The 51986-nt window shown below is 51.8% G+C and overlaps 1 protein-coding gene across 2 annotated transcripts; it reads right to left on the bottom strand.

Moving 5' to 3' along the window:
• Positions 1-3399: 3399 nt before the first annotated feature.
• On the bottom strand, positions 3400-32924 carry PLEKHO2 (pleckstrin homology domain containing O2). 2 transcript variants are annotated; one of them, XM_082322352.1, is made up of 6 exons: positions 32766-32924; positions 27307-27459; positions 20543-20659; positions 13145-13249; positions 10516-10614; positions 3400-8103 (listed from the first exon to the last, which is right to left on the bottom strand). In XM_082322352.1, exons 1-6 carry the CDS (start codon positions 32772-32774, stop codon positions 6871-6873), a joined length of 1716 nt encoding a protein of 571 aa, XP_082178478.1. In that variant the 5' UTR covers positions 32775-32924; the 3' UTR covers positions 3400-6870. The 2 variants fall into 2 exon arrangements, with proteins under 2 accessions (XP_082178478.1, XP_082178479.1); XM_082322353.1 differs by lacking the exon at positions 13145-13249.
• Positions 32925-51986: the final 19062 nt, after the last annotated feature.

Genomic DNA, 51986 nt, shown 5'->3' with positions numbered 1-51986 from the left:
TCAATAAGGGGTAAGGGAAAGCCAGTAACTGGCTTTCAAATATCCTCATTTCTGGATGTGACCCTGCTGTGTAGCTCTGAGGGGAAGGAGGGTTTGGATCTGTTTGCGTTGCCTAGATGTCACATCCTTGCCCATGAAAGGGAGCTAGTACTTAGCATTGCCTCCCCACGTCTCACCCTCTTCCTACCTCTGACCCCCTCTCCAGTACACCCCCGTACAGTCCCTGCTCCAGATGGCTCTGTCTTTTCCCCCAGAACATCTCCAAAATACTTCGAGTTCTTATTTCTCACTTTAAATGAACAATACGGTAGATTTAACAGCTACCTGTAGTATTTGCACAGTATGTCTTACCCACTTATGGGCTAGGAATAATAGTTCTTTAACTGTCATATCACCCAAAGAAAGCAGGATTTGGGTGTCCATTCCTACCCCTGCTAAGGGTTAGAAAAGTCATCAAAGGACAAATTCTCAGAATTGGCTTTTTTTGTTTGTTTGTTTGCTGTTTTTAGGAGCACTTCATGTGGACATCTAATGTTCAGGTATCTAACGTTTGCTGCAAAAGGTCACTACTGCACCAATTAAAAATAAAAGTATCATCTGCTGCAGGGCAATGGGTTTGGAGCTCAGCTCTTCAATGCTCTGCGCCTTTGCCTTCATTCTGCAGGGTGAGAAGCTCCACTGTCTCTCCTGGCTGCACTACAAGGCAGAATTCATGCATGGCCACAAAACACCTTCAGGTCTTCGTACTGGAAGATGCTATAAAAGAACCACCAATAGTGGTGTTAGTCAAAAAAATGGAGGTAGTTCTAGCTTGGGTTCCCAGCATTTTGATTCCATTCATTCATTTATTTTGAGCAAATAATTTTAAAATTCATTTCCTGACTTTGAAAAATGTCCACGTTCCAAAGCGTAAACTTATCCCCCATGGGGATGTAGAAACCGGCTCGTGAATCTGACAGGGATGAGGAGTAAGGAGATTTTCTTGGCAGTGGCACAACTAAAACTTACGGACAGCTTCTATCAACACGGCGCTGAGCTTTCTAGGATCAGTTGTTCTGGCAGAGAAGGGGCATGAGATGGGAAAGCGGGGAGAGATGAGAACTGAAATCTGGAGCAGAAGAGAAGAAAGCCGGGCAGAGCAGGCCAGGCTGAGGAGGTGTGAGCAGGGTCTGCGGGGGATTTCTAGGGCACCATGTTTATCATCCCACAGCTCCCCAGCGAGAGGGAAGACAGGGTTAAAGACCTGAATAGCCTGTGGGGTTTAGTAGCCCCTGGGTCTGGTTGCTGAGGCTTCTGCCAGTGTCCTGCGGAAACCATGTGGCTGGGAAGGACTGCAGGCAACACTTTCATCCACCTTTCCATGCAGAAGAGGGTGAGATATACCCACCTTCCCTCCGTATCTGCTCTTAAGAAGTCCCAGTGATGAAGGTCCCCCTGTGGATCCCATTCTAGAATACATCCACCCTGGGCCTGGAAGACTTTTCTAAATCAAGATCTACAATCTTTTTTTGCTGCAAAGTAAGCCAACTTTGTTTTTTTCCCTTTACCCAGTCAATGTGATAAGCTGTTGATAGCCATCCCTCCTGTAATAACTTCTTATAAATGGCATTTTGCAATATTCCAGTTTTCTTTTTTTTCTATAGGTGTGAATACATGTGCTTTACGTATCATCTTTAGTAAAGATGCACTAAGGTAGGATTCCTTCACCGTTTCCTCCTATGTTGTGTTTTACAGCCTCTGAACTGCCAAGCCGGGCTAGCTCAGGCAGAGGGACTAACGCTGCCCAGCAGGAGATGCGAGGGCAAAGCCTCCAGCTGCTCTCTGAAGTGAAGCTGGTGGGACTGGGTCTCCGACACCCAGAAGGGGATGGAAAATACATGGCTTAAAGTCCCTCGCATTGCCCTCAGACAACAGGACTGCTGCTGAGAACGAAATCGTTAATGCTTTGTAACATCACATCGGCGGTTGTCACAGGAATATTGTGGGTTGCTTAGCTGTGAGGTAAGGCGCTAGATGAACACGGTGACTAAGTTTCCTGGAATAAATTAAGCACTGGCTTTCTGAAGTATGTGAACTTGCATAGCATAACAAGCTGGGGATCTCCATTCTCTAAACACAGTGGATATCTTCTGTGCCTGCAAATTTTCTAACTCTGAAGCTGGAAAGGGGAAATCTTGGAGAGCTTCACTGTTGATGACTCATATTTAAGATAAAACACACATTTTTTAATAGCAAGAATTAGTCATCAGAGTAGCTTAGCCAATGCTGTAGTACATCTTTTGGCACCCCAGGACTGGAAGAGCTCTTTCTGCTCTTTTTCAGTTGCAAATTCTTGAGTTCTGTGGGATCACTGGACGGAACCTAGGACCTGCATTTTCTATTTCAGATTACACGATAACGCAGTCTCTTCGAACCAGTAACCATGACTATCCATTGAATTAAAAGCAATCAGGCAAATGTTTCATATGCCAATACTATGCATGTTTTCATTTGCGTTTTTTTAAATCGTTTCACATAGTGCTAGACACTTCCCTTCCTTACCAACATCAATTTAAGGCCAAAATGTGATGTGCTGTCTCGTCTGTTAGTGCAAGAGGAAGAGAGCGCCTTTCTCTACAGTATATCTGTAGAAATCAACCCTGTGTCTCAGAGACTCCTTTGAGGAGCAGCCCCCTTCCCAGCAAGGGGTTAGAGGGTTTGCTAAGCAGATTTTTTTACCCAAACGAAGCCAAGCTTGCGCAATAGGATGGCGCGTATACTTGCACTCTTTTCCCTGCTTCCTCGTAACTTTTGAACCTACTGACCAGTTTCTACCCAGTTCTTTCAGAGGGGAAGCACTCACTAGGATACCAGCTTCTTATCTTCCTGTAGCTTACTGGCATATGAGCAGAGGAACGAGGCTCTGGTGTTGCTCACCACCAAGGGGACGACTGCTGAATGAGTTCAACTTTTTGTAGACACCAGAGAGTCCACGTGAAGATGTTAAGGGCAGCCCAGACTGCACTGCTGGAGACTGCACTTGGTGAGTTCTCCAGCAATGAGGATGCTTCCCACTGCTTTCCAGAAGGAGCAGGAGCAGATCCTGGCCTCGGCCATGCTTTCGGGCCAGGGCAGCCAAGCTGGCAGGCAGGGATGATTCAGGATGCACTGCGTGCAGCAGCAGCTCCAGCTCTGTGCTGGCCGCAGCCCCCAGCGCTTCTCCTTCCTCCGGGCTTGTGGTTAGCACAGCTTCTAGCTCACCCCAACCTGACCACAGCCTGTGCAACGCGCCCTCCTCCAGAGCAAAGCCTCAATGTGCCGCTCCTTGGTGGCTCTTCTTTGCTCCTCTTTAGGACAAATCGCTCTTAAACAGCTGATATTTAAAAGGGGGTTTTATTGCCAAACGTCAAAGCTCTTTACAAGCAGGAGACAAAGTGCTGCCTTTCCACGGGCTGCAGCAGCTGCTTTTCAGATAGTCATCCACATCTGCTTGCTTGCAAACTCACTTCCTTCCTGTCACAGACATGTAACCTGGTGGCACAGCCCAAAACACGCACTCACACCCCAGCGCTCCATGCCCAGAGGGTTTTCAGGCACAAAAAGACCAGCCTTAGTGCAGCCAGAAATTAGATGTACGTTTAAATGTAAGTTTAAAGGAAGATTTTTTTTAAAAGTGCATGGTGGCAGGACGTACACTGAAGATGGGAGATGCTGTATGAGGTCAGAGCAGACCAGGATCCCGTCTCTGACTGACCAGCACTGCCATTTTCAGAGGAGCATGTAAAAACACCCCAGACGGTAGTTTCCAGCCCTAGGCAGGGCCTGGCTAATGAGTAGAATGAGAAGAACAAGTGGGAAAACTGCAGAAGGAACATGATGCGTTTTTTCCTGCAAAGTCCAGGTGAATCAGGCTTACGGCCGGGCTAGACACTTTAGGATGAACGGCTAACCCTATTAGAAAAAATAGTTAAAACCAAAGAGTCTCTAACAGCATCTTCAGCAGTAGAGTTACTGAGTGCTACGGAGATTCCACTTAAGTTATACCTATTTACACAACATAATACAAATCCAGTAAGTTCTGTTAGTACAGCAAATACAGTAATTAGCTGTAGCTTGTAAAACGATTTAACTTGCCCATTTCCTAACAGATATAGGGTTTTTTTATCTGTTAAGATTCCTACTGATGGGTATTCAGTAAAATGTCAGACATTTATTCATTAGAATATTCAATATAATATAAAAATATACAGTAAATATAAGCACATCCTGTAGGTTTGGCTGTAACAGATAGGGATGTCTGGGTATTTTCATCAGCGCTTTGCCAGACGGGTATCCACAGAACACATTGCCACAAGAAAACACCTGTGAGAGCAAAAGCATCTGTATATAAATTAGGGGACTGAGCTATCCCACAAGCAGTTTTCATTCCCCTGGTTTTCAGTTCCAGGCTTTGATTTGCCCATCCTGGAGTTTAGGACTGGCTTCTGCCTTGGGATCTGAACCTGTACCCAGAGTTTGCCCTGGTTTATGTGTCTTCCTGGTAGCGTGAACTGCTTTTTCCCCATCTCATTTCTCTCTTGTTACAGAACTGCATCTTGCAAAAGCCTCCCTGCTCTCTGAAGCTGATGTCCCTCGACTTCCAGTGCACACCAGGTTCTGACAGCTCACATTCATACCACACAGTGTTCGGTAAACAAAAGTGCACATGCAGAAAAATACATTTAGATAGCAGATAGGCACTGAATATTGTCTGTGCTATTAGCCCTTGTCCTAAGTATATCTGGAAAGGCAAATAAGACCCATGGTTCACATTGAATCTACAGCAGCAAATGACACAGATCCAGAGTTTGCTCCAGGCTACGTGCCTGGCAGTGGGCTTAGGACGTAGGAATCTTTTTGTCTCAAAGCAAAGCTTTTTGGCACCTGAGCCCTGAGTGTTTGACTGTGTAGAACTTTCCATGAGAGAGAATAAGAAGTGAATTCCCATGCGATGTCTATGGCTGTCTCGAGAGGGGGACAGACCACTGAAACCAAGGCTGCTTTAATCAAAAGAGGCAGAAGCATCAGTTCTAGGCACTACCTGTCTTGGTGGCTCCGGGTGGTGAAAAATGGGATACTTGGAAGCCCAAAGCCAACATTTCTGTGCTCAGACCTGAAGTGCCCACTGTCTAGCCTAAGAAGAGGCTCAGATGAAGCTTTACTGGGCTGCTGCTACAGGGGTGATGGCAGCCCATTGCAGCCTTGTGGAACCTGGGAAATTATAAAAGAAAGGACAGAAGAAAAAGAAGTGGGCGAGCTAAGAGGGCAGTGCTGTCAAACAAGAGAAAAGAGCTTAGCTAGCATGTCACTCCTTAAAACCAGACTGGAAAGATTGCCCTTCTCCGTGCTTCCAGAGTCTGGCTCAAGCAAAGGAGAAGCCCCTTGGGCTGTCAGACGATTCTCCTCAGAGCAACTATAGAGAATAGGGGAGGGGAGGCAGCTCAGGTATGGGGCTAGACAGCAGCGGTGCAAAGACATGATTTTATCACAGCTGTAATCACTAAAGACCACAGGAACTGTGGTTGCTTTCAGCAGGTGGGCAGGGAAGCTGTGGGAATTGTGCCGGAGCCTTCTGCAGTGCCTTCCTCAGACCCTTCTGTAGCGATGCATTTTTCTTTTAATATACTTAAGCCACTGGGACCAGCCCCAAAGTTGTGTGTGCAAAATGCCTTTCCCTCCCTGTACTCCGATTACAGACGTCTGTGCCAAACCATGGCTCTCAGGCTAGCCAGGACACAGCAGGTAGAGACGTGTTAAATAGGAAGAGGGATCTCATCCAGCCCCGCTGCCTGATGTGCATGCTCCTGTCAGTTCACATCCCAAGACAAGACAGAGAGCGAGCCTACAGCTAAGGGAACACACATCACTAAAGCTTCTTAATGCCAGCTCTCTCCTAGGAAGCTCCCGGGGATCTCCTGGACACAACTTCTCCAAATGCCTGGCTAATTGTTCCCAAAGATGATGAGGGGATTCAGAGTTACCAGATAGGTATGGTCCTCAATAATCAGTGTGTTGTGCTGCTAGAGAACACTCCTTCAAAGGTCAAACGTAGCCTGCTCTTTGCCTCAGTTTCCCTATTAATGGAGCAGGAACAATTAATACTTGCCTGGCAATGATGCATTGAGATGTGCGTTCACTTATGCTGTGCTTAGCACACCTAAAGCTCTGCACAGCCAGGCTCAGAAGAGCGCTTTCCTACAGCTGCTCCAGATCCGAGGGCACTACTTGTAGTCAGGAGTTGGCCGGTTTTATTTGCCTCTGTGTGAGGTCACTTTTGAACTGCGGATGTGGTTTTATGAGTATCTTTGGAGAAGACTAAACCATTTATCTTTACATTCCTAGATGCCATGGGGCCAGGTGATCTGGGAAACCTTGCCAGCAAGTGAATAAAACATTGACTACATTTATCCTTAAATGATTTAACTGGGAAAACCAGATAGGTGCCAGTGTAATCTGGTATCTGCTTGTCTGTAAATACAGACAGACAGGGGCTTTTGCTAGAATAGCCATTCTGCTCCTTTCAAAAATCTGGCTTGGTTTGATTACCAGTAATTTTTAAGGCCTGATCCATTGAAAGGACTTTGGACAGAGTCCTTCAAGAGCATTCACATTTTCGAAACCATTCAATGTCCTGTAACCTTCTGCTGTGCTAAGAGGATTAGAACCGGACTGGTATGTACAGCATGAAGAAAGAGAGAAAGATGCTATAACTGAAAGCTCAATTCTGTCCCACAAACATGGGGCGTGCACAGCAAAACACCACCTTTTAAACACTGGCCGAGCAATGGTACAAATCATAAATGGCAAATGTTTAGCTTTCATCTTGAGAAAGAAGTCTCTTTGAAGAGTATGTCAGGGAGCACTTCTCCTATAAAGAGTCACTAGATCCTTTTGCTTGTCTTTCTGTTTCTGTGTTGCTTCTTTTTTCAGTTCTCCAAGACCTTTAATTTCTTGCAAAACTTGTGTAGCTTGCCGAAGTTGTTCTACGGCCTCATTGAGCAATGTCTCTGCCATCACTGGGGGTCCATTCCCCTCCTGGGCCTGTTCCAACCCTTCACGTAAAACCTTCTGCAGAAGTTTTTCTGTCTTTTCCCTTTCATTAGCAACTTTCTCCTCCATTTTAGCTAAGCAGTGACGGGCATCCTTGGGGAAACCTTGGTCTGGAAGTGCTCTCTGTGTATTTTTGGAATCAGACAGCAAGTCTCCCAGAGAAGAACTGCGAAGTTTGAGACCTGAAGTGCTTTCTACAGACGTTGTCTTCTCAATAGCTGCTTTTACACTCTCATGGCCTGTGTCTGTAGCTAAGGAAGTCTCTGTCTCTTCTGCTGAAGTTTGCTGTTCCTTCTCGGCAGAGGTTCTCCCATTTCCTTCTTCAGTTTCAACTGTTGGGGATGTGGACTCTGCTGCCTCGCTGGCTGAGATCCCATTCACCGGGGGCTTGGAGCTGCCTGACTCCAGGTCTTCCAAAACCCCAGCTTCCAGGTCACCATGGCTGGAGTTCATTGTGGCTAGCATTTTTTCTGACAGAACTTTAGGAGGAACAGGAGGCTTTGTAACATCTGCAGCGGCAATCTCAGCAAGGTTGTCTTTGCCTTCTGATGATTTCAAGTCTTCTGTGTTTTTAGGCTCAGGGACTGGTTGGTCCCAAGTTACTTTTAGCTTGTCTGGCACGCTCTTAGGAAGAGGAATTGGAGCTTTTGCTATGCCCTGGTTGCTGACCTCAATGAGGTTCTCTCTCTTCTCCTCACTTGGTGCTTGGGATGCGTCTACATTCTCCTCTGGGCTTACAGAGTCCTCTTCCTTGGCATTTACATTGTCCTTTGATGCTAGGCCTTCCTTAAGCTTCTTATCTGGAGGCAACGGAGGAGACAGAGGTATTTTATGTTCCTGGTTAGGAACATTGTTCTCTGCATCTTGGTTTTCTTTTGTGCCAGTGGGTTTTGTAGGTGGCATAGGTGGCTTTGGAGTTTCTTTCTGAGGTGGCTCATTGTCACTTTCGCTGATAGTGGAATCAAGGTTTGGCGGTCCGTTGTCTACTATATCCAGATCTAGCCGCAGGATACCATCTGATGTAGACTTGGCAGCCTGAAATACAAGGGAGAACTTTTTCAATATCTATCCCATCACCAATCCTGTGCTCCATTCTTTAACTTCAAGTTAAAGTGCAAGACCCTCACAACCAGCATGGCAAGCGAGGGGTTGCTGCTTCACACATCCACCCCATTTATACTTACATCTGTCGAAACTGCACGAAGAATCTGACTGATAACAAAAATGGTGCTCTTAAGAGCAGCTCTTTCTAGAGCTCCAGAGCAATCTATGGAGCTTGCTTTGCTTCCGTGCAGCATCGCCCTGTGCTACCCTCTAACAGCAGCAGTCAGCTCTACCAGCGTTAATCTGATAAGTGAAACCCAAGGTGATCCGCTGTGCTGAAATTTAATGAGCTCTGATAATCACGAGTCCCAAACATTTCGCCCAACAAAGAAGAAAGTTGGGTCAAGTCACGTACACTGCAGCAAATCTTGAATGCATCGAGTGAAGCACTTCCACCCCCCTGCAAAGCCCCACTTTTTCCCCAGACCAACACATTCTCTGTTATTTTCTGCCGAGTTATTTTCTGCCTGATAGTGCAGCAACTTGCAGAAGAATATCAAAGCAAATAACCATAAGCAGTCACGAATTAGGACAAAAGCACAGAACTTATTTTACTACTTCCTTTCAGAAGAATGTCTCAAAGCCTGTTCCACAATAACTGTATTTCTTGGTTTTCCTGTCGGTGCTAAGCAGTCAGCTCTGCCATATTTTAATTTACAACATACCTACCCAAAGCACACCTGCTTTCTGCTTCTGGGACTGTCATATTTTTACTTGAACATATAAACCAAGCTGATCTTTAGATCGCTTGGCCAGGGATACTATTGTAATACCGTTGCCTTCTGCTTGCGTCCTCCACCTGATGTCATCCCTGTCTTACTGGGGCCAAGCCTCAGCTGGTTACACCTCCTTCAAACCCGAGGCTGTGTGGAAATCACTCTAGTAGGAGTCCTAAAAAAGGATGGACTTAGTAAAGACATTGCAGCGTGTAAGCTCAGTGGCCCAGAGGGAGAAATGCGGTGACAGTTCCTGTGTGAGGGAACCCAAAACACACGAAGGCATAGCTGCAGCCAGGACCAGTCTCCTGCAATGCAGGGAGTTTAGTTAAAGTCTCTCTTTGCCTTTCCAGCCCATCAGAGAGACGTAGGCAAGCTGCATCCTGGCAGCTTGGCCCTGACCTGTCCTCACCTGGCCTGCTTTGACACTGAAAATCATCGTTCATCCCATTTCCTTCACGATCCTGCAGCCAGCAGCCGTGATACACATCTTTCTGCAGGCTCTAGCCCTTCCCTTTCCCCTCATTCCTGCTTCTGAATTTGTAAGCCAGTTTCCCCTGAATTGGGCTGAAGGTGAGAGGTCTTACAGGTATTAACCTCAGAGGCATCCTGCAAATTTAGTGAGCAGAGTAGGGGAGAGAGATCTTTTTAGTGCCTCGGGAAGGGCTTCCTACCTTCCTGAACCCGTACTGGGCAACAGAGAATCCACACTTCATGGCTGCTGTGACTTTTGTCATGTTTTCTTCTGCGGTTTTCTGGAGGAGTGGATGGGAATCTGTGATTCATTCCCATGCATTTCTCTGGAAGAGACACCCTTCCTTCATTTCTATGCAAAGTAAAAAGTCTCGGGGCATCTCATTTTCTGCATGAGGGTCATCTGAGCGCTCTGCAGACACATAAGTCAGAGTCTTGGAAATTTGAAGAAAGAAGGTTTGATTTAAAAACCTTCCTTGGTTGAGATTAATGTTCCGCTAAAATATCAATCTGTGGCAACTTTTTCATAAATCACAGGAATCAAACATTAGTAAGAACCTCTCCCGTAGAAGTGAACTGCAGGTTTATTTTGTGGTGGGTTTTTTTTCTTGTTTTTTTTTTTTAAGTGACAGATCCAGAAAATCAGTTAAGAGTAGACAGGCTAGTCCATAAAACTGCCTGGGAGAATAATGTATTCTGTTTCAGACCTAAGGAAGGGCTTGTAAGCTTGAAAGCTCATCTGCTTTTTCCAGTTAGCTTAATAAAAAATACAGCTTCTCCCCACAGACCATGCTGTTCTACCTTTAGACCACTGCGGTTACAAAATCATCACTTAGAAAATAAATATAGGAGCTTCGGTCTCTTGTGATTAAAGTGAAACTATAATGGCTCTCACCAGACGGTGAAGCAGCTCGTGAGTTATGGAAAGCTAAATATATCGTAACGTGTTGCAGCAACTACAGATCTATAGGAACCTGGAGCTTCGTTAGAGAGGCGCTGGCGGTGTCTTTCTCGAAAGAAGCTGTTTCCCTCGTCAGCCTTCTCTGGGCTCTCTGTTCCTGGGGCTTTCCCTGTGGTTTCGTACCCAAGAGGAAGGAGCAGCTCTTGGTGATCCCAGCTGGGGAGATGGCTCACCCCAGGAGGGTGCACTTACCTCCTTTAGGTGACTTCTCGTGGGTGGCCTGCGTCCGTGGGTCATTTTCACTCTGTCCCGAGTTACGTGGTCCAAGGAAAGGCTCTCGTCTACTTTCACCTTTAAAAGGGAGAAGAGGAGGGAAAGAAAAAAGGAAGAGGGTCATTAATTTCTCAAGATGTGTCTATAAAGTTCTCACTGTCACACATGAAGAGATGGAGCATTTGGATGCAGGAGGGTTTTGGATATTTCACCACTACAGTCTTTGCCTCAGACCTTAGTTACAGCCTGCATGCAAAGCCCTGCATGTATGCGATGGATATCTGTCCTATACTGAGCCGTGTTTATCTAAAGCCTCTCCAAAGCAAAGCATCCAACCTTCAGATGTTTGCGATGGCTAACCTCCCCCCTACCTAACGGGCAGGGAAGGAAGGACACAAGGCAGCTTTGCTGTCCTCGCTGCAGCCTGGTCTTGGACCAGCTCCTGCATGTGGCAGAGCACAGCGCCGAAATTGCTGTTGCCATCTTCGAGGTGAAAGCTCATTAATAACCGTGACCTGACTGTGAACTGTATCAGCAGCGCTTCGTTACAGACCTTCCCTTCTACAGCTCTAATGGCTGCAAGATGCTGAAGAGAAGGTGTGAGCAGTGACCTGGATTAATTGCAACTCTAGCTGAATTAACACATTTATTTCCTGGAATCAGATGAGAAATCCAAGGCCTCCCACATGAGGGGAGGGAGGTCCCAGCCCCCTGGCAGGTATTTCTCTGTGCTGGCTCTGTGATCGTCTACCCACCCGTGCTGAGATGGCTGAGGGCTGGAGTCTGCTCCATGCCGAGAGGCAGCACCAGCGACCGGGGATGGTGAAACGTCAGCGTGTCCTTGGTTCGCTGGCTACAAGTTTGTACAATAGGAAAGCTGGCGAGGGTGAAATAGGGATTTAAAGGGAAAAATGGGTCCCAATCCCTGGCTGATATGGCAGAGTGGTTTTACAGCTCTTTCAGGGGAGAACAGCTAATCCAAGCCAGCTGAGGGCTTGACCTGTTAGCTTGTGCCTGGCCTGTGCGGAAACACTTTAAATCTGAGGTCTGATCCTTACTGGAATGAATGAGAATTAGAGGCTGGCTCCCTCTGAGAACCCAGGTCCTCACAAAGAGGATAACCCCGGGCCACGGGGCAGGGAGGTGACCTGAGATTCCACCTTGCTGTGCTGCCAAGGGGGTGTGCAGAGCTCACTGCCCACCTCCAGGCAGCTCCAAGCCACCTCAGGTCACTTCAGCAAGGGCTGAGCAGCATTGCATTACAGGACATCCCATCTCCCACCCGCTGAAACGTGAGGGCAGACCTGGCTGCTAAGCTCTCTGCTGCTGGGTTTTATCTTCTCAGGCTGCTGCTGGTCCCAGCTGGTCTTTTTAATTCCCTGTGCTGCTTCCCACTTGGTCCAAGGGCCCGAGGAACCGCTACACCCTACTACCAGCAAAAACCTGACACTGAGTGCCATTTGCCTTGGCAAAAAAGGAGCATGTTCCAGCCTCTCCTCCTGCTTTTGCCCTCTGCTGAATAAAAGCAAAGCCCAAGCTCTCAGAGTTCGCATCTCTAGCGCCGTCCCTGCAGCGCTTAGCCCTTTTCTCAAAATTTTTACTCATTGCTTTGGTTTCCTTTGCTAAACAGATCTTGCCGATTGCTTCGTCCCCTCGTTCCCCTGCCTGTTTCTTCTTGAGTCATTCCCATGATGGTGCTTTTGTGTACTTCCTTTCAGTTACTGAAACAACTGCAGAATAGATACTGCTCCTTTGGTTTAGTTCAGGGAGCTAACAGGGAATTAGCTAACAGGGAGCAAGGTAAGGTTAGTCAGGCTCTAGGATGTGCAATTTTCATCCTTGGAGAATTTGGGAGTGCAGGTGTGCCGGGGCCAGCTGAGAGGCAGGCAGGTTTGGCTGGGGCCACGGAGTAACTTTCCACCAGACTTCTCTCCAGACTGCAGGCGGAATAGCTGGTGGACTGAGTCACTTCACATTTTTCCAGTCTTGAAGACTGGGCTATGTCCTAACCAAATACTTCCATTTCCAGGGTGCTTGGTGCTGAGGATCATGGCAGCGTGGGGAAGACAAGTCCCTCCAGGCTGCAGCCCCAGCTCGACACAACTCAGCGCTGCAGCTGCTTCTCCGCACCAGCCGCTTCCACCGGGAGAGGGGAACACCCCTGCATTCGCTGATCCCAAACCCACTGAAGCCAGCAGACCATCTCACACTGACTTTGTGAGCTTTTGTGTCCCGTGGGCCTCCTGATGAGATGTTAGCTCTTAGCAGCACAGACCATCCCTCCGGCACACTGTCTACTCAACCAGCTGCCCCTGCCTCCCTGCATCGAACCCCAGCCAGAAGAAAGGGAAAAGCAGCAAGACGTAGGATGTTGCAAACAGCTCTCTACATGTTCTGCCTTCTTGGGCTGGGAACTGAAGCAGCTAAAAGCTCCCAGCCTGCGGGGATGCGACCTGGTTCGCCTTCAATACCATCTTTCCTTCAACCATGGCTGGCATGCAGGAAGGACAGGGAGCACAGGGGCTCAGGCAAGTTCTGCTTTTGGCTAAAAAAGTAGTGGATGAGAACTGACACAGAAATACAGGAGTTTGAAAACACTTCCTCTTACCTCATCAAATACTTTGTTTTTGCCTCTATTGATCCCTTCATTAAGAGCTTTTATCCACGATTCCTTTTCTTCCAAAGTTGGAGCTTGAAATTTGATATCATGAACCTGCAAGAGCAGAGAGACAATTTTTTGCCTAAGCATTCCTTGCCAGGAACAGAGAGGTACCTCTCTGCTCTCTGTGTGTCACTTCAGTTTCTATATAACATCCAGTTCCAGCCTGTGTTTAAACTACAGATTCCTTTGCGCTTTGGCAAGCACTTCACTTCATAGCTCCCATGAACAGGATTTTGTTATGCTGAACAGCTTGGTGCTGTAGTTTTATTTTTGCAACTAGTAACTAAAGTAGAAAGAAAGTAAGAGTTTCTTCCTTCTGCAAAACGCTTGGAATACCTCTTAGGGCAGCAGCGAGTTGTACAGCGAATGGTCACACTGTGTATAGAGAGTCAGATTGAAAGTCCAAGTCATTTTGTGCTGCTTCAGATGCAATAAAGTATTTTATCTCCAACTTCCCCCCAGGCTGCAAGCAACGGGAAGGCTGCGTGCAGCGGGCTCTGCCTGCTTCCCTGTTCCTGCGGCTCTGCAGAACAGAACTGATACGGGAATCTGGGGCTCTGACCTTGGCTGCGCTCACCCCGACTCAGCTGAGCAGGGACGTGATGAGGCATAAGGGCAACGTAAGTGAAAAAATTAACCCTCTTCTTCTTCTGTTTGCAAATGAAGAAATACAGCAGTGAATGCTACAAACATATGCTTTCTGGGGTTTGAACAGCTGTCCTAAGAAGGGAAGAACTGGCCATACAAGAGGGAGCTGGCAAGAAGCACGGGACACAAATAAGGAGGGAGCGATGGGTGATTGTACGGCCTGTCCTCCCTTCCGCCAGCTCTCCCCTTCCTCCAGGGCTGTCCCATGGCTGTGCTCAGTGTTTCGAATCTCTTCTTGACCGCATCAGGAACAACAGGTGGGGTGTTATTTATTTCACTGCTGTGCTCTCTGAGCGCCTCACTGATATTATGTAGCTTTGCCCCAAAGTACACTTCAGGTGAGAGAAATATCATCTTCACGGTACAGGTGGCTCTATGGCAGACGACTGGCTTGGATCCAAACAGCTCCATGCGGTGCCCTAATCCGCACTGCACAGGCACACAGAAACGCTCTTGCGCTAACGAACATCATCAAAGTTGCAAAATCAAGCACTTAAAAATTAGACAATCCCAATGTGGCCGGGGCCATCCTAACTCAGCCTGCTGTGCATGTTCCTCCTAGCACCATCCCTAAGGACAGGGGCGGCACCGCTTACTGAGCTATCCCGTCGTGTGTTTTATCCTCGTGGGTCAATATGTCTTATTGGTGGCACTCTGCTCAAGCCCTGCCCCGAAAACAGAATTACTGGTTCCCTCGACAATCTTTTCTTTGCTGCTTATCACTACAATATCTGGGGGCTCCACAAATTACTTTTCAGAGCAACTGAAATTATCCACCTCTTACAGGTTGGGAGGTGAAATACAGAGAGGCTCATCCAAAACATATACTAGCAGGGTCTTGTTTGGAATAGTTTTTTGGGGTATTTAACATGCTATAGGTATTGCTCGAGGACATGGTATAGATGGACTTGGCAGTGATAGGTTAACGGTTGGACTCGATGATCTTAAGGGTCTTTTCCAACCTTAACGATTCTATGATTCTAGGATTCTATGATTCTGCACCTTCCCATTGCCTTCAAGAGCAGTTGTAGTCCCAGCCTTTTTGTAAATGAGGCCCCACATTGTGAAATCACAGCCGTGTCTATAAAAAGCAGGGACTATATAAAATGAGGGTAATGAAGCTAATGGTGACTGACAGTCGAATGCTCTTAGCAGCTCCCTGTTTTGTTTATGGCACAACAAAGCAGCAACTGTTTTGGGTCTCAGCAACTTCTGATGGTAGCATCAGAAATTCTGCAGAACTAAAGACTGCAGAACTAAACCCTGATCTCCTTACACCCAGTCCTGCTGTTTATCTAGAAACCAACTGCCCTTCCCTTCTGCATTTATTCCTCGCTTCAGTGCCATGGTTTTACCTCTGCACATCACAGCGACAAAGTGCCAAACCCTCACAGCCAGCATGGCAAGCAGGGAGTTAAGAAACAATTTGGGGAAAGATTATTTGTTCCATTAGTTTGCACATAAGGTGACGGGACCACATGTCTTCCTGAGAGCTCAGAGGAGAGGTTAGGGCCTGAACCCCAGCCCGCTGCAAAAAGAGCTCTTTGTCTGGGGTGCAGAAGGGCCACGCTAAGCAGGGAACCTAGGGGAAGGCAAGGCTCCAAACCTGAGCGACAGCCAGATTTTGTTTTAGTCCAAGCAGGCCTGTTTTTGTGTGTGCTTAAAAACTTTTTTTTTTGTTTGGAAACGATTTTGCTCCAAAGCTCTGTGATTACAAAAGCTTATGAGAAAGCTCTACTTGTGAGCAGCTGAGCTGCTGCACTGCCTGGCAAAGACCTGGCAGCCTGCACCAGGGTTTAGAAATCTCCGTACATGTTGTTCAAGGGAAGGATTCCTGCCTCGCTTCAAGCTTCCTCTCCTAATGCTACTTTCTGTGCCTCATTCTCAACAAAAGCCTCTGGCCTCCCGGAGCTGGGACTGTGACTAAGCACTGGTGTCAGCAACCCTGCGGCAGGGCAGAGCGAAGGCTCGGGGGAATGGTTCGTCATTAATAAGAAGCTGAGATGTCCCTCTGGCAGGCAACCCTCCACCGCACAGTGCAACGCTGACCAACCGCCGCGGCCACCGAACGCAGACACAACGGATGGTGGGGGAAAGGCACTCGTGGAAAGATGCTCCCAAGGCATCAGCAGAAAGAGCTCTCCAGTTTCCCGATGGGCTGGGCAAGGGAGGACGAGCAGCACTCTGCGTGGGACCCCGCTCCCTGCGATGGGGAAGCGTGGGCAATGCCAAACTCATGCTGCTGCAGCCCTGCTCTCCGCTTGCACAAGTCCCTGGGGCTGTGACACAGAGGGGCAGCCTCGAGGCTCGCAGCAGGTTCCTCCCAGTACACCCAGTTATCTTTGAAAACTTTTTTCTCCTTTTTAGAACAATATCCACAGACACCAAGGAAGCGTCGTGCTGCTGGGGCTCTGAGGCGGGTGCTCAGGATGCTGCCAGCCAGAGTCTCTTTGTTGCTTTTCAGTCCCTTTCTGCATCCATCTGTGGCTCGTGTCCTCGGCCACGGCACTGGGGAGAAGAGGCTAACCCAGAGCAGGGGGGATGCTCTCTATAAAGCAGACGGCTGTGGAGAAGAGGCAGGAAGGAGCTGGAGGAGTTGGTCTCAGTCCTGCCTGCCACTGGGGCTCTGTACACTAATCTGAGACCCCCAGGTCCTCTACAAACAAGAAACAAGTGAATTTATCTTGTCTGTATTTTTACTCATTTGAGTATTCACAGATATTAGAGGATGCACCTGAAGATGAATACTCCCCACAAAATGTTAAGCAAGGTCTGTTCCCCAGCAGTAGACAGTCAGTGACACCAAATCTAAGAGGGCAGCAGGCACATTTGCTCTCCTTCTGGCTAGGCCAGCTGAGACTGAGTCATGCCATAAACAACAGGCTGGTGTGCCAGGAAAAGCTGTCATGGCTAAACCTAATGTGATAGTGACCATTGTAAGCCATGAATACAGACTACGCAATTTACTGTCAGTTAACTCAGAGCACAGCAGGGCCAGTCAGCTCCCGCTGAATCACTGCCTGGATGTCACGCAACAAGAGGCTAACACACGGGTCACTGTCCATGATGACAGCGACCACAGTGTCCCGATTGCTCCGTGTCTTCTCAGAGACATCAGTCTCTTCAAGCAGTGACAGTCTCATGGCTATGCTGACCCTGCTTTCCAGGAAAGAGAAGCGTTCTCAGGGTCAGTCTGTTGTACCTGCACTAAAGGATTTAACAGACAAGCTCTGGAGAACTGTACAGTTGCAGTTTAAGACGTTTACCAGCACCAGCTCTTTGCTGAGCGATTCTGCTAGATGCTGCTGATGTGCAGCAGAAGTGGGCGACGGCAGAAACCTGTGCTTGCTCCTCAGCTGTTTCAGTGCAAAGCTTGGTGTTGGCTTCAGTTCAGTGGGATTGGGCTAAACTGGACGGTGACCTGCTTGTGAACTGCTGGTTTAGGTGTGGGAATGTGTTCCCTTCTGCTGACTTTTGGTACGGGGTGGTCACCTCCAGCAGAAGCCAGAGCAGAGCTGGGTCAGTAACATCTTAAACTACCAAGAGTGCACCAGAGTCCCTCTGCCAGACATGAGGTCATCGCCTGCCTTCTTCTACATGACTTTGTCAGGTTAGATCATGGAGGGAAAAGTGGAAGCCAAGGGACTGTCAGCTAGGGGATTCTTGTGGTTTTCTGCAGCTGAACCAAGAGCTACCTCATCCCTGGGAATAACGCAGCATCTCTGCCAAACGGGCAGACCCCAGGAGCAGACTCCTCCATGCACAGGGCAAACGTGCCTCACTGCGATCTGCAGGTTCCAGGCTGGGCCCCTGCTGAAGGCAGCTGCAGGTACCTCCAAAGTCGACTAAGGGAAAAATAAGCAATGAAAGTTTCCACCCCTGACTGCAGGTGTGAAGTTTGTGCCTGGCCGTGCTAGGAAAGGACGCGTGGGGAGCTGCCGTGCTTGCTCGTGGACTCTTTTCCCTTACTACCACCCTCTTTCTTCCCATTCTTAAGACCTCCCTGGAGCTGAAGGCTTTCAGACCCACTGAATACCAGACTTGTGCCAATCTCTGTAGTCTCTAGGCAGTTTACACCAAGCATCATTTACACTGCTTTTTGCATCATGAGTACATTTTAAAGTCTCCAGGCCAAGGCCGCTGCCCTTTCTTACAAGCTCAGCTCTCTGCATCCAACAGTTTTCATTTAATTGCTGCAGGTGGAATGAAGCATTTGAGATTTCTAAGCAGAACGGGTCTTTTGCACACTTCCAGCTTCCTTTGCTGAAGAATCGAAGCTCAGGAGGCAGTGCTTTCTTTCAGTTCCATACCAGTGCAGGTGTGTGACATGCTCATATTGTCACAGCTTAACAAAAATGTCATCCTTGTGAACAGGGCAAGCAGAATCTGGGGTACATCCATCAAAGACAAGTGTTTAGCAAGGCAACTTATTTATTTGGGTGCAACTCTAGCCGCAGAGTAGTTTTAATTGACTGATTCATGTCCTCTGCTCTTCAAGAATATCCCATCCAAGATTTAACTGGGATTCCCCTACAGCTAAACTGGGCTTCCTGTATTCAACAGGGATACTCCTGTTTGTGCACCAAAACAGAAATGGCCTTTCCTAGCTTGTTCATAAGTCCCACAAACTCACTGGCTTTCTGCATTCCTCAGCATTGTGCTCAGGAGAGGGGGCAAAAAAAAACCCTAGCAAGATCTGGTGGGGCTTGGCAAGGCAGCTCACAGGGTAATTTTAAACTGTGGATGGCAGCAAGCCTCCCAAATGGAAAATGTTTAGCTGATATATATCGCCACAGCTGCAATTTCAAAACAGAAGAAGGACAGTTGTGTACATTGGCCTCCTAACTGAAGCCTGTTCGAACATCTGCCAAAGTATGTTGCATGTCAACACCCTCACCAGATTCCCAGCCAAAAGGAGGGGAGCTACAAACAGGGAACTTTTCATTTATAAAAGCCCTTCTTTTTACCAGAAGAACCTTATAAAAAGTAGCCTCTATCTAGGTCTCCATTTCATCAGTGGCATGAAAACCAGGGGAGCTGTAAACTTGCCAAAATGCCAAAAGGATGAAGTTACCCTGTCGGGGCAGAGTTTGGGCATATCTTTCTCCTAGCAAGAAATGAAAGGTTTAGGAAGAGGTCTCACCCTGTGTTGATTCATGCAGCAGTGCAGAGACATATGCAGCTACTACACACTTTGCCTCTCCAAGTAACATACTTGCAGATCATCATAATTCCTACTATGCCGCCCATCTCTGAGCACACAGGCTTTTATTCGCCTCCCTGGGAGTAGGTGTGCATTTGTAGTTATTAAGGCACCCTCTAGAAGACACACCAAGCCTGCCAGCGTTAGCCCCTTTCAATCTAAAATTCACATTATTTCTGATGAATCAAGTTACGAAACAAAGGCTAAACCTCTGCTCAGACTGGAGAGACTCACGGCTCTGGGATCCGCTGCTGAGCAGGAGCTCGCTAGCCCAGGGTGCAAATTTCCAGGCTACCATCACTTTGGTGCATGGTGCTTAATATCACTTTTCTCCCCGATACAGACTGCGCCTGCTTGCAAAACGACCATCATTCACCTCTCTCCACCCCCACCCTGGTCCATGTGAGTGTTTTGGGGCAGGACAGTCCTTGTTTTGTTGTTTTGAATGAAGTTTAGCACAATGATGCTCTGAACTCAGCTGGGGTCTTATTATACGCATAAACACTAAGTGACTGGAGTGAAAGAATAAGCCACAATGACAACAATGACTAAACAATCTCCATTTATTTAAACAAAATGGAGATGGGGGAATGCAGGCAAGTTGGTATTTTTGCCTGTTCACATTCTTATGGAAATGAATATGTTTTGTCCCTCACAACCTCTCAGATTTGCACAGGGAGATTTAATAAGATCTCTAATGCCAATAAAATCATGTTTAAATTAGAATGTAAGTCAAAGTGCAATGCCTCAGAGCAACAACAGAAGCATCCTAGCCCATAAAGATGCTGAAACAGATAGCATGTAAGTAGGAACTAAGGAGAACTTCCGAAGATATGTAGTGATGATGAACCTACATAAGGAGTAAGTCAGTCAAGCATGTCCTTGCATACAGTCAGTGCTAAGACGGATGCATAACTTCTTTGCAACACCAGCCTGGTTGTTAGGTTCTGGATCGAACCAGATGCCGCGCAGGACGCTAACGATGTAGAGTTTTATGAATTCTGCAAAATAACTGTTTTCTCCTAGGAACTGTTTGGCTGCAAGTAACTCTGCACTGGAGTTTCTCGGATCAACGGTTCCAACTCCAGGAACTGTCTCAGTACATGGATCGGGATCACTGATTTCACTGGAACTTAGGCAAAGCTACAGCATGTGCAGCTGGGACAGGGACACTTCCTCGCCCAGAGCACATGGGGGAACCACAGGGAATGGTCATTCTCCACTGCTCAGGGAGTACTGGAAGAAAGAAAATGATCAGGCAGGAAAAATATCACAAGGAGTAAGTTGAGTCGCAGGAAGACCCTTTCCCCACCACAAGAAGAAAGTCTACAAGACAGCAGTGTTCCTCCTTACACGCTCTAGACCATTCACAGCTATAGATCATTTCTGCCAAAGAGCTAAATCTCAGTGCCTTTCATCTGCTCTGGGTGCCGCTGCCTGGGAACTCATTTTGGAGTCTGCAGACTTGAGGGTGATGAGAAAGGCAATCCTACCTTCTTACCCGGGGAGTGGATTAAAATGAAACGGTTTTTCTTTTTTAGTAGCGCACGCAGTTCCTGGCACTTGTCATAACTCTCCAGTTCCACTGTTTCTATGCACTTCTGTTCATCCTGCAGAGAGGGAATGAAACATTATTATGAATAGGAGGCACTGAAATCAATCATATACCATCAAACTCTGCATGTCTTCCCCCTGCATCTGTCTAAAAGCTCTTCTGCCTTAAAAATAACCTGCATGCAGACAGCAAGCCCCCATAAATCAGGCTGGCATCTCACTAAGAAAACACTCTAGTCTTTAAGCTACAGGCCGATTTGTGGCTAGTGGTCCACAGTGGCTGAGCAAATAACACAATGGGGACAGTAACATCAGCCTCTGCTGTCTCTGTTGGCCTCATCCAGGGATCTGCAGCCAGAAACAAGGTGGGAAGGTCTTTGCCCATCATCCTGCCCCAGCCACAGGCTGACAACGTGCTGCCAGTCCTGGCATAGGAAGGAAGAATAACACGATACACTTCTACAAACCTTCCTGGCATGATCTCGGGGCGCTCCCCAGGCTTCCCCTTAAGCTTGGCGACACTGCCTCCTCCCCACAATGAACGCAGGAGACATTATTCTGTTTTTTTCCCAGGGAAGACGATGCAAGCATCATGATGGTCCAAGCAGCCCCCCAGGAAGCCCAAGGCAGAGCGGAGATAAGAGGCGAGCCCTGCTGCCGCACCAAGCCCCAGCAAGGTCAGCGGGAGCCATGTGCGACTGGGATGCGCTCCTCTTGCAGCCACGCTCTGAGCTGTCAAAATGCTTAGGATTGGAAATACGGCCCCGTATAGCCAGCAAAACTGTTGGGGCCAGCGTCTCAGTGGGGAGTATTTATCTCTGGTGTATCTCTGCTGATGACTGCCGGCCGCGATCTTGGCTCATTTCTCCCAGTAACATAACTAAAATTCCACACGTGATGCGTGGCTCAGTTCAGCTGCAGAGCACCATCCCTAATAGGAATCACAGCGTAACGCTGGGCAGATAATATTCTTCGTGTCTCAGCAGCCCAGAAGAGACCAAAGCTCCCTTTTCCTAAGCATTACACAAATAAGCACTGAGAATCGCAGAGCAGTTCTTGCTGGTAAAGTGCTACAGTCAGCATGCCTCATGAACCTCTCTATTACCATCCTAAATTAAAACCGCTGGCCATGACCATCCCCAGCTCAGGCTCCGCTCCCAAGGCAGCTCCTTGTACCCGTATGAGTTTGTATTTAGCAATTCCTGTAGCGGAGGGGGGGTGTGGGACGAGGAAATGTGTCGTAGCCAGGAAGCTGCTGCGTGGTTGGAGGCAGGGAATGGAGAGTTCAGAGGGAAGTGGGCTGCGGGGAATTTCCTCCCTTTACCACTTGACATCTAAGTTGCTGTGCAGAGCTCAGACTGTGTTTAGTTTTTTTTAACCCTCCTATCTGGGGACGGGGGCCCGGCAGAGCCGATGCCGGTACGCAGAGCAAGTTCTGAGCTACTGAGGGATGTCTGGATCTAATTTGGGTTTATTATTTTAATGACATTACTGTTTATTTCATTTAACACTAGCTGAATGTGACCAGGGAACTGGGAAAATGTATACTAATCCTGCCCAAACCTAAAATCTAGCAGATAAAATCCTGCTGACGTTCTGAGCCCTTTGAAGGCGCAAGGCTCCTGCTGCAATCCTGGTATTGCAATGTCACTGCAAAAGGACAGGGATGGAAATAATAACCCCTCAGCGGCCAACAAATGACAGAGAAGGGTGAGGTCAGGAATACATGCCTCAGGGATGGATGATCTCATCCTGGCCTTTGGTGGACGACCGCCCACATCACAGCCCTGCCGCACGGCCGGTGCGGTTACCAGCTCCGATGTGCAAGTTTGCTGGGCTCAGGATGTAGGCAGCTTGACAGTGCTCTGACCGGAGACCAGCACGAGGACTCCTGCTCACCCTCCCCGCTTTCGAGAGCGGCTCTGTCCCCAGCAGAGCCCAGTGGCTCCATGTCACCCGCCTTGTCCACACCATCCTTCCTGCCTCTTGGAGGGGAACCTTCCCTCTGATCCAGTGCAAGCCGTCCTCCGCTTCCTAAGAACAGTGGAGCACCGAGCTGGGGGACAAGAAGGACTTGGCAGGGTGGAAAGCTGCGTTTTTGCCATGACATTGCCTTTTGGCATCCAGCTGCCCCTCTCCTCCCTGGGGAGGCCTGGGGGACTCTGGCCTGGCCAGGGAACAAGGGCAGCAAGGATGGGGACGTGCAGGACCCTGCCTCCCAGGGGCACTGGCTTGACTGTGTGAGCTATGGCTCCTTCACCTCAGAGACCTGAACTTCTCAAGTAAGTTATCCTCTTCAGGGAAGGCAGGGAAGAAAGCAGCCAGAGAAATACGAAAACTCCATGTCTGAGGGCAAAGGAAAAGCATCTGAGTTCAGGGAGCGCCAGAATGGGGCTTTTGTTTCTGTTCTACCCTTGGCACGTGGCCATCCCCTCTCTGTGAGCCTACCTGGGTCACAAAGAGATCCTTTATGTTTGTCCTGTACCACTAAGATAAAGACCAAAAGACTCGACCCTGCCACAGGTCTCCAGGTCCCTTCAACCTCCTGGGACCCAGAGGCTACTCAGCATCACGCAGAGACAAGCTCGCTTCCAGAGTCCTGCCCCAACACTCGGGTCTCAGACATGTGTTCTGGACAAGCTCCCCCTCCATTTGGTCTGTAGCGTCCCAAAGAAGTTAAAGCGATCGTCCTTTTACATCGTCCTGAGATGGAAAGGTTGAGTCCTCACTCGGCGGTCGCACCTCCCTGCAGCACGCAGCTCACAAGGCTGTCCCATGGCGCGGCGTTTGCTGCCGATCAAGGCAGGGAATTCCCTTCAGGCCACCTTTCTCTTTTCCTCTACAGAATTTAGGGCTGTATTTTTAAATTGCTTTCGTGCTTGCTGTAAGGGACAATCAAAAAGACGCTTAAAATCTTGGTACAAAACCCCCTACGTTCATGATTTAATGCAGAAAACCAATTCCAGTAGCTGTTTGTGGAGCAGATGCTGCGACTTAAATATGTATGTGTCTGTAAGCTTGGCCCTTAAGAAGAAAATTACTGACCACCTAAACATATTAATGCATATGCTTAACCAAAGAATCGCACTTGGCAAACAACTTCCTTAACAAAAAGTGATTAAAAGGGGAAAAAAGACCCACTGAAATGTTTATTTCTCTGAAGGCAAAATTTCCAGCAGACCTCTTCACTGACATACATTCATGGGCTGTGACCCTCAGTGTACGACATCTAGACTGCCTGAAATGATAATTTACTTCTCCATCTGAGGATCTCAAAGCGTTTTAATAAATCACTTCTGGGTATACATTGCTATCACTTTACCAGGGGCAAAATGCAGATGTTAACTGCACCACTGTTAAATGCTGAGTGGGTCCTCTGGTCTCTAGAAGACTCTTTGCCTAGTAGGTTTTTTTCCCTGTCAAATAGTACACTTTAAAAAAAAAAAAAATAAAACAACAAAAAACCAACTCTAACCACTAGCTGCACTGTTTAGGGAAAAGAAACCAAACCCAAGACTGATGCTTTCTTATCCATGGAGCGATGATATTGATCTGTGTAGCCTCTCTGCATAGGATTGCCTGTTCTTCAGATGCTCTCTGTAGTTCTGCAAGGCTTCATTTTTATTCTTGCAAGAATATGCAGAGAGAAGACAAGAAACCCCGTTAGAAAATCACCTGCCCGCTCCGTTCTTAGTTTACGTGAGGGTACAGATGTGGGGTGCTGTAGATAGGGGCACAGCAGATAACAAGAAATCTATCTCCCCTCATTTCACATCTGCTGAAAGAAACCTGAAGCCCGGTGGGATGACTTTCACCCCCCATCTGCTCCAGGTAATACAATAACCATTTGCAATTTGCCTTCGGGAGGTGGCTCCGCTTTAAACCAAAGGCAAAGCCTGACTAACAGATGCAATATGGGACACAGGCTCCCGGGGCAGGTCAGGAGCACATTCCAGGAGATTGCTATTGATGATGATAAATACAGTATTTGTGTTGTGCTCAGACTGTACTTTCCAGTGACAACGTTATTGCCTGCATCTTGCGTCGGCCATCCCCTCTGCTCTTGTTTTGCACACACAAACCTCAGCTACAAGTGCAGCCAGCCTCCTGCAATTGCATAAACCAGTGTGCCTGCATATGAAACAACTGCTGAAGGCAATATTAGCACCTCTTCGTGAAGGGCTCCAACACATGAGGGACTGATTAAAAGCACAGTGTGTCCAAGTCACTAGCTCAGTTCCTGGAAATCTGACGGGCTCAGACCAGCTGAAATACTCAGCCTCCAAACCTGGCCTCCCAGACGGAAGCTGACCTCCCTCCCATGGGGGTCTAACTTAGGATCCATACGGAAAGATGCTCGTATTTTTGTTACCTGAGGCTTTATCTCCTTTCTTTTTCTAGGGCCCCGATTCAGCAAGCACTGAATGATCCCATTCAAAGATGTTTCGGCCTGAGGATGGTCTGGGATGCTGCGTCTGTCTCCAGGGTCACACAAAGCAGGGCAGGTATGTGGAGAAGGTCCAGTGGGGAAAATGGCAGCTGGAGCTCCAGAAATACAAGCCACCATAGCACGCTGCACCACAGACTCTCCTTTCACATTGGGCAAGGCCCTTCTCATCTCAAAAACTCAGTTCCCCAGTCGTAAGATGGAGACAGCAACACTGCCCTAACTCACGTTAAAGGAAGATAAATACAGCAATAAACGTGAACTGCCTCAATTCTGTGGCCACGGGACCCCTCCTGAGTGCAGAAAATTGCCATTTCCTTTAGTTCCTCTGTAGCAAGCCTGCACAATCACATGCTATCCTATTGTGCTACCAGATAATTTTGTAGCAATTTCCTCTCCTAAGACATTTGACTTCACTGTAAGCCAGTTTAATAGCCTATAGATATTAACATGATCCCTTATTTACAATAATGGGACCTTGTAGCTACTGTAGCTTACAGATGCAATTTATTACAGGATGTTACCACAATCCGCAGGCTACCAGAAAACATTATGCCTGGTTGTTACAAATGCCATTTTCCTTGTTGAGATAATAAAATAACCCTTTAAATGATTGGGATTTTTCCTTCTTCTGAACGTCTGTGAAAATTAATCTTACTTTAAAAGCCTCATTTTCCCTTGTGGTAATGAGAGCCTCCATATATCTTGTTTTTAAAGGCATGCCCTTTAAAAAAACCTACGTCATGTTTATAGATTTTGAATCCGTGAGTTCCTGGAGCTTCAGCTGGAGTCAACAGGTGGCCGGGGCACTGGGAAGCAATCTGCAGAGAGTCAAGGCTTGCAGGACCAGGCTGCGTCTCTCTGCGTAAGAGAAACCCCCACCGCGTTGCCTGCCTTCCAAGCTGCTCATCACCGGACATTAACTTCTCATTTCATTATTCTTGCACTCTTCATGACATTTCAAAACTAAGAACAAATGCCTCTGGAAAGCTTCGGGATTCAGGAGGGTTCAGCATATGGGAGGAGGTAATACCCTTTAACCTAAACTGTTTAAAACAAATCTTGTCTATTAGGCAATAGTATGTTTTTAAAAAAAGAGAACCAAACTCATTTGTCAGTCCTGTTGTTCCTGAAACTATCGCAGCAATGCAGCTGCTGAAACATTTCCCCATTCTTCTTCCCTTGACACACTGCACAGAAGCTTTACATGCTTTTGGTTTTATATCATCCTGATGCCCACGTTTTTGGTTTTATATCATCCCAGATCCCCTTGTGTCCGACACCGCACAGGCACGTGGTCCTTGTGGAGACATGCAGCGAGAAATGTTCCTCCATCCTGACACACACACGAACTTCAAGCCACCGTACACCAGCAGGGCTTAGACTTAGCCACCCCTCATCTCAAACCTCTCTGGGTTGTAGCTTGTGCTCTGCACTGTAATATTGAACTTTCGGGGCAAACTCTGCTCTTGAAGCCCCTTCCAGGCCAGGAAGCGAGGGCCTGACTCAGGAAAGAGCCACCTTTGCAACCCAGGACCAGCCCTGCACTCTCCATTCTTCTCGCATGAAGATGCAGGACAGATTTTGCTTGGCTCTTATTTCTCATTTGATTGGAAACAGCTCTAAACGAGGCCATGAACTTAAGGCATGCTATTTATCTAGGGAAGTCCAGGACAAGGCTCCCAGGGGTCCTTCGCTCAGTACTGGCTCAAGCAAAGGGAAAGGATGAGCCAAATCCAGACTGCATCCCTGCTTAAGGAGGACAGCAGGCACTCACAATCTCACCCGGCATCCATCGGTGGCTAAAGGAAACCCTGAAGAGTCTGGCTAGCAACAATTTGAGCTGCTTGAGGGGTGCCAAACAGCTGCAAGGTTGCCTGCCGTCCCCTCAAGCGGCGGGTGGGAAGCCAGCCTGCTACAATCCAGTTTTATCCTTTAAACGCCAAAAACGCAGAGCACATATCCTGCTTCCGCCCAAAGCTTTGCTCTGTTCGCCTTCTCACAGGATGTCCTGCCCTCATTTTTTTTTTTGGCAATGGCACTGTCAAAGTATTTACTAGCTAAAATAGTTATAATATAGAATATGCTCTAAAATGCAGCTGCTGTCTCTTCTTTATAGGATTTACCCTTCCTTGAGATAACTGGAGAAGCTCTTTTGAAAGGAATGGGCTGGAGGGAAGAGTGAAAAACACAGGAACGTGTGTCACCAAGGGCCTGATCCTGCCCTTCATTCAAGGCCATTAGCTGTGACCGTACCTCATCCTCATAGACCACAAGCTGCGTTTTCCGTAGCTGGATGTAACGATCCTTCCACAATCCCAGGAGCCCCCCACTGCTTTTCTTAATCCAGCCGTATTTCTCTGCGGTTGGAGCAGGCTTTGGTTTCTCTGAGACCTCCTCCTTTGTATCCTGCAAGGACAGAAGGGAGAAGGAATTACGTCAAAAGCACGTTCCATCCATTTAATGAAGGTCATCAGAAAGCCTGCCCAGGCAAGACCTCAGCACCCACCACACGTGGTCCCTCCCCACCACATCACAAGGGAAAAGACTGACATCTTCCAGAGGAAAACTCAACCAGCTCCCATCCCAGAGCTGCCACAGGACGGGGGAGCGGGCATGGACCCTGGCCACCCCTGGGGACACTGTTGGGATGGCACCAAGTCCACCTTGCTCCTCTGCTTCCCCAGTGGCTCTGCTCCCCTCTCTGTGGAGGTACTCCCTGCTTGCTGTGCACCAAGTGCTCCTTGAAAACAAGCACCCTCCTCTCCGCTTTGCTCCTCCAGCTCTCTGATGAACCCCAGCAGGACGGATCCTGCTGGCATCAGTAGCAATGCTCATATTTTAGCCCACGGCCACTTCTGCAAGCTTCTCCTCTAGGTCTCTACGTTTGGTCATCGCCCCCAAACCAACTCCTGTGGGCAAATCCATGGCATAAGGGCCAGGACTTCATCACATCTGAACTAAAATGTTCCCAGCAGGCTCCTGTGTGGTTTGTAGGCAGAAGGAAGGACCGGCAGAGAAGGGAGCACCAAGAGTGGGGGGTTTTTTTGTCCTGCCTTCAGCTCCTTGCTGTTTGTCACAGCCTGCTCTCGCCCACCCGCAGCAGCAGCACGGGGAGCCCCAGCATCCTGCACTGGGAGGCTGCTGGCTTTGCAGGCCTGGTAAAAACTAAGAGATGCATAACTTCCCTGCTTCAAAAAAAACATCAGAAATATCCAATATCAATATTCTCGTCAAACGGAGACAGGAAACCTAAGAAGGGGAGCGGGGACAGCCAGGCTTATTAGCTGAGTGCCTTCTTCACCAGCAGACTCGGTTAAAGATGAGAGTTGTCCTCCCCTCCGGTGCGCTGGAAGAGCCTTGCAAAGGCAGGATCCCCGTTTGCCTCCCTCGGAGCACCCCACTGCTCCCAACACCCCATGGAGCCCTCAATAAGCCTCTTTCCCTGGAGCAAGGCGAGGGGAATCCCTGGCTGAGCCAAATCCCCTTACACAAACACCTCACCAACCTTGTGACTTGTAAGGAGAGGCCAACCCCAAATCCTCCAGCGTCCTCCCAGGAACCCCACTGTCCCCCCAGACTCAGTTTCCTCCACGTCCCCATCTGTAGTAGCAGCAATCCCGCTGCAGAAAGGCAGCACATTCGCACAAACCAAGGATGCACAACAAAGCAGAGCCCCAGCCCTCCCCAAATGGCCCTCGCTAGCTCCTGAATGAAACCTTTTCTCACAGGAAAAAAAAAAACTCCAAACAAAACAAACCGGAGCGGCTGGAGCTCAGACATCATGTTTCATAACGTGAGGAAATCCCACGTGCATGGAAAGGAGTCAGAGCTGGACACTCCCGTGGCCAGAAGGGAGTGAGAACAGAGCGAGCGAGTACGGATGAGCTCCAAAAATTCGGAGGAGAGCCTTGCTAATAAATCTGTTTCCATGCTCCAGACTCCCAACAAACACACCCTTGGACAGCAGCTGCCATTGGGGTGAGCTGTTACTCTAAAGAGGGAACTCGCACCCATAAAAAGAGGAAAAACAGATTAAATACCCCATGCACCCGCATTTATCCCGATCCCTGCTAAGGTTGGGAAGAGGCTTGGCTTTGCAGGTAGGCACAGGTGCAGACCGAGCACAAAAAACTCAAACAAACTGTGTATCACCTAAAAGAAAAATCAGGCGGAAATCTGTAACATCCTTGGCGCCTTTTGTAGAAGTTATTTCGATTGTACCGAGCCGTGTTTGAAACGGCCACAATACAGGATGACAGAGCATGAAAAAGTTTTCCGGGAAATGAGGGGTAGTGCGTGGGTTTTTTTAAACTTGACTTTTTAGGTTGCCAGGAAGTTGTATTCGGTTGTGATCTGCGACTTCAGCAAACATCAATTGCTGCACAAATATAGACCTGCTGGTTTCCTGATCGAGCACCCTTTTGATGTCATTTTTAGATAATTGGGCACGGACTTTAACCTCCCTCGTTTTGCATGGATGTAGCTGTACGAAGAGTTTATTTGAGTGACTCCAGACCAACAGCTGCCAAAATGTTTTTACTCTTTAAGTTTTTTTTTGCTTTGCAGATGAATTTTTCCTGTTCTTTTTCCCCACCTGGCAGAAAGGCTGTCTGAAATCACATGGCAAATATGTCTATCCGTGGCCTCTCCTGGTGCCCTGCAGAGTGAAAACGACCCTGTCTCCTCCGGTTTTAAAATAAAAGTACTCCCTGTGAAGACACAGCACTTAACATCTACCTCTGAAAAAACAACCTGCCCCAGTAACCATTTTTGTTGGAGTTCGGGCTCATGCCTGCACTTCTGCACAAGGCAGAGCTGAAAAGCTAGGGCAGAGCTTGTCTGGCAGCCTGCGCTGCCTGCGAGCTGCCTGCTCCCCGTGGGCTGGCCGGCTCTCCAGCCTCCTGGGGACGGTACCTCCTCTCCGTGGCATTGCAGGGTGGCCTTGCAGCTCACCCTCTCCCCAGGCCACTCGGGAGCCCTGGTTGGAGCCACCCGCCTGGAAAGAGCCATGCATGGGCTTCCCTCCACACCAGGCAGGACTTCCCAGCTGTGCCGGCATCTGGGAGCATCCACAGAGAGGATCCATGACTCCAAGCCCCTGCCTGCCCCCGCTGAGCATCCCAGGAGAGGGAAAGCAAGATGAGATGGAAAGTGCTGGTCTCAGCAGATGACAGCAGCCACGAGCAAAGGGCTCCTGCACTGTGCAGGAGTCACCTGCGCCTGAGCTGCCCGGTGCCTCCTCCAGCCCCCGCTACAAGATAGATGTGATGGGTGCGATCCTGCGCTCTGCAGCGCCGGGGGCTGCTGAGCACCCCGGGCTCTGGGTCAGCAGCTGCCCCCTCGCACGCACCCAGCGCGTCGCAAGATGGGGGTGCAGTTGCTGTAATCCCTCGCCTGCAGGTTAAAGGCGTAAAAAAACAGATGATGCAACTTGATCGTTTGTTCCTGTGAAAGCAAAAAGAGTCTCAGAGCCGGTGCCTGATATTTTTTGTGGCTTGTTTTTATGGCCAGTTCACACCACCCCTGCCACGGATCAGCGAGGGGGGGTTGGCCAGGAAAGGGCACCGAGGGCAGGGTTTTCTGTCCGTCCTGCACTCTCTGCCTGCGATTCCACAACTAAAACCAGAGCATGGCACAAAGAGATGAGTTGCTGGTGTTAATTCAGCTTTATGTGGGTACTCCTTCTGCAAGAAATACTAAGATATCCTTTCCGAGATGTTCTTGGGCTGGATTCATTCCTGCCACTGGTGTAAATCCATGAGAAGAAACCCACTGGCATCAGCCAAGCGAGCCAGCATAAACGAGGGAAGAACTGAGTTATCCCATTCCTGGTTCATGCCAAAGGCATCGCTCCCAAAATCAACCCATAGACTCATTTTTGCAATTTATATCACGGTGGCACTAGAAGTGAAACATGGGTTTCACTCTTCCAGCCTGGTTTAGATTCATGTTTCACAGCTCGTCAGAGATGCCAAATCGGGGGACAGGGTGGCTTTTTATTTAACAATTAGGTGGTTATTTCTCCCCTCCCCTGCCCCTGTATTTTAATGGCCCACAAACCCACATACTTTTCATGTCTTTAACTAAAAAAACCCCAACAGTTGAATCATGGTGGTGCTTTTACAAGTTACATAGAGTGCACAGAAGCATCTTACCCAGCTACAGTAACTTCATTTAAAGCAAGCAGCTCATTTATGGCATACTCCTCTCTAGCAAGGCACTGATGAACGCTTTCCAGGGGACAACCTGCATCTCCAGACCTCCACTCTTTTTTCTCCCTTTCCACGTTATCTTCCAAGCCCGGCCGTTAGCACTTCCACTTCTCCCCGACCCGCAGGAGCAAAACCGTCTCACTGGAAATAAACTGCTCAGATCCACGTGAAACTTGGGAAACTGCAGCTGACGCCCTCTCCCGAAAGAAATCACCGGGGGACTCATTTATGGTTAACGAAGAGCGTCTGGTGAGCCGGTCGGTCGGTGCTGGGGAGGCGGTGGGGCAGCCAGAGCCCTGCCAGCCTCCTCGCTCGCGAACCCCAGGGCCCATCACGAAGCCCCTTCGGCTGGCGGGCGCCTGGTGAGCACGGACACCAGCTGGAAGCACTTTCTCTGCTGTGGATTAATTTCATGGATGCCGGCGGATAATAACAACTCTCAGTCACTACCAGCTTGGGCTGCTTCGCCGTCTCCCCGCTGTCTTAAAAAAGCTCTCATTCTTGCCACAAAATGTTGGGAGTTGAAATAAGGGGGGGCCGAGGGGGAGAGACAAGCCACAGCTACCGGCATGGCATGTACGAGAGCCTGAAGTCCGCCCTACCGGGAGCTTTCTTTGTGCATGAGCAGCATTTAAGGAAAGGAAAGGAAGCAGGAATAGTTGGGCGGCCAGATGAGGGGAGAAAACTACCTGTTTAACTTGCTAACAAATTTGTGGCATCTTAATCGATCTGCGTGGGGATGCGTTTTTGGGGTGTGATCCCATGGACATGAAAACCTACACGTGCAGGAGAAGCACCACTGCCCTACTCCGAGTTAAACCCATCCCAGGCAGAGACGGAGGAGGAGGAGGAGGACAGACTTGGGGAAGGCTGCTAGGTACGTGGACATGGCCAAGCTTGCGGGCTGACCGAGGCCCAGCTCCAGTACGGAAGTACAACACCCCAGCAAGAGTCAGCACAAGGTGGCCTGAGCAAGCGTGGCATTTGAACAAGCCCGAGTCTGCCAGCACTCGTCCTCCGGCAGCGCCAACGTTTGCCCGTCAGCCTCACCCAGCCGGTTGGAAAGTTTAAAACCCGAAGAGCTCTTGGGGATGCTCTGTCCCACCGACTGCCGCCAGCTCCAAGGCACCCGGGCGAGGGCAGAAGGCAAGGGGGGGCTGCTTGGGAAAAGGGACCCCCATCCTCTGGGTCTCCATTTCTGCCCCCTCCCTGTGCCGGGGCTGTCCCCGCTGCCGGACCCGGGCGGAGCGGGGCCGGGGATGTCCCAGCGCCGGCGGAGACCCCCAAAAAAAGCCCAAAGTGGCGGGTGCGGTCCTCTGCCCCCCTTCCCGGCCGGCAGCGGCAGCGAGGGGCTCCCGTCCCGCCCCGGGGGTCCCATCCAGCCTCGTCCCGTCCCGGCGGGTCCCATCCAGCCCCGTCCCGTCCCGGCGGGTCCCGTCCAGCCCCGTCCCGGGGGGGTCCCCTCCCTGTCCCGTCGGGTCCGGTCCCGGTCGGACTCACTTGCTCCATGGCGGGCCGGGGCCGGTCGCTCCTCGCCGCCCGTTCAGGGGCTCCGCCGCCGCCCCGCTGCACCGCTCGGCTCCGGGCGGGCGGGCATGCCGAGCCGGGCCGGGCCGGGCCGGGTCGTGCCGGGCCGAGCCCCCCGGTTCTCGCCTCCGCACCAACTTCTCGGGGAGCAGCGGGAGCGGCAGCAGCAACGCCGGGTTTCCGGCGGCTCCGGCGCTGCCAGCGAGGAGGCGGGGATGCCCCCGCCGCCGGCCCCGGCCCCGCCTGGCCCGGCCCCCCCGCCTGGCCCGGCCCCGGCCCCGGCCCCGGCCCCCCCCGCCGCGGGCGTGGGGCTGGGAGCCCCCCGGGAGGGGCTGGGGCTGGGGGAAGGGGAGGGGGGCTGAGCCTCAAGGGAAGGGGTCCCGCGGGATGAACGGGGGTCAGGCTGCGGCTGCAGGGGGGGACGTGGACCGTGGGGTGGGACAGGGTCGCTGGGGCGGGATAAGGAGCTTGGGGTGGGAGAGGTCCCCCGGGTCAGGCAGGGTCCCCAGGATCAGATAGGGTCCCCAGGGATCAGGCCAGACCCCCGTGGTAGGACAGTGTCCCTGGACTTTTTACAAGGGCACGTAGTGATAGGACAAGGGGTGATGGCTTTACACTGAAAGAGGGTGGATTTAGATTCGATGTAAGGAAGAAGTTCTTCACTCTGAGGGCGGTGAGGCACTGGCACAGGTTGCCCAGAGAAGCTGTGGATGCCCCATCCCTGGAGGTGTTCAAGGCCAGGTTGGATGGGGCTTTGAGCAACCTGGTCTAGCGGAAGGTGTCCCTGCCCACGGCAGGGGGGTTGGAACCAGATGATCTTTAGGGTCCCTTCCAACCCAAACCATTGTGTGATTCTATGAATCAGAGGGTCCACAGGGTCAGGCAGGGTCCCTGGGGTGAGACAGGGTCCAGGGTGGGACAGTGTCCCTGGGGCTGGGGTCAGGCAGGGCCCAGGAGCAGCAGGACGGGGCACAGGGTGCAGAGAGGCGAGGGATGCCCTCGTGGGTACCGTCGTGGCACGCTGGGTGTCGTGAAGCCCACGTGGAGCAATGCCCGGGGCTCAGGTCCACGCGGCATCGTGGCTCCCTCGGCCGCGGCAGTGGCTCCTGGCAGTGGGGTGGTCTCAGCGGGTTTCGGCAGAGGGGTGATGCAGTTCCTTAGCCCCAGGGAAACAGCTGGGGAATGGTCTTTGGTGGCAGAACTGGTTAACGCAACTAGTCACGCTCAGAGCTATTGTTCTCCACTGGTATTCCGCTTTGCAGACTTCTGCTTCTATTTCAGGCCTGCTGGAGGGCTCATGTACCCAACAGCCTGCCTGTTTTTTCTTCTAATTATTTCAGTCAGTCTAAAAAAAGATATTACCTCCCTCTGCAAACCTTGCCTCCATTGTTCTCAGCAGAGAAGATAAGAAGGAAAGGAGAAGAAAAAGTCTCGACACCCAGTTACCTCCAGGTTAAATGCTCTTCTGCATAGGTATGGCAAGTGCTGGGAGGAAAAACAGGAGACAGCTTCTGCTAACCAGGGATGGAAGAGATACTGGAGCATCCATCAGGGCTGGCTGCCCCCATCCTGCAGGGCCAGGGGTTAATGGAGGAGCTGGGAATCACCCTGGGACACACCAGGGTTTGAAATGAGAAATCCTGGTGCTGTCAAGGCGCGTTGACAGGGAAATGATTGCCGTGTCAGCAGAAAGACATCCCGCGCGGGGCCGGGGGGAGAAGCTGCTAATAGATGTGCTGTGATTAATCTGGGTTTTGACAAGAGGCCGAGGCACCGAACGCAGTCGGAAAAGCAAAGGGAGAACAGACGGGGTCTAACTGGCCGTCACTGGTGTGAGTGGGGAGAGAGGACAGCATGGGGGGACATGTTGTGCCCACCGCCACCGTTGGGGCATTGCCCCGGCGCCACAATCGCCCTCTTTCTCCTCTCATCCCCATGGTTTTGGGGCAGGACCCCCCTGTTTGTTCCACTTGCACAAGGCTGCAGGAGCAGCAGGGGCTGAGCCAGGACCGGGGCTCCTAAGAGCAACTATGCACAAATAATTATTAGCGATAATTAGCAAAAACACACTGATGGCATCTTCGTATCAGCTTAGCTCCGGGTTTGGCAAAGGCTCCAGTCTTGCTGAGATGATCGCCTTGTTGTGTACACACCTTCTGTGGCCTCTGCTGCTCCTCCTCCGTGGCTGAGAGCCAAATTGGGCAAAGAAAATGCTGCCACGGTCACCGGCGATGGCACGGGGGGGCCTGACCAGTGGCCAGGGGGTTGTGAGCATCCTTCAGATTTCTCCTTTACCTGGCACAACAGGCACCTCTGAAAGATTTGACCAGAAAATGGTGACTGGCCATCGTCATTTGGAGCTGTCGCCAAGATGGGGTTAGCTCTCTGCCACTTAATGCCAGGTGCGAGCTGGTTTAAAAACATATTTTCTTTGTTTAATTTTCCAAGCCATCAAAATGGGGCTTTGGGTGGGGAGTGGGAGCATCCCAGCTCAGCCACAGGCTTCTTCAGTGGGTGCATGAGAGCAAGGCAGGGTGCGTCGGTGCCGAGCTCGGCTGCGGGACGGTGCCAGCCATCATGATATGAATTATTGAAAGAAGGTGATATTTTAGCCAGACTCTTAAAATGACAAAAAAACCCTCAAAGTACCAGAAATGTTGTTTGGCATGCTCTGTTTTCCTGGCAGGGCTGGGGGGAGTGAGGGGAAACCTCTGGCTTTACAGATAGGGCGTGGGCTGTGGTTCCAACTCTCCTGGAAAATTTTAATCAGTGAAAAAGTGAAGAATATTTTTAGCACGCCATCAACGCGCATGTGAGGACATGTGTGCTGTAAGAGCATGTGACCTGGTGGCCACATCCTTGTGATTTATCGGCTGTCTTGCCCTTGCAGGCAGACCCAGAGAGAGCCACCGCGACCCCACCGGCAGGAACGCGGGAGCAGCCGCTGCGGGGGGACCGGTTGTCTGCAAGAGGAATTAAGGGAGGATGCTCATTGCATGAGAACATGGAGGCTGGTCCAAAAATGCTGTGGGGAGAGGCATTGGACACGCGTCTACAGCGGGGTTGGGCTGCTCCGTCGGGGTGGGACGCGCTGGCAGACCGTTGTCTCCTTCGCTGATAAGAGGTGGCGTAATGCAAAGTGCAACGGAGTCACGGGTGACACCGAGGAGGCTGGGCTGGTGAGTCACAAAACCGAGGAAGCTCGGGGACCCATGAGTCCTCGTGCTCTGCGCCTCGGCAGCTGCACTTGAGATCTTGCAAAACTCAAGGGGCAGGATGCAGAGGAGGACGGGGGTCGGGAGCTCTGGCCGCGGAGGCATGGCTGCCTCAAAGCCCCTCAGGGCTGAACTGGGACCAGGATGGGTGGGGAGTCCCCCCTGCCCTCCCAAATGTGGGCAAACCCGTCTCTCCAGCCACAGGCACCACATGAGAGAGCTGTGGTCACCATCACGTCTACCTCCCATCCTTTCCCTGCTCCAGGCACGGAGCTCCGGCTCCTGCATCCAGCCCGAGGTACCTCGTCATCAGGATCAGCCACTCCATTTGCTCCTACTTTGGTTTCCCTCCACCTCAAATGGCAATAACCCATTTCCAGGGCGCCATGAAGCCTAGTTCATTAGCGCCTGCCTTCATTAAATGCTTTGAGAAGCCCTGGAAGGGCAGAGGCTCATTATCGCAATTGCCCTGATATCTTCGGCAGCGGGCAGGAGGAGGCGGACATGCTGGCAAGGCTGGGAGCCAGCGCTGGGCTCAGGGCGGCCACGGGGCTCCTGCCCTCAGCTGGAGGAGAAATCCTCAGCCCCTTCACATGCCCAGCAAATTAATGTGGGTGTTCTTAATTTAATCTCTGCAGTTAGGGCTAAAATAAAGAGGCGCAGAGAAAGCGCTGGCTCTGAATGGATGCTCAAGGGTAGGGCTGAATTCAGGCTCTTGATGCCAAGTAGAGCCCATGGCACCTTCTCTCCACAGCTGCAGCGTGTTTGTGGGGATAAACCACTTCTCAGGTGAGTGCAATCCTCTAAACGACCTGTGCTAGAAAAGAAATGCGCAGGTGGCCCCATCCTCAGGTGATGCACAGGGAATTAGCAGCAGCAAAGGCTTCAGGAGATGCGAGACAACAGACATGGGATAGTGTGGAAGAAGGCCTCTCCCCACCTGCTTTCTGGGCTTAAATCTTATGTTTTATGGACAAGCCGTGTGAAAAGATGGTGTTTCCAGCCACGCTCCCTGCTACGGTGGGGCAATTGGAGTTAGCACGCCTGGTTTGGGGTTTGGGCAGTAGCTCCTCACCTGCTGAGGTCCCAGTTATACCTGTTTTTCTCTTGGCTGATACCAGTCGGAGCTTCTCCCCAAGTCAAACCTGGGCTTTCCTGCCACTTGTGCTCCATATTTTAGTTATGTGCTTGAAAGAGAAGACCCAGCTATCTGCCAAAGCCATCAGCCTGTGAGCGCTTGCAAGAACTCATGTGCTCTCCTTGCTGATCTTGCTGGGTTTGTAAGGAAAAGCAATCCTTGCTGCAGAGAGAGGACGTCTGGATGTGCCACCGCAGGCCAGCAACCTCAGCCTGGGCTCCCAGTGGGGACGAAGCAGATGAAAACTGTGGGTGAGCAGGTCACTTGCTGGGGCAAAATGGGGGAGATGGATGGTTTAAATTATCTTAAAACTAGCAGTGAGTTGAAAGAACATGGCCCTGTGGCATGATGGCAAGTGGGCAATGAGGAATGCTGCTTTGTGCTTTCTTCTTCCTTTCTGTTTTAACTCGCCGTTAGCAGTAAGCCCTGCCAAAAGGCAGCGGGTGCAGGCTGGAAGAGGTGCCCGATGATGCCGGAATGTTGCTGCCAGCGTCCAGGTGATGGCCGCGTCCGTGCACGGGCAGGACGGGTGGGAAGGGGTGAAGGACCGGGTGGGCAAGGGCTCAGGGTGGCTCTCCTGCTCCATGGCTGCACGGGGTGAAGCGGAGAAGCACGGGGCTGGAATAGGAGGTAGCTTGGATGGGCTATCCCAGTCCATGCTGGTTTTAATCCCCAGGTCTTTCAAAGCCAGGGATGTGCCCCACATCCTGAAGGGGTGTGGCCCTGTGTAACTGGGCTTGGAGCAGCTCCCCACGTCCCTCACCGCATCGCCCCATGCCTGGGGCTCCTCTGGGCTTTCCCAAGAGCTCTGTGCTGTTCCTGACCTTCACCAACTTCTGCCGCAGTGAAAAAAAATGCCAAAAATAACCCCCCTTCTCTGCTACTCCGGCAGGAAAGTGGGATATAAACACACTGACTGTTTGTTAGTGTTAGTGCTTGCTGGGCTTTCAAGCTGGGCTGAGTTTGGGGGGGATCGCTTCCTGCGCCCCAGCCGCCATCTCTGCTGGCTCCCCACTCCGTCTAGGCAGGGAGTTCCCCAAAACACCTCTGACCTGTGCACGCTGCTTCGAGACAGGAGGGCTGCAGCCCTGGAGGTGCTGGAGGGATTTTTCTGGGTGAGTTTAAGGTAAGGCAGCATCTCTGGTTGCATCGCAGCCACCAGCTTTCCTCTGTGCAATGCCCGCAGCCAGCGGGGCCCTCCTGGAGCTGCTGGGATAAATATATATGTATTTTATATTTTTATATATATATATATATATGTAATAATACCCTCAGAACTTGATTTTGTTTGCTATGTCAAGAAATAAACCCTCAGATAGGCATAATCTGGCACCCGCAACACCGGTGACCCCAGGTAAAGTGATGCTGCCAGGCGTGCTCTTGCTCTCAGGGCCATCCCTGGCCATCCCAACTCTGCCATCCCTACCTGCCACCCTGCCTGATTCCCGGGGCCAAATCCTGCTCCCGGCTGTGCCCAGCACCACCTCTGAGGCTGGCAGGTGCCCTCTGTGGACTCTGGCAGGGGAGCAGCCTGGGACATGCCAACCGTCCCCGTGCACGCAGGGACCCGCGGGTTTTGGGGACCGATGACTTGCACAGCGAGCAACCATGGAGTTTGTCTAAAACGATGTTCTCTGTCATTTGGACAAGCACCTGGGGAATGCAGGGAAGCAGCAGAAGGGGTTAAATCAATAGTTATGTTTAAATCAATATGCTGATTTATGGTCCTGTCCTAGCAATGCCGCCTTCTTTTTCCCCCTGGTTTGAGGGCACGGACCCCAGTGGCAGAGTCTGAGCCACCGTTTCTGTTGTGAATGTGGATTTTGGCAGATGTGTTGCAGGATTTGGGCTGATTTTTCCTGAGGGGGGAAAAAAAAAAGCTAAAATGAAGCAACAACCTGAACATGGCTGTGGTCTGTGCACCAAGCAAGCTGGTGAGACCAGCTCCCCAAAATTGGGTGTAAAAAGGAGCCTCAGCAGTTGCTCCTCACTGCTCACGTTATTTTGGGGTCGCAGGATGCTCTTTTTCCCAACCTCCCCTCTCGCTCCTGCCTTTCCCAGCACTGCTTGGGCCCAAGGCTTAATCCTGGCTCCTTAGTTCCTGGCTTTGGTTATTTGGGTGCAACCTGGGTGCTGGGATCTCTGGCTCTGAGATGCAGGATGAGCTCCTGCCATGCCACGGGGTGGACAGTAGCCAGCCCCGGGCCACCTCCCTGTCTTATCCCTTCTGCAGGGTCCCTGCCTCCATCCCTGGTCCCTGCTCCTCGCCCTCAGCCCATCTTGGTCCTACCAGCTCCTCCTGTCCAGGCAGGAGTCTCCAGCTGAGCCACCACCTTCCCACCAGCTGCTGTGGGGGTCCTGGTCCTCTGCCCTGTGCCCAGAGGAAAGCCCGATGGTTGAATCAGGCTGACCTCCCACCGCCGCTTTTTTCAGGGGGTTCCAAAATCGCGTTTCCTGGTGAGCTGTGGTGGGTTGACCCTGGCTGGATGTCAGGTGCCCACCAAAGCTGCTCTATCATTCCCCCTCCTCAGCTGGGGAGAGAAAGTATAACTAAAGGCTCACGGGTCAAGATAAGGACAGGGAGAGATCACTCACCAATTACCATCATGGGGAAAACGGGCTCGACTTGGGGAAATTAGTTTAATTTATTGCCAATCAAATCAGAGCAGGGTAATGAGAAATAAAACCTAAATCTTAAAACACCTTCCCCCCACCCTTCCCTTCTTCTCAAGCTTCACTTTACTCCTGATTTTCTCTGCCTCCTCCCTGGCAGCGGCGCAGGGGGACAGGGAATGGGGTTGCAGTCAGTTCATCACACGCTGTCTCTGCCGCTCCTTCCTCCCCAGGGGAGGGCTCCTCACACTCTGCCCCGGCTCCAGCGTGGGTCCCTCCCACAGCAGACAGTCCTCCACCAACTGCTCCAGTGTGGGTCCCTCCCACGGGGCGCAGTCCTTCAGGAGCAGACTGCTCCAGCGTGGGTCCCCCATGGGGTCACCAGCCCTGCCAGCAAACCTGCTCCAGTGCAGGCTCCTCTCTCCATGGGGCCACAGCTCCTGCCAGGAGCCTGCTCCAGCCCGGGCTTCCCATGGGGTCACAGCCTCCTTCGGGCATCCCCCTGCTCTGGTGTGGGGTCCTCCACGGGCTGCAGTGGATCTCTGCTCCACCGTGGACCTCCATGGGCTGCAGGGGCACAGCCTGCCTCACCATGGTCTTCCCCACGGGCTGCAGGGGCATCTCTGCTCTGGCGTCTGGAGCACCTCCTCCCCTCCTTCTTCCCTTGCCTTGGTGTCTGCAGAGTTGCTCCTCTCACACATTCTCGCTCCTCTCTCCAGCTGCAGTTGCGCAGGGATTTTTTCCCCCCTTCTTAAATATGTTATCCCAGAAGTGCTACCACCGTCGCTGATGGGCTCAGCCTTGGCCAGCGGCAGGTCCGTCTTGGAGCCGGATGGTGTTGGCTCTATCGGATGTAGGGGAAGCTTCTGGCAGCTTCTCACAGAAGCCACCCCTGGAGTCCCCCGCTACCAAAATGTTGCCACGCAAACCCAATGCACGAGCTGACTGCATGCTTCCAAAATCTCACCCACGTGAATGGAGGTGGGTGGGTGGTGGAGCACAGCAAGGTCCCTGCGGTGGCAGAGCGGCTTCACCCGAGCAGCATCAGTGCTGAATGCGGCCCCGGCTGCTGCTTTCAGCAGGTTTTGAGCTCCACAGGGCTGGGGCTTCGGCCAGCTCTGTGTGGTTGCAGCTGCTGGTACTGTATTTTCTTAGATCCTCATCTAAGGAAAGGAAAATCCCCTCTCCTGATGCGTGCGGTTCAGGTGTGCGAGACCAAGGCTGGGAGAGAAGATGCTCGCAGGTACCTCAAGGGGGGATGCACCAGGAAAGGGGAAGAGTTATTTAAGCTGAAAGACAATGTTGGCACCAGGACAAATGAGACTAAAAGTGGACAGGAATAAATGAAGACTGGAAATTAGGAGGGCTCTAATCCTCCATAGGTGCTGCCACGGCTTCTCGGGAGGCGTAGCAGGGCGGGAAAGGGTGAGGTTTGGGGAGTTTGATGCCGGGTGCTGGGATGGAGCGAGCTCACTGACCTGACGGGTCCGTGTCCCCTCCCTGGGGACACCCAGGCGCAGGGGGGAGCTGGCGCCTCTGAGCCCTCTGCAGCGGGGTGGGGAGGGAGCGGAGCGGCTGCCCCGGGGCTGGAGAGATGCTTTCAGCAGCTAATGCAGGGTTTTGGGGCTGGAGCTGGACTCCTGGGTCTGAGCCCAGCTCAGTCTAAGGCTCTCCCCACACCTTTGGGGATTGACCCACAAAGTGGGCAACTCTCCATCCCTGCAGCCCTCTGGCCTCTCTTATTCCTTCCCCAGGGGACACGATACGGCCAATATCGGCCAAGAAACCTGCTCATCTCCAAAACCTCCTTGCCATGGAGGGATGCGGTGCTCCCGGCACGTGCCCAGCCACAGCTTCCCCATGTACCCTTGCAGCTCACCCCTGTGCGCAGGCTTTAGAACTGTCAAATGCATGGAAATGCTCTATTTGTGTAAATTTATGTTTGAGATTGTTCTCACGTAGGATAGATTTTGGGGTCGCTTGAAAGGCATGTGGTCAAGCAGGGGGACCCCACCTTGTGCTGCTCCATGTGGAGTCGGCTGAAGCCAACAATGCAAAAATCCTGTGTGCTGGAAGCAAAATATAGAAAATACAGGGGCCCTTCCACAGATACCATCCAAATGCAGTTGTTTAAGCTACTGCGTGTCACGAAAAACCCAAGGGAAGGCTCTGTGGCAAAAAGTGTTTTCACACAAGCCACTCAAAGCCTCAATGGCCCTCGGCCGCCAGCATCGCCCGCGCTGCCTCCAGCACTCTTGCAAAAATACCAAAGGAAGTAAATGTTTCAGTTTCAAAATGCAAATAGTTTGTGGTCATCGTATTTTTTTTCTCATTCTATGGTTGTATGCGATCCGAGCCGCAGCATCCCAGCTCTGGCTTTCGGATGCTTCATTTTAGCCGGACCACTAAGTCGGTGTGTTGGCTCCAAGGTCTGGACCGCTAAGTCGGTGTGTCGGCTGAAGGTGGGAGCGGGCTCGGGCAGCAATGCCCCAGGTCCGAGAAATTTGCAATAATAAATCAGGGCAGATGTATCCCAAAGGCAGCAGCAGATCCAGGGCGATGCTCCGGCTTCCCAGAGGCAGCTCGAGGAATGATGATGATGCTGGTGCATGGATTTAGCTGGAAATTGATGCTGGCACGTGGATTTGGCAGAGATGCGGTTGGTTATTTGTAGCTGGATTTGCAGGGAGCATCGTGGGAAGCTCGTTTGGATCAGGTTTGGTTTGTCTTGTAGCCAAGTAATGGGATGGCCTGGAAAGGCCATGCGCTGTGGGGTGAAAAAAGGGATTTGTCATTTAGTGGCAATCTGGAAAATATAAGGGGGAGGGAAGGGGCAAAAAATCAATTCAGATTAAACTGAAGCAGCCTGATTTAAAAAAAAAATCCCCCAATCTGGTTTCAGATCACCTCAGAATAGTCAGTTTGACAAGAAATGCAAAGTTTATGTCTGCAGATCAACTAACCCCTTTCTAAAACTTAAAAAAAAAAAAAAAAAAGCAGCTATTTCCAAATAGAAAGTAAAACCCCACGGTTCCTGAAAAAGCATCAAGAACAGAGGCTGGGTATTTGTGAGGCCCTTCATTTTGGGAACCCCAGAGGAGATGTTTTGACATTTCCAAGCCAGCTTCTTTTTTGACCCCCAAATATTTTCCAAATTTGCCTGAAATCAGTAAATAGTCTGTGCCTTGTCGGAGCTGCCTCCAGGTTTCCCTGAAGATGCTGATGGCCAAGAGCATCCTCAGTCCCTGCTGCCGGTGCTCGGGTCCCTGCAGAAGGAGGCTGGGAAAATCCCCCGGGCCCAGCCTCCGGGGCGATGCTCTCCCTGAAGATGCCTCGTGCAGAGGCGGTGGACGCGAGCTGAGCCTTGGCGTGAGCAGGGAGGTGGTGAGATTTCTGGCCGTGCTCTGGTTTTGGTGGAGACGCAGGAGGTAGGATTGGATCAAGTGGATTCCGGAGGGATTTACAGCGAGTGCTGGGAACTAAACTCTTTCACGTGAAGGGCTTATCGCGTTGGCCCGTCGTGTTTGAGACAGGTTTTGGAGGTATTGCCGGTGGCTGAGCGGCCAAGGCGGAGCGGGGAGTGCAAAATGCTCTCCTGCAATGGGGTTTTCCTCCTGCCACGTGTTCATCCAGCCTTAACCCCGTGTCGAGGCAGCACCGGGACCACAAACGCTTTGCATCCCTCTCCCGGCGCTGCCGCCACCTCCGCAGCTGACTGCCCAGCTTGCAGCCGTGCCGGTGTCCCACCTTAGTGAGAATCCAGCACAGGCACTTGGATGAAACAAGCTGTGGGCTTGGGAGAAGATCTGGCTGAGAAGCACTCATAGGAAATGTTTCCCTTCTGAAACTGCAAAATGTAATTAATGCCAGTAATAAACATGGAAACTTGTTAGCTCTGCGGCTGGGCTGGGCTCTCCCTGGCTAACGGCAGCCTCAGCGCTGCAACCTCTTCTGAATGAGGGCCAGCAGGGTGGGACAAGCCATTCCCTGCCTTCGTCCCTTGGTTGTGACGATGAGGAGGGTGGCACGGTGGGCAGGATCTCCTCAAGGGGTCCTGATACCATCAAATATAAAACAAATCCCCTCTGCCTCCCTCCGGGGAAGCACCTTGGCCCCAGGAGGTACCGGTGAGGCAACACCAAAGGGCCCACGTCTGCCCCAATCAGTCCCAAAACACCCTCGAGCCCCCGGTGCGGGGAGCTGAAGAGCAGGACCCTCGGGCAGGATCAGGCCCCAGGGAGCCGTCAGCTGGCTCCAGCCATTTCTCAGGGAAAAGGCTGCGATGTGCTCACACGCGAGTCTTCTGGGATGTGAACTTTGCAAATTAATTTCTGCTCCATGTGGAATTGCGCTATTTATTTTATTTTTTCCCCTTTTTTGGGTGATCTATGGGCATTTGCATCCCCTGGAGGCATGGGCTCAGGGACACTGGCTCGGGAAGTGGCATTTGCCAATGCCTTTCTGCGGCCTCGATGAGGCTCTCACTGTCCAGGAAAAAGGAGTATTTTCCTTTTTTTATAGCATTTCTCCCTGAGACTCCTCTCAGTGTGTGAATCCCTCCAGTGCTGTTTGGGGCTGATCTCTGCATGGCACCAACAGACCCAAAACCTGGGCAGCATCCCCCTCTGGCAAGGCTCTTTGGGAGGGCAAGCAGGCCCATTCAGCGGGACAAAATGCCAAAATTTCAAATACTTTTGTGGGACCCGGGTGCTGCAGCACCCAGCGATGCTCGGGCTGAGCCAAAGCGAGGGCCTGGTGCTCGCCCTGCGCTGTTCCTTGGCAGGGGTGTGCCAGGGGAAGCATTTTCCTGCAAGGGCAGGTCGAGGGGCTCAGCGCAGCCCTGCTGGGATGCGCTTGTGGGCTGCCTCAGCTGCACTGGCTGGAGCGGGTGCAGAGGGCAATTCTGCCCTGCCTTGGGGCATTTATGAGCCTGGAGGGGTGAAGAGAGGGGCTCAGGCTTTCTGACAGCCACAGCCTTTGCAATAACACCCATCTCAGCAGCCTGACAGTGCTGCCTCCAGCATCCCTGCCATGCTGCTGCCTGCATCCCTGCCATGCTGCCTCCAAGCATCCCTGCCACGCTGCCTCCAGCATCCCTGCCACACCACCACCTGCATCCCTGCCACACTGCCTCCAGCATCCCTGCCATGTTGCCCACATCCCTGCCGTGCTGCCTCCAGCATCCCTGTCACACCACCACCAGCATCCCTGCCACGCTGCCTCCAGCATCCCTGCCACGTTGCCTTGCCTCCAGCATCCCTGCCATGTTGCCCATATCCCTGCCGTGCTGCCTCCAGCATCCCTGCCATGCCGCTGCCTGCATCCCTGCCACACCACCACCTGCATCCCTGCCACGCTGCCTCCAGCATCCCTGTCACGTTGCCCACATCCCTGCCGTGCTGCCTCCAGCATCCCTGCCATGCCGCCGCCTGCACCCCGCACCTCATCTCTCCCCGGCAGCCTTTTCCCTTCAGCCCCTTTCAGCCCAGCCCATCAGTCCTCAGCACCCCTGCCACCCCGCTGCTCCCCTGGGGAGAGCCGCCAGCAGCAGCCCCGGCTGCAGCCCCTGCCCTCCCTGCCTCCCTGCCTGCCTGCCTCCCTGCCTGCCTCCCTGCCTCCCTGCCTGCCTGCCTGCCTCCCTGCCTGCCTGCCTGCCTGCCTGCCTGCCTGCCTGCCTGCCTGCCTGCCTCCCCGGCGCAGCAGCGCGGCGGTGTGCTGCCATCCCCACCTAGTGCCGGCCCGGCGCACAGGCTGCCTGGGCGGGTGCCGGGGTGCAGGCAGGGCTGGGCAGGGTGCCGTGGCACCTTCTCGATGCCCCCGGACACCCGTGGCACGGCCCCACGGGGGATTTTCCTGCCCTGGTTCCGAGGGATGCTCCGGGGTAAATGAATGGTGGGAGGAAAGGTGCTGATGCAGCCCTTGCGCCGCTCCGGAGGATGGGCCCGCCATGGGAGCCCCGTCCCCTGGGACTGTTTGCCTCTTCATCCCCCATCCCGCAGCTCTGGGAGAGGGGACGCCCCCCCTCCAGCACCGGGAGCCCAGCTGGGGACAAGGGACAGTGCCACGACCCCCCCGGCCACTGAGCTCGTCCCAGCACCAGGGCTGGACCCCCCTGGGCGTATCTCCAGGGATGCTTCTGCATATCTCAGGTGGCATTTCCCAAGGACACGTCCCCATGGATCACACGTGTCTCAGCGCCTGGAGAGCGTCACCTCCGTCACCCCCCCCCCCCCAGCCCAGTAAGGACCAGTTGTAGGGCAGAGTATGAGGCCAGGCGAAGCCTTCAAGTGATGCCCCCCCCATACCAAGTCTCCCCTTGCCCCCCTCCCACTCGCTGGGGACTCCCAGAGCCACAACAGCTTTTAATTTTCCTTCCACTCCTTCACCCTGGTGCTCCCCAGAGCCATGTACGGCTTCACACCCACCACACCCCTGTGGCCGAGGGCTGCTCACCCATCCCAGGCACTGCGCAAAGCCCCCCTCCCTTGGGCTGGCTGGGCCACCCGGGTCATCTGGTGGCACCTACTCCTCGCCTGGGATGAGACAGTGAGCAATCGTCCCTGCTCACCCACACCGGGCTCCCTGGGCTTGCACCACCCGCCATCCAGAATAATTTTGGTTGGAAGAAGCCTCTGCAAGTCGCTTCACTCAGCCCTTAGAGAGTCTTATTTATGTAGTCACTCCTTGCGCTAAAATTTTCCCAAATTTGCCTCATTTTTGTCCTTTCCTACCTTTTCCCCAGCCCCAGCTCCCCAGGCTGTGCCATGGGCCCTTTCCTCGGCTCCCTCGGGTGCCCCGGCCCCACGGGAGGGATGCAGGGTCCCCTGGGGCTTCCCCACGGCTCAGGGGCCACTCGGCGGGGGGATGCTCTGCGGAGGGAGATGCTCCCGCTCGCCCATGGGGTGCTGCGGGCATCACGGCCGGCCGTGCCCCCCTGCCCGCTGCTGGCCACGGCAGCCTGATCTGCCGCTTGCAATGACAAACCGGGCTGGGAGCAGGTCAGTGGCCGTCAGTCAGGTCCCACAGGGCTTGAAAGCCTCCTCCCCCATCCCGGCCACAGCAGAAAATTCAGAGCTTGGTGGAGACGCCAGAACAAAAGCAACTGCAAGGGAAGACCCTTTGGCTTACCATTTCAAGGGGGGGTTTGAGGGGGTTTTTTGTGTTATTTAACTTCAGACACCAATAACCGCTGCGGAGGAAGCACATCTTGGGTAGAGACTGCAAAGTACCCTCTCCAAAAGGAGCTGGAAAGCTGCAAACATGCTCAGAAATCTGTGAAGACCACAGGAAAGCATGAGAAAGACAGACCACGGCGTGGGAGAGGAAACAGAAAGAAAGGAAGATTAAGGGGTGATGTGCCCTCCTTCATATTTCCCAACAAAACAAGGGAAAAACCAACACTGTCCCTATTTTGTCTTGGAAAACCCCTTGCAGCTCAGTCCTGAAAGTGGGATTCAGCAGCTCGGCGTAAGCCAAACGTTTCCTCGGCTGCCTTAAAGAAAATGTTGGAACAGAGCAGGCTTAAAGCCTGCTGAAGAGGCCCATTTATCTGGGAACTGAAAGAAAATATTGGGATAATATTTGGAAAAGCCTGTGAATGGGCACGGCCCAGCGTGCGCCTGGCAGCAGCAACCTGCCGAGCTGGGGGGGAGAAGCCACCCTCTGCGTGTGGCTAATTTCCCCCTTTTCCCTCATTTCCTTCCCGGCTCCGAAAAGTTTTGCCTTGCCCGGCTTGGTCCCTGGGGTGTGCTTCCCCCAGGAGAGTGGCAGTGCTGAAAGAAAAAGGGGATTTTTCATGGGCAGGGTAGGCAGAAACCCTGCCTGGTCCGAGCATCCCGGGGGGGCTGGTGGGGAGAAGGTGTTTCTTTCCCCCAGTTAACAACCGAGGCTGATCTGCAGGACCCACTTAATTGGATATCACTTAAAACCAGGTTGATTTTTGCCTAATTGGTCAGTAATAAGCATTTAATTGGCAAAGCTGCAACGAAGCTGCTGCCCCCCTTCCCAGAGCCATTAGCAGTGTCTATTTTAACACTCCGAGCCTGGCTGGGATTCAATAAATGGTTTTCTTTTTTTCCTTCCCCCATTTAAAAACATTAACGTGTATTCAAAATTCAGTTGGACATCTCATTTGGGTTTGAAGTATAATTATGTTTGATGAGGACTAATAAGCAGCTTTCAAAATGAGACCACGTTAGCGTCTCTCCCGCTGTCTCCTGCGGGGAAGCCGATATTCCCCACCAGCGGCTGATGCTGATTTTTATGGGACTAATCCAGACATGTCCGGGGCTCTGTAAAACTCTGCTTTGCCTTTGGCTGCTTTTTTTTAAGGGTCTTTTTCCACCTGGGATGGGTTTTTATTGCTGTGGAGTTTTGTTTCTTGCAGGATTTGCCCCCACTGTGGGTCTTGGGGTGCCTTTGCAGGATGCAAATGGAGATTTGCTGAAAACAGGTATTTTTACCCCCAATTTTCCAGCCTCAGCGGGAAAGAAAATAAACATGGGAGTTTTTTTAAATGTGCAAAAGGGAAACTTTGAATTCTCAGCCCAAATTGACCCCAAGACTTGGGACCTTGGTGTTGGTTCAAAGCCTGGCTGCAGGTTGAAGTATACGTGGCTGGCGCGGTCCCCAGCAGAGGTGATGGTTGATGGTGGATGGTTGATGGTTGAACTGGTGTGGAGGTCGGCTCTGCTTTAGCACCAGCGCCTGCCTAGGTGGAGCTACTTCTCTTCAGCATCGTGTCCAGCCAGAAAATGCTGGATCTGGTCTCATCGCCCAAATACAGCCTGGCTGCAGCTTCTGAGCGGAGCTCAGGCAAAAAGAAACCCACCCAAGCTGTGGGCTTGTGTTTGTTTTCCGTGCTCCCCTTTTGAAATACCATGCCAAAGGTAATCTCTCTTGGAGATTAGGTTTTGGCAAGTCTTGTTACGCTGCCGAAACCTCCAGGAACGCCCTTGGTGAGCCCCGAGCACGCCCTGCCGCCGGGATGGGGAGTGAGTCCCAGCCCTGGCTTTCCGGGGGATGCGGGGCCACATGGGACACCAACCGCAGGACACCCCCTTCCCTGCCAAAACCTGTCCCTTCCCAAGGGAGAGGCAGCAGAGCCCCCCTGCAGCCCCGTGGGGATGCACCCACCCATCGCTCCCGCAGCGGTCTCTCCGGCAAACCCCGAAGCTGCTGCCCGACGGGCTCTGAACCCCCAAATTCCCAACTGGGGCTAAAATTCCCCTAAAAGCCGAGGTGGCAAAGGAGAAAAACCCCTCCTGTCCCCCTCGGGTCCTGTCCTGGCACTGCCAGGCATGGCTCTGGGGGCTGGCAGGGGGGATTTAATGGCCACCAGCTGAAAGTTGGGAGGGAAACACCTTAAATTGGGAGCGCTTGGTGCTTGGGCAGCTCTCCTGCTTTTTTTTTTTTTCCCCAGGGTATTTTGCAGCAATTAAAGAGCTGCAGGTAAATAGCCAAACCCCAGAGCCTGGCGAAGGTGCCAGCTGCTCTGCAGTCGGGACAGACCCAGCCACTGGCTCCGGGCTGACCATGTTACAGCCCTAAATAGCTGCTTTTCGGGGACAGGTGGGTCACAGCAAACTTTATTTTTCTGGAAACAGCAAGCACATTGTGCAGGGAAGGCTTTCCAAGGATGCTCCCCACGCCCTTTTCAGGAAATACCACTCAGCTCTCCTTCGTGCCATGCCAATTTTTTTTTTTTTTTTAATTGGCATAAATGATAGCCTCGGCAAGGACACGCCGTGTTTTCCCTGGGCTGTCAGATTTTATTTTGAAATCGCTGCTGGTTTGATCTTTGCATCTCTCCACCCCCAGGCTCATCTCTCTCCCTGCGTGTTCCTGCTCCCGGCACTTGCTCTGGTGCAGCAGGGTTTGCTGGGGAGCAAAAACGTGGTGGGGGGTCTCATCCTCAGCGAGGTCCTTGGGGACATCACCCAACCTGGGGACGAAGTAAAAGAGTTGCATTCAATTTGCAAAAGCCACCACAGCGAGCAGACAGGGGCCGTCCCTGCCCGGTGACCCCCAGCCCTCACAGGAGCCCAATTTTTGAGCCCAATTTCAGCCCTGGAGCCTCCGTCCTGACCGTGACGGCCGCGCTTCCTTCGGGGGGGACCCGAAATATCCTCCCCCGCGCGGTGATGACACGGCCCCAGCGCGGCGCCGGCGTAACCGGCTTTTCCAAGACCTGCTATTCCAGGGGTGGGGTGGGGTTGGCCCGGGTTTATTACCAGCTCCCTCTTGGCTCCGATGCTTTTCCCTGGTACGGTGCTCGCGGATGAAGCGGGATGGCAGCAGGGACCAGGAGAGGAGGAGGAAGGATTCCTACCCCCCTTGCGGGCGGTGTCATGCGGGATGGGTGCCACCAGGACGCACCCTCGGGGTCCCCTCCCCATCCCAGCACCCTCTCCTTGGGGATAAGCCCTCCTGCACCCCAAGTATCCCAAAACACAGCGGGTGGGAGCCAGGACAGCCCCGGTGCAGCTCCACAGGGATGCAGCAGAAGCTAGAGCATCTCCCCATCCCACCACCCCTCCCTTGGGCATTTCTTTCCTTACCCTAATTTCCAAAACAACAATAAGCCCCAAAACTATTTGAGATGGGTGAAAGCATCTTGGTTTGTTCCCTTCTTTTAATTCAAGACCAAGCACACAGTCAATTTTTTTTTTTAACTTATCGATTTTCTGCCCCCCCACGAAGGTCTGTGCTGGGCCGGGCAGTCCCCAGAGTGCCCTTTCGCCTCTGAGCTTCAATTGTTTATAAACTTCTAGATCCATCTTTTGGATATTTTTACAGGCCTGAGTCCATAGTGGGGCCTTTCTTTTTATTTTTTATTACTAACATTTTTACCAGGATGACATTTTGACTAGTCCGGGAAATCTTCTTGCCTGCTACACCAGTTTCCGACAATCAAGATTTAATCTTTCTGGAGAGGAAGAACGCATTGGATAGAAAAAAAAAAATCCAGATTTCCCTGAAATTACAGAAAAGCAGAGCAGGAGGAGCCTGCAGGAAATCTCCAACCCAGCCTGGAGCAACGCAGCAACCGCGCAAGCCCCGACCGTCACCGGACAGATGTTGGTCTGATTACAGCTAAAACCTCCAGCGCTGGGGATGCTCTGCTCTCCGTACCGAGTGTATCATCACAGGCGGGCAGCCTCTCTAAGCTCAAAATTAAATCCCCTTTGCTGCTGTCTTCAGTGTTTAGGAGAGATGCTGGATGGTAGAAAACCATTAGCACATCCCTCCTTGGTTATCCCCATAGTTTTGAGCTCTTCCACCCTGGCAGGAACCCTTTTTTCTCCGTAATTCTCCCCATTTCTCAGTGAGAACTGCCAGGAATCAGAGATTTCTGAAACGGGCATTTCAGGCACTTTGAAAGGAGTTTCCCTGTGCCTGGGTTGTTGTGGCCAGGGCTGGGCACGGGCACGGAGCTGCCACTCGTCCCGCACCTCCCCGGACCTTCCTCCACCACATCCCCTCCTTCCTCTCCATCACATTTGGTGTCACCTCTACGTTCTGAAAACAGCTTAATCCAGATTTAGGAAGGAAAGGAAAAAGGCGGGGGCAACATTTTTCCATCAAGCACAAATCTCCTGGGAATTCACCCAGGGGTTTCCCGGCTGCAAGGCCGGTGGCTGCTGGGCGGTGGCAGCGGCGGTGGCATTGCCAGCACCTTGTGTGCTGCTGTGACACACCAGCTATGGGGATGCTGCTCCATGGCGGCTCCAAATCTCATTTTCTGCTGGCAAGCTTCACGAGCAGCTCACTCGCACGCAGGATTTTACCATTAATACGCCTGAAACCAAACCATCTGGTCACTAGTGAGTCTGGGGTTATTTTAACACCCAGAAGGACAAGCAGAGAAAAAAGAGATTGTTTGAGAAGCATGAATATAAATGCAAAAATACCGATTTCTCCTTTAGATTTACAAGTCCCTGGATGGGAGCGGTGACAGCGGCCGAGAGCCCTGTGCTTGGCCATCGTCCCTGCCGCAGTGCGTGCCAGGGCGGCTGCAGGAGGATGCTGGAGGCATCAGGCTGCCGGACCGGTTTGAAGGCTAGTGTTAATGAACTGGTGTTAATGGGCTGGTGTTAATGGGCACCCTGATGGTGAGAGTTCAGATTAGGCAGCACTGGAGCCATGCAGGGGCTGGAGCCGGAGCTGGACGGGGTTTTTCCGTGTGGGCTTTCACTGGAGAGCGAAGAGTCAAGCTGCAGAGTAACT

The sequence above is a fragment of the Platalea leucorodia genome, assembly GCF_965183815.1.
Source record: "Platalea leucorodia genome assembly, chromosome: 9".
NCBI lineage: Eukaryota > Metazoa > Chordata > Aves > Pelecaniformes > Threskiornithidae > Platalea > Platalea leucorodia.
Note: the sequence above shows the minus strand (reverse complement) of the source record. Positions and strands in the feature narration are given on the sequence as shown.

Coding starts and splice junctions, on each gene's coding strand:
- PLEKHO2 (XM_082322352.1), bottom strand. Junction 10,615..13,144: donor AAAACAAAGTATTTGATGAG/GTAAGAGGAAGT, acceptor TCCCTTTTAAAG/GTGAAAGTAGACGAGAGCCT. Junction 8,104..10,515: donor CGAGAAGTCACCTAAAGGAG/GTAAGTGCACCC, acceptor CTTGTATTTCAG/GCTGCCAAGTCTACATCAGA.